Source organism: Amblyomma maculatum, chromosome 1 (genome assembly GCF_055883805.1).
Source record: "Amblyomma maculatum isolate TAMU_Amacu chromosome 1, ASM5588380v1, whole genome shotgun sequence".
Lineage (NCBI taxonomy): Eukaryota > Metazoa > Arthropoda > Arachnida > Ixodida > Ixodidae > Amblyomma > Amblyomma maculatum.
This window is the reverse complement of record NC_139344.1, coordinates 427,838,052-427,910,140: the sequence shown is the minus strand read 5'-3', so window position 1 is coordinate 427,910,140 and position 72,089 is coordinate 427,838,052. Positions and strand designations below refer to the sequence as shown.

General features: G+C 46.5%; 1 protein-coding gene across 1 annotated transcript; it reads left to right on the top strand.

The window, feature by feature from the left end:
- Positions 1-14,679: 14,679 nt before the first annotated feature.
- LOC146209320 (D-lactate dehydrogenase, mitochondrial-like) lies at positions 14,680-51,682 on the top strand. Its single transcript, XM_084579964.1, has 6 exons — positions 14,680-14,892; positions 17,492-17,833; positions 22,164-22,322; positions 26,442-26,657; positions 44,138-44,484; positions 51,517-51,682. The coding sequence occupies exons 1-6, from the start codon at positions 14,680-14,682 to the stop codon at positions 51,680-51,682; spliced, it is 1,443 nt and encodes a 480-aa protein (XP_084436090.1).
- The last annotated feature ends 20,407 nt before the right edge of the window (positions 51,683-72,089 follow it).

Here is a 72,089-nt window from a genome sequence, read left to right as displayed (position 1 = left end):
CTCCGGCACAGTAGTGGGGCGTCTTACCACTGCGCCGAAGTAGAAATACGAACGAGGTGAAAGCGGTCCCAATCAACTGCTCGTGTGAGACGAGTAGAGTATCGAGCAAGAGGGGAAGTAGGAAAGTGGTATACATATGATATAGTGATCGCTACAAAGGGAAACCCTTGCATTAATCCAGGTCGGATTGGAAACGTTTTTGGCGAGGGAAATGTCTGGGTTGGTGGGCCGTTGGATACTAGATCCGATCCTGGTGGGCGAACGAAGCAGAAATACACTCGTTCTGGATGAAAGTCAAGAATGCGTTGCCCTTGCGGGTGTTTTGAGAGTAACCCCAGCTGGTGTGGGGGGCATTGAAGTCACCTAAAACGACTAAGGAGAGGAGGAGGACAGACGCGACAGCGCGTCCCGCAACTTACGTGACAGCTCCTGAATTTGGAGTTGCTGGGCAGCGATAGTGGCCTCGAGGGATGTGATTTCAGGGTTCCGCGTGTGGGGCTGCGATTTCCGGCTTACCGGTGATATGGTCTTGGTGGAACAGGTGGCAGGGGTCGAGGAAGCCTCCGACTTGGGCAGAGGCGGGAAGGAAATACAGCGGTGGCTGCCGGCTGACTGTGCAGGACGAGCAGACCGGCGACGAGGGCAAGAAAGTCGGGAACTCTTGAGGATGGGCCCTGGAGGTAGCTGGGCGAACGACGGGCTGTTCCAGTTGAACCGTAGCCTGTGCACGGGCGCGAGCCTGTGATATGGGCCTCCTTGCACAGGATGCTGCCGAAGACGCAGATTGGAGGCTGACTGCCTTGCGGGCCTGACCGCAGAGGTGGCAAAGGCCAGACTTGGGTTTTGTGCATACCTGCACGTGACGGCCAGGAGCCCAGCAGTTAGGCCTTCGGGCGAAACGGGTGGCAGCGGTAGATCCCGCAGTTGAACCAATGGGGTAGGGGAGGGTGGTGGTGCCGACGAATGTGATGAGAATAGATTTCGTGCGCCCAATCTGGCGCACGTCGGCAATGACATAGGGGGTGTTGAGATTCGTGGACTGCAGGTCGTGGATGATCTCGTCCGGCTTTTGGGAGGCCACCGTTGTCGGGCGCGGCGATGTAGGAACGCAGGAGGTAAGAAGAACTGTCCCCAATGCGGAGTTCCGAGATCTGGAGGAGGCCAGTGCACGGCTCAGATGGGGTGCTGATTGTTACGGATATGTGGATTTATCCGCACATGATCGGTGGCACGAGCAATGGCATAATAGATGGCGGCATGGGTGCAGATAATATGGAGCAATGCCCCGTTTGTTCTGGTGCGGAAGTCAAGACCACCCCCTGTTCGGAAGACGATTTTGAAGCCTTCCGTAGTGAAGCGAGGGAGGAGGGCATGACAGAGAGTGGCAGTTGGTGGTTGACGGTGGAGTATCGGACTTGGATGAGGTCGAGGCGAGCGGTTGTGAGACGCTGAGCTGGTGGAACACAGCTGCACGGTGTGCTTTCACGGCCCGGACCCGGTGCGAGTCCGCTTCAAGCTCGGCAAGGGTGATAGAAACGTCTTCGACTTGGTAGGCCATGCCGGTGGCTTGAAGGTTTGCGAACGCCAGTGGTGGTGGTGGCGGCGAAGAACGCAGGTGCGGCGCAAAGACGCAGCTGCGCAGGAGCTGGATGTCGAGCGCCGGGCTCTAGGCTTAGCGCGTCGATGCCATGGCAGAGCGCAAAACGCAGTCCAGAAAGGTTGCAGATGAATGGAATCGAGCTCCGAATGTGACCAACGGATCCCCTCTCATCTTCACGAATGCGTAGTTGAAGATTCGAGTAGAGAGGTTGGGAAGTTACGGTAAAATAGGTCAAATAATTACGAGGGACTTTAGCGACTAAAGTAGTGAAAATCGAAAGCCTGTCTCATCTTGTCTAGCGTTCCTGCAACCTGCAATCCCCCACTTGAAAGCGCGCTAAGGAACGCCACGCGACAGGAGCGAAAACTGATTTATTTATAGGAAGGGAAAGGCACGGTAACTGTCTAACTTGTTTTCTGTGGACACCACAACCGCGCCGTAAGGGAAGGGAGGAAGGTGGGAGTGAAAATGTAAAGAGAGAAAGAGGAGCAGTAGTGGAGGGTTACGGAGTAATTTCGACCACCTGGGGATCTTTAACGTGCACTGATATCGCACAGTACACGGACGCCTCTTCGTTTCGCCTTCGCCGAAACGCAGCCGCCGAGGCCGGGTTCGAACCCGGGTACTCCGGCACAGTAGTCGGGCGTCTTACCACTGCACCACCCCCTGCGGAGGAGCGATGGTGTACAGTCTAAACACATTTGTCGGATAAATTGTGACATATACAACGCCTTTGCTCCAGAAGTCTCATCTTGTCTAGCGTTCCTGCCATCTGCAATACCACACTTGAACGCGCTAAGGGACGCCACGCGACAGGAGCGATGGTGTACCGTCCAAACACATTTCATAATAATCAAAACGTTTTATTTCCGCCGAAATGAGACTCCTTTTTGGACCCCCCGGCACACAGGCCTAAGGAAGCCCTACTCAGGAGCCTCGCAAACTAAGGTCTGGTGAAGACACATTGTTGCTTCAAGGCCTCAGCCGTCAGGCGGATGGCTTGTTGCTGTTGAGCGCGGTTCTCGCTCCGCAGCAAGGTCTCCAATGCTTCTCTATCTATATTTTTCTCGGCGCCCGGGCTGCCAGCACATTCCCAAATTATGTGGTCTAGAGTGCCCCTCTCCCCGCATGTTATGCAATACTGATCTTTCTCCTCTTTAGAAATCGTCACGTATACCCAGAAGGGGCTTATATGGCCCCGCCGGGGTGGTGCAGTGGTAAGACGCCCGACTACTGTGTCGGAGTACCTGGGTTCGAACCTGACCTCGGCGGCTGCGTTTCGATGGAGGAAAAACGAAGAGGCACACGAAGAGGCGTCGTGTGCTGTGCGATGTCAGCGCACGTTAAAAATCCCCAGGTGGTCGAAATTACTCCGTAGCCCTCCACTACGGCTCCCCTTTCTCTCTATCCACTTTCATTCCCTCCTTCCTCCCTTCCCTTACGGCGCGGTTCGGGTGTCCACAGAGCAAGTGTGACAGTTACTGCGCCTTTCCCTTCCTGTGAACCAATTTAAAAATTTAAATCCGTGTGCTGTGCGATGTCAGTGCACGTTAAAGATCCCCAGGTGGTCGAAATTACTCCGTAGCCCTCCACTACGGCTTCTCTTTCTCTCTTTCCACTTTCTCTCCCACCTTCCTCCCTTCCCTTACGGCGCGGTTGTGGTGTCCACAGAAAACAAGTGAGACAGTTACCTCGCCTTTCCCTTCATATAAATCAATCAGAAGGGGATTATATGAATTCCCCCTTGCAATTTTCTCTACGCAATTGTCTCCTCGAACTGTCGGGAGATCCAAACACTTTTGCCGGAGAAATTGTGACATATACAGCGCCTTTGCTCCAGAAGTCTCATCTTGTCTAGCGTTCCTGCCATCTGCAATCCCACATTTTGAACGCGCGCTAAGGAACGCCATGCGACAGGAGCGATGGTGTACCGTCCAAACATTTGTCGGAGAAATTGGCATATACAGCGCCTTTCCTCCAGAAGTCTCATCTTGTCTAGCCTTTATGTCATCTGCAATACCACACTTGAACGCGCGCTAGGGAACGCCACACGACAGCCGCCGCAAAAGCGGGACACGGCCTCCGACAGTATGAGCCATTAAAGGCGACGCAGCACGTGGTCGATTCCTGCTGCTAGGCCCTTAGACACTATAACATCTCAGCGTAAGGATATCTCTCCACAAACGTAGTCGTTACCTATTCTCAACAAGCAATTCGTAACTTCGATGCAGGTCTTATATCACGACAGCGCACAATTCTCCGATCTCTCCCCTTAAAGTCTACACTTCGTCTTCTCATATGGGCCCAAGCCCATGAGGCGCTCAGCGGGAACGCACAGGTGCATGTTCTAGCCCGAGAGTTCAGCTACCGGGCAGAGCACCCTCCTCAGCCTGCCGCTTCCTCCGACATTCCCCAATGCACTCATTCATGTCTTGTTACACGGACATCCTCAAGCATTATCGGCCAGAACGGTGTCTATACCCCCAGCCCACCGGGAACTATCCCGGCGCGAGGCCGTCCATTGGCGCAAAATACAAAAAGGAACCTTTCCAAACCCATAAGCCACCCTGCCCCGAGGTCCATGTCGGTGTAAATAGTCTTCTCACTCACTCACTCACTCACTCACTCACTCACTCACTCACTCACTCACTCACTCACTCACTCACTCACTCACTCACTCACTCACTCACTCACTCACTCACTCACTCACTCACTCACTCACTCACTCACTCACTCACTCACTCACTCACTCACTCACTCACTCACTCACTATATATAGCAAACGTTTCCCAAATCTTATTGCACTTACGTGCAAACACTGCTCACAACCGGCCACATTCATTCACATGATGTGGACATGTACACAACACAAGACAGTTCATCTACAGTGGATGCGTGGGAGTCCCTCCTGCGTACCACCGAGCTCGCGCGCTAGCTCATTTTGCGCACATTGGAGGGCGCAGAGTCCCAAGGGATCCCTGCTGACCTCCTCCCTTATCACTGTGAATCTAGCGCGCGGATCGATTCTGTATTGTTTGTTTATTCGTGCCTGTTGTCCCGAGACGATTTATCATTTTCTTTGTAGTGCAAGATGCGTCGAGCTGTATCTCGAAAATTCCAACCACTCTCGTGCGTCTCTACATTGTTCTAGGCTATGCTAGTCACCGTTAGAGGCTTTAGCTAGACGTTTCTTCGTCTCTATAAATTGAGTGTTGACGGGCGCGACAGGAATTCTTTGTTCGACGACCGACGAGCACATTTGCTGCTATCGCCGCCGCCGAGTTAGTTCTTTTGCGGGCGCAAGTCAGCCCAATAAAGAGTTGAATCCTGTGAAGATCAAATCTCCTCATTTGTTGCCGATGGTATTGTCAGCCCTGCGTGACAATATAGTGGGTCGATGTGCTTTGAAGGGTTGCCTGCGCTGTGTTTTGGCTGTTCTGGTGGATAGCGCTTCCAATGGACGGCACCGAAGCCACGCGAAAACTGTTGATATCACTTTGAAGAAAGGCAGCAATTTGGAGCTTATTGCGAAGAAGACAGGCGGACCAAGGGCCGTGAGCCCTGGCGGGGACATGAAGCCGACGTCAAGCCTGCACGCTGCATTCAGTCACCCTAGAATAGGAACAGGTCCCGTCAACTAAAGCAGCTAATGAGCAAAATAGCGTAATACCGTCAGATATTTAACCGCTACCCCAAAGAAGGGCTGAGCTAGAAACTAGCTGAAGACGCAGTTGTCATGACGCTATCGTCATGACAACCGATTCAGTTTCCCCAGTTTTCCACTTCTTAAAGCATTGCCACTTCAGATATATTTTTAATATCACCTTGCCTCCGCTAGGTTTTCAGGTGGATTTGCGAGCTACAACGACTTCTAGAAGTCGTTCTAACTCTGTTTCAAACAGAGCTCTGTTTCAACTATAACTACTTTCTGAAAGACACAGGCCAGCGTTGTTTTTGGTGTCTTTTTGAAACAACAGATAACTACGACGGTGTATTACAACCATTTTATTAACCAGGCTTGGTCAATTTTTCTCCAACAGGGTGTATAGACGTTAGTAGGGGTCGCTTGAGCCCGTCTTATACCACTGAGTTTTCTTTAATAACATGCATTGCTCTGTTATGGAGAAATAGTACGACCGATGGTTTGAAGGTAGCACGTGCTTTGAGAATATTCACGTCTTCTATTTCTTGTTTGCTTTCTGAAGTACTATTCTTGCTATAGTAAATACAAAGAATTAGTCCCAATTTCCGATCTGAATCCTTTTTATTTGGTTCGTTATTTGCTGGAATTGAAACATATGGATCTTCATATTAGTCGTTTTATACTATACTTTATTGTCTGTTTTATTTAGTACTTTTTCCTCCTGCTAGGTCTATCGAATGCTGCGTAATCGCACATAAAAATCAGGAAAAATCCCGTGAAGATCAGAGGGGGTAGTTGCATGCGTAACAAAGGAGGGAACTCGAACGAGAACAACCATACAACAGAGATTAGGACGATGTTCAATAAATAGTCGGTATTGAATGAAGCGACAAACTAGCTCCTGTGGCTTTCAGGAAGAAAATCGCTTGGCAAAAGGCGCACCTCAGTTTCGCAACCGAGCTAACCACCCTAGCCGAGCAGAGCGCAGAGGTCGTTCCACGGCTTGCGGCGGCTACGGCAGCGCCTGGAGACCCACGGCACCACAAAAACAGGTACGTTCCCGGTGGGGTCTTGTGTGGAATTTGGTGGCTGGAAAAAAGAAGAACACGGACAGATTGAAGAAAAAATAACGTTTTGTTTTCAGCAAAGAAAGACGTGAAAGAAACGTCTAAAATTTGCTAATGCATTGCACGTTTCATAAGTATTTGTTTTCAGTTTGTTTGCTTTGAAAGCAGCTACAGGGTGCCTTGACGAAAGACAGGAGAGTAACCTTATTGCCTGTTTTTAGTTGTTGTTTTTTTGTGAGGTTTAACGTCGCAAAGCGGCTGAGGCCATGACGGACATCGCACTGGAGGGCGTTTCGAATAATCGTGATTTCATGGGATCCTCAACGCACACTCAGGTCTCACAGCTCACGGGCGCCTTGAATCTTGCCTCCAACGAAATGCGACCGCCACTACTTGATTCGCATCTGGGTGCCCTGCATGGTTCAGTATACAGTGCAGCGGCTATGCCATCGTCTGTCAAAATAGCCTTTCAGACGTTCCTGACTAGGGGAGGGGGGGGGGGGGGGAACTTAAGGCAGGTCACACAGTTGAGCAAGCCTGATGGGCATGAGAAAGAATTTTATGCTTTGCGTCATGACTTATGTCGAAGAAAATCAGTGAACATGTTACCGTGCGATATACACGGCCCAAAACTACGAATACATCGCCCAGCCCACGTCAGCCGCTTTACACCAATACAAGCTTTCTTGCTGGCAGAATTGATTACTGTAGAGGTTATTTTGCCGGGAAGTGTATACAATATTTATATGCGAGACATATTCGCGCTGCCATATAATTAAGTTGAACGGAAACCAGACAGAGTTGCAAATTCAAAGAGACGTTCCATTGTATCAAGCTTGTCGACACCTTCTGAGCAGAGCTTTGCTCGGGTCAAAGTAGAAGCAAGCCTCATAGAGATAATAATGCTTCATGTTTTCGTCTTTGGTCGACGGGTGAACTAATTTCATTCATAGGTTCCTATATTATCCATACTGGTCATAAGGGCCGAGTTCGAAGATTGCGTATTGTCGCGTTGATGGCTGTGGGGGCAGAAAGAAAAGTGCCCCTTTGGCGCGCCCACGCGTTGTTAGATGTTGGGGGTCATGCCGCTTCACGATGCCACCGCTAGTCCATCTAGTGATGAGACGACGTGAACAAAACAAATTATCGTACAGTAAGTTACGGGCATGGTTCAATTAAGAACAACATCGGCATGGGGGCCTAAAACTACTGGCTACCGCGACTATCCGCGCACAGAGCCGGCCAGGGAGAAGCCGCTAGGGAGAACTCTCCCGACGGTCTCTCTCAACCACCGGCGCGAGCGCGGCTGTGATTCTTGGCGAGGTACTATAGTAAATTGGTAGTAGATACGCCAAAATCACTATTTTACTGTCAAGAACTGTCACAGTGTGGTGTATGTTGCCGGCGAGATATGCGAATGACTTAAACCCTAGGACACGATAACGTAGAGACGTTAGTCATGGGCAACACTGGAAACATACAGACAGCGTTTGGTGTACTATTGCGAGTAATGTGCCGTATCTCATGCATTGGAAAGGCCGATGACATCGTAAGTTAGCATATGAATCATCTGATAAAGTGATCGGGTCTTTTTATCTAATAAATTCACGCTATTCTTGCCATGAGTTTCATTCTTTCCAACATTTAAATATTTCCATGAAACAATCTTAAAATAAAACTTGTTTTCAGCAGTCATTCAAAATTACTGGCAATTTTGCATCTCTACTTGTCGAGAGGTTCAGCGACTGCGTTTTGCTCACTTCAACAGGTTGCTCTTCAACCGGCTGCTATGCGGCATCACCTAGCGGGCTAGAACTGCCAAGATGCCCACGCCCTCCCCAGTGTCTGTTCCACTACATAAGCATTGTTTGTTAATCGTTGAGGGGCGAATTCTAGATTGGGGCAGTACAGGGGTTTCTGAATACTTTCTTAAACGGACACCGACGGAGAATTAGCCCTTTCACAAGCTACGCGCACTGCCTACAAAGCGGAGTAGCAGCTATTTCTGATACTGTGATGCGAGCTTTTTGTAACAGGCGAATTGACCATTCTTAATATCGGAAATGGTTTGTTTTTACGACATATGGCAAATGCAGTAATTAATATTTTGCACAAACGTACGTGCAGTCATACGTTGACCGATATTTTTAGGAAAATAGTTTTAAGTGCCGGTGGTATAGATTAAATTTATTTTGTCTCTTGGAAGCGTAATATCCATTTTCAAAATATAAGTGACTTGCACTATCATTTGGGCATTTCTCTTACAAGCTTAGCATTTAACTTCGGCATTTCCATGAACTATACTTATGATACTTTACAGATTTCGTACGTACATACTTGCGGAAAATGCTCCGTTGGCAACTTGTGCTACAAAAAATGTCTTTATTAATGCCTGAATATTCAATAAAGAAGGAATAATATTTTCGTTTCATGGACACAAAAATGGCGCCTCAAAGTTTTAAAATTGGTCTATACTGACTGATCACACCACCGATATTGACATGTCCCAGGCAGCAATCCCGATTGTATTTAGTCTCTGCCCTCGTAGGACGAAGAACGGGTAGTCATGCAGATTTAAATGTAATCGACATTTATAGCGCAGGTCACATTGATGTCGATATCGCTGGGTCCTGAAAAGATAACAGCATGCAAATCTTAGGTAAAATAAAACTGCTTAATGGAGTTCAAATTTTATGGATATAACGCTGCTAAAACAAGGAAGAAAAAAAAACTGCCTTTTTTATTTCAATGACACTCAATGAATAGTCGTCAGGATAGGTCCTAGCCGCGTATGGCGTTGAAGTGGCAAATAACAGAGAGACTTTCCAGTGGACCGAGAAGACTCTCCACTTTAGCTTTCCACTCTCTCTTGGCAGTACGATCATGCGTTTGTTGACCACAGATATCTTGCAGGCGATCATCGATAGTGCGAAAAAAAAAGGAGACATAAAGTTAAGGAGTGTGCGATGAGGTTTAGCTGGTTAGGACGCAATGAAACATAAAACTGCATGAAGGGCAGGATAGAGGAGAGAAGTGCACAGGTCGAGTACCGACTTTGAACTAGTTTAAGGAAGCAACTTCTCATACTTTCATGTACAGCGATACGCATGCTATAGCGTGCTTTGTGCACATGCGCATGGTTGTTGAAAGTGTGCGACGTTGCTTAGGTAAAATAGATCGGGAGCCACCGAGTCACCTAGAACAGTTAAACTTAATTGCCCACTTGACTCCTCATTGCATTTTTCTCCTGCGCAGATTCCCATTTCCGAGATGACGTTTATAATATCGCGAACACATGTTCGCGTTTAAGCCTGCTCCTCTCCTTTCTTCAGAATTGTAGCGTTTTGTTATTCTCTTTATATATTTTCGCTTCAGTGAAAACTTCAAATTTTTTGAGCAATTCCCAAAAGGCTTGGCCTATCTCTTAGCCTGGTTTTTCGATGGCATGGTCCGGAGCTGCGTTTGTTTATTCATTGCTTTATTAATCAGCCGGACTACACGCACTGCAGGGCGAAGGCCTTTCCCATATCGCCACATAACCTCTCTCATAACTTGGTCCTGTGCAGCAACCTGATCTGCCCGCCTAAATTTCTGCTGCCCCCTTCCACGCATTCCTTCTCTTGAAATTCAACTTGTTACTCTTAGCGACCATCGGTTACCCTCTATTCACACTACATGCCCTACGCACGACCATTCCTTCTTGATTTCCAATAGAATGTCATTAACTCGAGTTATTTCGCTGACCCACTCTGCACGCTCCCTATCTCCTAGCGTTACACTTACCTTTTTCCGTTCCATAGCTCTCTGCATTGTCCTCAGCTTAAGTAGAACCCTTTTCGTTAGTGTACTCGTTTCTACTTCATAGGTGAGTGCGGTAAGATGCAATTGTTTATACTTTTCTCTTGAGCGATACCGGTAAGCTGCCTGGCGTAATCTGCCAGTGCTTGCAAAATGCACTCCATGCTAATTTTATTCTGGTAGTTATTTTCCTTTCATGGTGCGGATCTGCGGTTACTACAGGTCCTAAGTAGATATATTCCTGGATTGAGGTACCCATATCTGCCTCTAAAATTGCGCTTCTCAGAGCGTTGGACATCTATTTATTATTCCTGTTTATCTCAGCCCTGCTGTTCTGATTGAAGTATTTTGGTCAGCGGTAGTACTCTGCAATTGCTCTTCTCAGCTATGTAGCCGAACAATGTCGTTAAGCAAGAGAGCGGGCACCAAGTGGTGCCGCATATTCTTTTATACAACCAAAGGTGGGCATTTGGCCTTAAAAAGTTCCAACCTCACCTCAACCTCAATAAAAACTTCCTGACCTCACTCAACCTCTACCTCACGCTTTGAAGTTGAGGTTTGACCAGGTGTCCTCACCTCAATTTTTCTGAGGCCACCATCGACCTCACTCAACCTCACCTCAGACTCAAAGCGTGAGTTTCAGGTTGGTTGCTCGACCTAAATAAAAATAAAAATAAAGAGAGGTAGAAAAGCTTTTCACTTGACAAGGCTAATAATAAAAAGTCATGGCACCAATTCTGTGCGGTGATACGCCAAAATGATGGCATAAATTTTAAACAATATTGAATATGATGAGGCATACTGCTAAAGTAAACAAATTAAGATGAACATTTGCTAGCAGGGCTAATGATTCATGGCAGGCTGACTTAATAACGGCAATATGCTCAGTTTCAACTCTTTAAATTTTATTTTTATAATTTGTTTTGATATGGTTATTTTTCGTATGACTTAATTCCCGCTGTAATGCTTGTGTGTCCTTTGCACTGCTAGATGCAAACATCCGAAGGTCTGCAGTGATTCTCCGCACATATCTGTGACCGTCACATAGTGTTTCCTCCATGACAAGCAAGTAATAATTTCTTGGTGACAACCTTTTACTGCGATTTGAAATTGAACCAGATGAAAAAAATCACAAGCAGTCTAATGTTTCTTCATTGTTACCTCTCTGTTACAAGACAAAACAGATCTACAACCTATGTATGGAAGTTGTAGTAATAGAACATTTTTTTTTTATCAAATTGACTTCCCACGTGGGTCTTTTCACAAGACGCGGACGGAACAAAATGTTGCCATATCCAGAGACGCTTAGTTACGAAAAGGTAAAGCGTGCTTGCACTTTTGATTTTGCTCTACTTTCGATAATCCTGATAAGTGGATTGTGCTGCACGGAACAAACGCCGTGACCAATTATTGGAAAGATTACCCTCCCTTCTACTTATAATAACTAACGATAAATTTGCAGCACCAAAACTGTCCTTTTATCATGGATGTAAATTAAAGAAATAATACGTTGGATTAGAGATAATTCGCACATTACCTTGAGATGCTGAGAGAAGCTCAACTGCTGGTTCCCTGGTACCCAAAGCCTCCTGTCGAATGTGAATGCATTCCAAGTTTATAGTGCTTTTCGTTTTTTTTTTTTTTGCGCGGGTAATGTAACAGAAATGGCTTTCGATGTCTTTGTCAATTCGATAACGGCGCGCGCACATATCATGATCGGCATATTTAGATTTTTTCGCTATATCTGCCATAACCGCCTCCATGCCATTCATCCTCGACGCCGAACGCAACAATGCGATACACATCGAATAAGGGCGGACCTCTGCTGGAAATGGGAACTTTCGTCATAAATTACAGCAAGTCACCGACCACAGCCATGGCTGCGTGTCATAAAGACGGCCTCGGTAAATGGCGAAGAACATAGCATGTTGTTTAGATGCTGCCTTTTCTGCCCATTTTGGGCGGCTCACCGACGCCGTTTGGGGCGATCTTCTAAGCAGACGTTCCAGGAACGATTGTCGTCGATGAGAACGTGGGGCTGAGACACCAGCTACTAGTCGCGACGAAAGAACCACGCCTACTGGAAGAATGAAGCGCGAACACCTAACCGATGTTACGGGAGTTGTTTCGTTTTTCTTCGACCGCATAACATCTGTCAAGAGAGGAAGACCAGCGGGTGGTGAGCAGGGTGGCGACGTGTCTACACGGAGGAAGAGCAGAGTTTGAACACCGACTGGCATGTCCCCCCTGCGAAACGATGAGATGGGTGCATGGTCGACAAACGACAGAAGTCCACGCAGCCGCCGCGGCGTTCCTAGAAGCGAGAAGGGCCTGTCTTTATATTTCTTTCGATGAACAGGAATACGCCAAGTCGTAGGGTAACGCACAACTAAAAGCCAAAGAAGCAAAAAAAGAGAATGTTGCGAGAGGAAGAATCTGAGAGTTGTCTCTTTCTTTTTTTTTTCTGGGGGGGGGGGGGAGGGGGAGAGGGGGCCCTTTTTCGTGTCGAACGCAAACACATAGACGCAAACGTGCGCGTTGGTAACGTCTGTTTTATCGCTGTGGAAAACAATAGTAATCTCGACCTCACAAGCCGACCTCACTCAACCTCAAACTCACGCATAAGGTTGAGGTTTCATTTGCCGACCTCACTCAAAAACATTTCAGGTGTGGCCGACCTCACCTCAACCTTACCTCGCTCCGTGAGGTTGGGGTCATTTTGAGGTTGAGGTTGACCTCATGAGGTTGCCCACCTCTGATACCGACATCCCCTGCGTAGTGTGTGCCTTACCTCGCTTAAGATACCCTTGCATATTTTTTTTGCCGAGTGGCGCCTTTACGTGGCGCCCTAAGCTGAGCTTGTAGCTTGTTTGGCGATATTCTTCACAACTTCATTTTGATCGTGCTCTGGCGAAGGGAACTGATGCGAATGTGATGATGTGACTTGTTCCTGACCAGTGTTGGACCAACAATACGTTTTGTGACCGAGTGGCATGAACTGAAGCAAGCAGAACATAAAATCGGAAATATAGGGTACCAAAGTAAAAGGAACTAAAGATCATCATCATCATCATCATCATCATCATCATCATCATCATCATCATCATCATCATCATCATCATCAGCCTGACTATACCCACTGTAGGGCGAAGGCCTTTCCCGTATTCCTCTAAGCAACCCGGTCCTGTGCTAGCTGCAGCCACTTGACCCCTGCGAACTTCTTAACCTCATATACCCACCCAACTTTCTGCCGCCCCCTGTTAGACACCTATTTATTATTCCTGTTCAGTTTAGCCATGCTGTTACGCTTGCCTAAACAAATACACTGCGAATTGTTCGTACGCAATCAAACATATAAAAATTTTACATCAAAAGCAGTTAAAAAACGTTCATGCTGGCCAGCCAAAGCACAATCCAAAAAGGTTTACGCCGAAGTAAATGATAGATTGATTCAAATTGGATGGTTATCTCATTCGTCTCAGTGGGCACTCAAGGAAACAATAGCGGCATAAGTTTGCCTCTGTGACGGAACTATGAGAGAATGAAGGACGATCACTAATGCCTTGGTGTTCAAGATGGTATAAATGTCGTATTTCTTCGAAATAAATCGAGTTATAAGTCAGCTCTATTCCATTCCTCTATACCGTAGTGCTGCGGTTTCCAGTCACAAATGAATAACCAACATGTATAGGCTGCTGTCCTGGCTAATGCACTTTGCCCTGCTGAACGGTTCGATAAAATTTCCGCATAATAACTCTTTTTACTTTTCCCGGCATTGATAAGCACTTGTGTAGCGCCGATGACTTGAGCGGCATAAAGATAGAGAAAATTTTGGCTACAGTTTTATTATCATGAGAAAGTTGAGTTGCAGAAATTTTCCGTGGCTATGGGCCTGGTGCACTGCAGTTTCAGCTGTAAATGTGCTGCCATCTCGGAGCCGCTGCGTAAAATGGAGGGTTAATTGCTTGTTTTCAGCAGCCAGGCATCGTAACCACGCAGGTTATAACCAGGATTCAGTAGGTTTTGACTGGCGGTGGTTTCCAGATGGCGTCCAAAATATGATTAAACCCGTAGTCCCCGCAATTATGCCTTCCATTGCATCGGAGCTGATCACGGAGGCCGTGGGTTTATTTGCGCCGTCATCTGGTAACCATCGCCGGGCAGAACCTACTTAAGCCTGGTTATAACCTCAGTGGTTAAGATGCTTGGCTACTGAATCCAAACACCCGTGTTTGAACTTGACCGTTTAGGATCCGCTCCGATGACTTTCTTTTTTATTGTGAAATCACTACAACATGTCTTCAGTTACTGATCAGTCATAGGCTCCACCACTGTCTCTAATGGCGGGCGAACATAGACCAGTCGGGGAGACTGGCGTGTTAGAGCCGTTAAACAGCAAATGTTTGAATTATCCTCTTGAAGCCACGTGGTTGAGACCTCGCGAAACAGCTTAGTTAACCAGAGCGACGGCATAAACGTTATACAAAGTTTCTAAGGTCTGGCGCTCCAGATCAGTGCTTTTGCATTAAAACACGAATACTTTTGCTTATGCGTGTGCGACAGCCGCTTCCATGCTGGTGTCGCGGGTGCCAGGGCTCTTGCTGTGTCGGAGCGGGCCGGGACGGCGATGGCTGTCGCAGGACGTGGTGCGGGAGCTCGAGGCCATCTTCGGACCTAAGGGTGTCAGCACCACAGACTCTATCCGGGAACAGCATAGCCACGACGAAGGGCCGCACCCTCCCGCGGCCCCTGATGTCGTTGTGTTCGCCCAGGACACTGGACAGGTATGCTTGTCTCGCCTTTGGTGTAAACGGTCCCTTAAACGGCTCTGTCCAAGGGATTTGTACCGCGGTAGAAAAATAGCGCAAAAACCGCCAGTGACAAAGAAAGGTCACACAAGTGACTGCTTCTCACAACAGGATGTTAGTGTCAAGGCTACAGAATATACAGGATGTCCAAATTAACTTTAGCCAAGTGTTAAAGAATGAAACGTTTGAGATAGGCCAGAGAAACCACCTGTATACAGCTGCCAGCCATATGGTGCACTACAGGCAATTTTTAGTTTCGCAATTAACTAATTAGTAATTAAGCAAATTTTTCTAATTTGCTAACTATTCCCTTAGGCAAAAAATGTGATTTGCAGAGTTGGAGAGCATCTTCTAAAACCCCCATTCCATCTATTTCCAATAAAGAAAGCCTCACGTGTTTCATTTTTTCAAGCCTTAAATAAAGCCCGCGAAATACAAAAAAAAAAAATATCACGTGACTGGCCCATTCGTGCGCCACGATTGTGCTGCTCCCAACCTGGCTTTCAGTGAGCGAAATCAGCTGCGGCATTGGCTCCACGGCCCCGTTGAACGGCATGCCGATGTCTGCGTTGGTTCTTCGTCCGCTTCATTCAGTCGAAGCGCGTGACGATGTATGTCGCAACGAGCTCACCGCGCCGTCTGTTAACCAACGCCAACATACCAGCCTGCCGCTGGGACTGGGCTGTCGAGTCACGGCCGCAGCTGATTTAGTTCACTCGAGCCACGATTGAGAAGCACCACAATCGTGGCGCACGAATGCGCTAGTCACACATTTTTCGCATTTCGTGGGCTTTCTTTAGGGGTTGGAAAAACGATACACGTGAGGTTTTCTTTATCGGAAATAGATGGCATGGGGGTTTTAGATGCTCGCCAATTCTGCATATCACATCTGTTGTCTAAAGGCAATAGAACGTAAATTAGGAAAATTATCTTATTTACTAATTCGTTAATTGCAAAAAAATTGCCTATGGTGCCTCAGATCACTGGCAGGTGTGCACAAGTGGTTTCTCTGGCCTATCTCAAATGTTTCATTTTTTTAATCATTGGCTAAAATTAGCTTGGACACCCTGTATATTGTGAGAACAGGCAAGGCAGATAAAAAGTGGAAGGTAATTAAATTGAAGTGATAAATAATTCTGGGAAAAGCAACTCTGATCTCAAAACATGTGTACGCCAGCATGACTACTATTTTCTTTGGGCAATATATGTGTCATTTCTGCAGTTACGTAGCCATACGTCGTCTCTGCTGGAGTCGAGCAGCGAGACTGGAAAAGCAGTAGAAAAGTGATTAATTTGGCTGTCGTAATCGAAATAATTCATCGTCGTTACAGCTGCCACTCAGCGCGGCTCGCCATCCTCACGAGGAGTGACGCAATGCGGCCGTAATACCCGTCGCATAGGCTTCACGGTGGCACACGGTTACATGGCAGCGAAATAAATAAATCGCGATACTCTGGCAAAGCTCACATAGTAACTCTAATTCCGCTGTACGCGAAGCGCTTCTAATTCGTAGCGAAATATTTTGCAGTCCGTATACGATGAGGCCACGGCTGTGTCAGCTGTCATGAAATATTTCACCTTGCGTGCTAATTATTTAGCAGAAAAGCAGATGCATTTAAAACTGAGCAACGTTATTACATCATACAAAAATCTAGATTTGTATCTGTAGAAGGCAGATAATTTACAAAGTACTGTTGTCTTGTAAAAGATACTACGTCGGGCCTATACTGGCCATCCCTGCTGAAAAACCAAAAGTTCTACGGGGCAATAACCTCATAAAATCTCATCCAATCCCATTGACTCTCATACGGTGCGCATATTTATCATAAAATATCTTACATAAATTATGATAATGTAGAAAAACTATGAGATCTTATGCAATTATACGTGACTTGTATGTGATTTCTTATGTGAATCGAGTGAGATTGTGTGAGAAAATGTGAGGTTGTTGCCTCATACAATTTTTTCAATAGGGATTGCATGAATATACGCTTGTTTCAATCACAGGTATTATATAACAGCGACATCACTGGAAAAGTTTCCAAAGCATTGCACGAGGTGCAAATGGTGCCCCTGTTTTGGTAAAACTATTGTGATCGATAAAACGCACAGTCAGCGGGCGAAAGGGATTATTAAAGCTTACTGTATTATAGGAGGGGCCACGATATGTAATTAGCGCTTCTATTAATAGATGCGTCACATACGTAATATTTCTGCGCTGAATGAGAGTAGCGGTTATGTAGCTGAAGCCAGTCTATTCAGGCCAACGTGACCTCCATTCGAATGCCTCTTCCGGAGGTTGCCAAGGAGATGTGCACTGTCTGCTGTGATTCTTCTCTGCGAGGACTATCAGATGAGGAAACCTTACTTAGGTGTAAAAATATTTGCACACTCATACAAGGAATCCTGGCCAGCATGACGACATAAACGCTTGACCTAACAAATTAAGGGGAGGTAACAAACAATGCCTTTATTATCTAGCAACGACGCACGGCTACTATACATCACAGCGCTTGGAATTAGGGCAAGTCAGGCTTGTCTTACGCTGGGCGGTTGACTTGCGCAAATATTGCAGGTGAGCCGGACGGCCAAGCTGTGCTACCAGAAGGGTATTCCCATGATGCCATTCGGCCGTGGCTCGGGAGTCGAAGGCGGTGTGCAGGCCATTCGGGGCGGCGTCTGCATCGACCTCTCGCAGATGGACAAGCTTGTGGAGGTCAACACGAGCGATTTTGACGTCGTCGTGGAGCCGGGCCTCACATGGCGCACCCTGGAACGGAAGATTCATGACACGGGCCTTTGGTTCCCAGTCGACCCGGGCGCCGATGCCTCGCTGGGAGGAATGTGCGCCACCAGCGCCTCTGGCACCAATGCCGTGCGCTACGGAACCATGCGAGAGAACGTGCTCAACCTCGAAGTGCGTTTCAACGCCACCGGCAATTTTTCAAAGGAGTACCGTTACTGGCCAGGATGAGCGCGATGTGCCTATGGGCCTCATGTATATAGAAGCAGAAAAAAAATTCCTGCACCCTCCCTTCCTCCCAAGATGAGAAAAACAAATCCGTGTGAGTCGATTCGAAGGTAGGAATTTCTCTCAGGAAGCGATTACGAAACGTCACCACCGGGTAGCAGAGTGTCAGTTGAAGGATAGAGGTGAACCGAGTTTGTGATTATTTGTAGGTGATAGGGACTGCGTATTAGTGGGTGATAAAACGGCGATATCACGTGATATTGTGATATGGTGGTGACAATTTCCGAGGCAGCCAACTAGATTGGTGCGGCGATGATTAGAGATATTTATTTTGCCGATTCGCTCGCGCAAAAAAAGTAACAATGTCGGCTACATCGGCAGCAGGAGGATTGCGCGGAGCTGAAAATAATAGCGCACTAAGGAATACGGGACAAGCGAGTGGGCACTGTCAATTAGCGCTTGTTCGTGTCTACTCGCTCGTTCCGTCTTCATTTGTGCACTATTATTTCGAGCTTATAATGAATCACCACCATGCCCAAACCTATTTTCTGCTTGCTAGGAGGTCGTTGAACTATGATTGGCCCTGCCCCCGGCAGCACTCAATTCGATGTCGGCAAGGAATCTTGGAGATGAAGTCGCCGAAGGGAACTAGAACAAGCCGCAACAATTTGGAAACTGTCGCGCGTGGCTGCAATCATGCGTTACAAAAATGTGATAAAGCCACCTACAGGCGACATCAGGCATGAACGGAGTACAAAATCTTTGTAGTGTTACGTAAATTGTTGTGTGAATTACAAGCAAAATGACAAGGACGCCGGTCGGTGGGTGTTGGCAGAAACAATTAGAGTTCACAGCAATATGAAGGTAACAGAAACTGATTTTTCAGGCGCTCAGGTGGCGCTAGAAAGTGATAGCAATTCTGAACTATGTGGACAGTGAAACATGCCTGACGGGATCGAGACATAGTCCTGTCGAAATTAAGCGACACATTGATGTGTCTTTTGATGGCCACAGGAAAATCTGGGCCGAGCCACTTACAATTCGAACTCGACTCGATCTTGGCTGAAATGCGGTTTGAAGGTATCCAGCGTCTTGACGTCTCCACATTCAGATTTGGCCTTTGCCACCACCCGAAATTCGGCACTGCCAAAATCCTCACTTCGATGAACTGCTTACCAGCGCATTCAATCCTAGCTCTTGTAGAGCATGACCTGTCAATATTTAATACAAAAGCATGAATTTTTAGGGTCAGCGGCTAGTAAAATCGTCGAACGCTGGTGTGTCTTGAGGTCCAACGACCTGGCCTCATGGGGCTATTTCAAACAAAGTCCGGTATAGCGGCTCCAACATGAGCCTCTCCGACGGGTCTTTCACGCTTCCCTGCCGAAAGAAAGAGTGATGGTGCCTATCACCGACAACTGAGTGACCATGCCCTCTTGTAGTACTTTCACATAAAAACTGGTCCAGCGCATTCGAAACAGTCGGGTTCGAGGCCAGCTACTTGGGTTTAGTAGCCGATCTGTTTAACCACAGAATCATCTGTGGGGGTGCTTTCAGCCGTTATAACCAGGTTTATCTAGGGTTAACCATATCTCAGGCATTTGATGCCGCGGCTCCTAGATCATGCTACAAATGAGATAATGCTTGTAACCTCTGCGCTCAAGAGGCAGTTGCATCAGAGCTTATCGCAGATGCCACAGTTAAACCTGTGGTTTTCGACCCGGTCGCTCGTAGAAGGCGCCACGTACAGCTTAAACATCTGTATGTGGTAACTGCAGTGAAACAATTGACCATATTATACTCGAATGTAATGGTATTCATTTGGAAGTCGACGTAGGCGCAGTCACTCTTCCTGAAGCTCTGGGGTTTAGAGATACCAGTGGCCGGGTGAATAAACCGGCGGTGGAAGCTAGCAAAAAGCGACTGGAAGATTGGTGGCTTAAAAGCAGAAACGTGACATAATGTTAGTAATGTAGAAACAAAAATTCAATGAATAGAATGATGGTATAGTTAACCAATCTAAAACAATAATTAAGTTATAGGCAGAAAAATGAGCATGATGGCTAATGCTACCACCCCGTTTCAAAGGGGATGCTCCTATATTCCATCCATCCATCCATCCATCCATCCATCCATCCATCCATCCATCCATCCATCCATCCATCCATCCATCCATCCATCCATCCATCCATCCATCCATCCATCCATCCATCCATCCATCCATCCATCCATCCATCCATCCATCCATCCATCCATCCATCCATCCACCCGTCCGTCCGTCCGTCCGTCCATCCATCCATCCATCCATCCATCCATCCATCCATCCATCCATCCATCCATCCATCCATCCATCCATCCATCCATCCATCCATCCATCCATCCATCCATCCATCCATCCATCCATCCATCCACCCGTCCGTCCGTCCGTCCGTCCGTCCGTCCGTCCGTCCATACATACATACATACATACATACATACATACATACATACATACATACATACATACATACATACATACATACATACATACATACATACATACATACATACATACATACATACATACATACATACATACATACATACATACATACATACATACATACATACATACACCCACCCACCCACCCACCCATCCATCCATCCATCCATCCATCCATCCATCCATCCATCCATCCATCCATCCATCCATCCATCCATCCATCCATCCATCCATCCATCCATCCATCCATCCATCCATCCATCCATCCATCCATCCATCCATCCATCCATCCATTTCAAAGTTATTCAAAGTTATTAAGTGGTCATAGAACATAGACAAATGGATTCTAAACAGCATACAAATACAGAAACTGCACGGCATTCCTTAGCTGAAATAGGAATAGTGGTCATTATATCGACGAAAGGAACCGGAAGTACAAATAGATCCTCGTTCAGGATAAAATAAATAGTCAAGTGATGGCTTGATGGAAACCGTTTGGGATACAACTAAAAGGAATCAACAAATTGCTGGACCTACGTGAATTTTCTTGGTAAGAATAAATAATTAAAACATGAACAGATTCAAGATGATGGCAAAAATTGTATAGATAACGGCGACTCTTTGGAGTACTTCAGCTCATTTGAGCACTCGCTCTGTAGTACTTTGTATATACTCAGCGCATGTATTGTCGACAACAGCGTTATGTGATTGGCTACAAAAAATTTAATCCCCCCGTGACCATGCAGCCTCTTAGAGTCGCTCAGTCTCCGAACCGTGGATAGTATTGCTGCCGGCGACCAACTGCGCAATTGCGCCGTACTTCTGCTCCCAATGTACACACTTTTTAACTACCGGTAATAAAATAGATTAAGCAAATATGTAAATAATAGAAATAATTACGCCACTGAAATGTTGAAATGATTTGTTACTAATTATTTCAGTAAATTACATACTTGAATCAATCGAAATTAGTTGCTAGCTTCATCTTAGCTACAATCTTTAGTTATCTATTAATGAAATTATTTATTTCAAATTACTATTAATTACTTCATTACGAAGTAAAACAATTGCTAAACGAGTCGATTTTATACCAAGTGATGGGTAATTTCAGCATTTATGCAAGTAAGGTAATTAACAATCAGTAAAATAATCAACTCAATTAATTACATGAAATAACTTACTAAAAAACTCATAATTTCACATTTATACACATAATCGGCAAACGTATGAAGAAACCCAGCAACATAAACAGCAGAAGTAGGACAGATGGTTCTGCATTACTACATACCTAAGAAGACTGAAGTGCCAACCTTTGATTATTTTACATTCTCTTTCTTACTACTGAGTGTTTGCCTGCATATGCGTGCGTGGATGAGGGAAAGCAGAGGACGGGAGGGCGGCGTTGTTTTGCAATGACCCTAGTAAGCAGCACATTAAGATAAGTCATGCAAAGGTGCGGAAAGCCAGGCAGCGCATTATTTCTTTAGCTTACCAAAAGTCTATACATAGCTTAAAGGATTAATATTTTTTCTCCGCGAATGTTGCGCACATTTAGTGCGCAATAAATACCAGTATCACTCTGCCTTGTCAGTAAACGAAAGCTTAGCAAGGTTGTGTTGTACACCAGTTCATGAAACGCATTGAAGAAATGGTTCGGAACCGTAAAGTGGGGTGGCACAACGGAAGAATAAACAAGGAAAACGCCTCGGCTATGGCCAGCCTTAAGAAAATGGCGCTTTATGAGCTTCGTGCAGGAGGACGCGGATGGCCAACGCTTCGAGTCTTATCCCTCAGGTCGTGCTCCCAGACGGCACGGTGGTGAACACTGCCGGAAAAGGGCGCCGCACGCGCAAGACTTCGGCGGGTTACAACATAACCAACCTGTTCGTCGGTTCTGAAGGCACGCTGGGCATCATCACCCAGGCCACATTGAGGCTCACATCGGCACCTAAGGTGAGCGGGCTACGAAATCGACTCAGGCTGCACTGCACAGTGCCTTCACCTGGCAGGCCCTCAGTTGAAACAAGTCTCCCTATACATGTATATCTTCTGGTCCTACGCAGTGTAGAGTCGAGCTAAGGAGTTGAAATAAAATCTTTTCTGCGCGTTGTCAAGAATTCGAAAATCCGATAATAATTTCATAAGCGGTTTGACTTTTTGTTGGAATGCCAACTGCAATGTACGCGGACACATTCACGTTTAGAAGATTGAAAGGGGGGGGGGGGGGGGGGGGGGGAGTCAATAATGTGTCTCTAATATCACTCGGGAATGTTCCCTTCACAATCGCTTTCCGTACCACGTTTCTGACACTTAATGTTCCCCGCATAATCAGGTAAGATATGAAATACTTGTTCATGCTCGATGCTGGCATGTATAATAAAATTCCGTGCGTCATTCGTGAAAATATGTACCAGTAACAATAACGAAAGCTAGCAAAATATATACTGGCGCTCTGATAGAAGAAATGTTCTAAATATAAAAAAAAATTCAAAACCAAAACATACCTTTTCAGAATAAGCAGGGAGTTGTGGCGAACTGTAGGTAATTAATAGGCATTATAATAATCGAAAAATTTCAATAACTTGAGTATTCTGAAATAAACTATTTGTCGGTTAGAGCCATGGGAAGCACGAAGCCGTGGACAATACGGTATCAGTCCTTGAAGCAAACAAAAAGACAGTCTTATACTGTGAACTGCGAGAAAATCGGGTGCTTTTTTCCCACATGGCTATGAGCATGAGGCACATGCGACGCTCGCTGAAAACGTGATATCCTCTGACAGTGTGTTGGGGGATCCTTAGCGCACAGTTCGAATTTCATGCGGTATATATAATATCACATCGTGTACAGGTGAGGGCAAAAATAAATGGAGCACGCTATTTTGTTGTAATTGTGCACTATTTGTCCTTGAGGAAGCGCGTTAGCGTAGTATGTCAGTTCCCACATACCACAGGTGCCAGTTTCGATTAGGCAACGTGTGAAAGAGTTGAAGGCAATGACATGCTCCGTTTACTTTTGCCCGCACCGGTAACTTCTTGTGCTTCGCTGCTAAGAGCACTGATAAGGACAGTCATCACGAACTGCGATAAATACTATATTTAGAGCACCAGAAGAGAAGAAAATAAAATGATTAAGTAGAAGACAAAAAAAAAAACAAATTAAGGGACGCACTTAAGTCTCCGTACGCGTGGTATAGCGAAAGCACGCAGGGGTGTCTTGCATAGGCTTTGGTTGGCTTGTTATGAAGAATATGGACAGAATTGTTGGCTATGATGTGGAATAGGGCTATGACTAATGTCGCTATTTTGCGTTGCCATGAAGGCGTTATAGCCAATTAATTATAACTGATTATGGTTTTGGCTCGTTATTTATATTATGGATTGTATTCTTGTCTATGACTTGAATTCTTTGTTATGACGTGAATTCAGGATGCGACAATGTTACAAGCTATTATGCATTGCCATTAAGGTTTTATAACCAGTAATTCATGACTGGATTTGGTACTACATTGCTATGTAGATTCAGGATTGGATTCTTGGCTATAGCTTGGATTTGGGCTATGACTAATGTTGCTATTCATTGTGCAACTTCATTAAGGCATTACAGCCTAATAATCATGAAGGGTACCGGTATTTGGTCTTTTTTTGCTTGTTTATGTGGATTCTGTTGGATTGGCTTTGGTCACGCATTCCGCGGACAGTCACTTTCTGCGCGCGCCACTGATGAACTAAGAAATGCAGTCGCATTAAAATGATCAGACTACGCTCAAGTCTGCGTCGGAAATGGCAGATGTCACTTTACAGGACTGTTTTCACCAACTATATTATCATTGTCATCGGTATAATCACCACTAACGCTACTATCAACATCATGAAATAAATGCACCAACATAATCATCGCTACTACAGTCATCATTGTCACTAACTGAAGCGTTATTAACATCGCTACTATCATCAGGTTCACTAACGGCATCGTCACTGTCATCGCTATTTTCATTATCACACTTTGCAAGGATAATTACGACCTCTATCTGACGAGCCCGACATGGAGTAGTTGTTTACACGCTCGGCTGGGGACCGAAAGATAGCTGGTTCGATTCCCGTTGGAGACAGAGATTTTAAGCGTCAGTTCGTTCGAATATTTCCTGCGGACATTTCTGTCGGCACCACCTGTGAGGCAAGAAAGGCTTTGTTTCCTAAAGCATCTAGCGGTTCTAACTAGAGAGCGGCTGCGGTGACGTCTGTGGATGTCGGCAGATATGCGCACTTCAATAAGAACCCCTTTATTACATGACTCCCTAAAACAGCATGGCAAGCTGCTCGTTTTGGAGGTATCGGATACTGTGTACTGAGGTAGCGGCGTTTAGGTTGAAGGCATAGACTGCAATTCTGCAATTCGACTTCTATATACATTCCGACTTGGCGATCCCACCTATATTGGATAGGAGGCTTTTATTTCATCCGATCCCCATTTCACGCCCATTACACAAGAACATTTTGAGGCGCGGGTCTACAATCCATCCATTCTTTTCATTGCGCGTTGGTAAAAAAATGGGGGGGGGGGGGATTTAACTCTTGTCTACTTAGATACTGAGAGCAGGCTCAAGGTCATTGTGACCAGTCAAGATTGTTGCGGTAATTGGACTACGCTTTTAAAGTCAATGTCAAAAACCAAAGTCGAAATATCGCTAATGCGATTAATCAAAGCAATGTTGAGCGGCTTTCTTAAATATAAACCAAAGTGAAAGTTCCTGGCTTCGATGTCAAATTACCCCACCCGTTGAGATTGGCGAAACTGACGTAATAGAGCTTTGGCTGTATAAAAAAGGAATATACAAGGATAATGAAGTTGTAATTACGCGGATAAGGTAATGCAGTAGGTGGACTGTTGACATTTAGAAAAGGTTAAGTGAGGACTGCGTGTCAGCGTTATTGGAGATAATGATTTCTATTATATAATAAGAAACGACATAACGGAGAGCAAGCTGCATCAGTGTGTTGATAAGCATGATGCAATGGTTATGGAGCTTTCTACAAGAAAATTGGACATATAATACATAATTTCTGCTCAAGTAATTTAGGTTTTATGACACTGAAATATATCACTTAAGAAGGTCGTCACTCAAGGGCACTGAGCAGCCGTGATAACAGAGTGAAGTTTTTTCAGAGAATACATAAGCGAGGGTGAAGCGAACATAGAACTAATATGAAGACTGCTCAGGTGGAAGAGAAACGATTAGATATCGACGTGCATAGACACTTTTTTACTTATTGGTTGATTAAATGCACTCAGAGCAGTATGAGACCTAATTATAAGGCGTGGAGGTACGTGACACAAAGAAAATCAATATTCATAACAAGGAAAAGAGTGACTTGACTGGAAAGAGCGAGACAAATAATGAACGAAAAAAATAGCTGTGGTTTAGCTTGTGGTTAAATGTTGAGTTATGCTAGAGCTACCTGCATGGCTATGCTTAGCTTCGGCTTGAAAGTAAAGACATGGCTTTTGCACATAGTAATTTACTCTATGTTTCCAGATTTTTATGCTGTAGGGGGCACCTTTGACCACTAAAGCACGATGAGGCGAAAGCCTCTCTCGCGTACTAGTCCGGAAACCTCCACTACGGCACCTTTTTCTGTTTTTGCGATCACGCGATAGCGTAAGCTACCAGCCAACAGCCAACGCAATGGAGCATAACTTTGGTCTCATTCATTTATGCTTTCTCTCTGCCTTTTGGTCATCTTCTTGAATATGTTATAGGACAGCAAGTAGCAGGCTACTCGCAGATGACGACGGGCTGGGCAATGTGGTAAAATCCTTGACGCGATGTCAGCGTCAGCGCTAGTAAGATTCATGAATTTGTGCAAATGCATACCTGATGCTTTCCACGCAATGCCGTTGTCTGTCGCCGGCAGAAAGGGATTCTCAAGTAGTAGATGTTCACTTGTTACGCCTGCCTATTCGTATGCAACACTCTTGAGCTAATCGTAATTTGCCATATATATCGCGCATTCTATTGTCCTTACCGCGTGTTCTCTTCCTACACCTTTGCTGATACTCTTGATAGCGCAGGTGATCATGGCGGCGGTGTGTCCCTTTCCTACGCTCACGGCGGCCATCGAGACGGTGGTGCAGACACTGCAGTGCAGCGTTCCAGTGGCGCGCATGGAGTTCCTCGACGAAACCACTGTCAAGGCGTGCAACAACTACAGCAAGACCGATTTCAAAGAGACACCCACGCTTTTTCTAGAGTTCCACGGCACCACAGAGCAGGCTGTCCGCGAGCAGGTATGCGCATACTTGGCTATTACTCTCCAGTCCGCTTGAATCGCGTTCACATTGGTCAGATATAGGCTCATCCACGTTTATTGGAGCAGCTTCACATCGTTTGTATCAAACATAAGAAGCTAAACGGCAGGAGAATACACTTAGTAAAGTTTTAGACCCTGCCGGGTCACGTGGTTTCATTGTTTCAAACTGCTTGAAGATTGCATGAGACTTGGCCTGGCCCCTTCACAAGGATTTAACTTTATAGAATGGTACGAGCCTTTCCTGCACGAATCATAAACAAATATCCCTGAGCTCTAAGAATTTTACAGAGTCTGTACCTAATAAGGACTTTGTGAGTATGCAAACAAAAAAATACATGACACTTACATCTAAACTGCGCCCCATGTGCCATCTGACGTCGCTTTTTGTTTCCTGTCCAGATCTGCACCCTCTCTGTCAACTCAATAGCGCCGTCCGTCCGTACAGTGAAGCAGACGCGAGGTAACTCTTCGCCATCCGTCTGTTTTAACACGTAGTGTTAAAGACCCGTTCACCAAAGACCATTAAGAGATAGGAAGCGTGCAGAGGGGGTCAGATAAATAACTCGGGTTACCGACATTCTAATGGAAATTAGGAAGAAGAAATGGGCATGGGCAGGACATGTAGTGCGAAGAGAGGATAACCGATGGTTGCTTAGGGTAACAAACTGGATTCCAAGGGAAGGAAAGCGTAGCAGGGGGCGGCAGAAAGTTAGGTGGGCGGATGAGGTTAAGAAGTTCGCGGGGGTCAAGTGGATGCAGCTAGCACAGAACCGGGTTAAGTGGAGAAATATGGGAGAGGCCTTCGCCCTTCAGTGGGTATAGTCAGGCTGATGATGATGATGACCAAAGATTCGTTGTCGGCGGCCGTTCGCTGGCGTTAGCGTTGTGAGCGAAGAATCAGGAGCATGACGCTGATAGGCGATAGCTAGTAGCTGATATGGCCGAGCCCTGACTGTGCGTAGAGTTGCCTGACAATGCGTTTGGCAGTAGTATCCAACTCGGGCATCTCCTTCCACATGGGAGGGTGATATCAGAATCAGCCTAGGAACCTTGCATTGAAGTTACCCCTAGGCCACTCGGGCACGTTCATACGGTTTGGCTAAAGTGGGGCGTTATATGTAGGCTGAGAGCCTACGCTATCCCATCATACATTTAAAGGGCGAGCTTAAATGCACCCCATAATTTTGTCTGCTGTAATGATCGAGAGCAGTATATTCCGCGGTTGCCGTCTTTCGCTGCATTCCGGCTCTAACTAAATCGGATGGAGCAGCTATGTGATTCAAGGCAAGCGCTTCGCTTGATTTATGGTGAAAATCTCGCGTGGTCGAGATCTGCCGCAAGGAGTGTCCGTGAGATTCTGTCTTTTCTGTCTAAACTTTACGGAAATATTATCCTCCACTGGAAATCGAACTCCTACCGCTCCGATCACCAGCCGAGCACATTAATCAACTGCGCCACGCAGCGCACCTGAGAAACATATCTTAGTTCTCCTTATCAATCAATCAATCAATCAATCAATCAATCAATCAATCAATCAATCAATCAATCAATCAATCAATCAATCAATCAATCAATCAATCAATCAATCAATCAATCAATCAATCAATCAATCGATCGATCGATCGATCGATCGAATCAATCAATCAATCAATCAATCTTTAATGTGGTCTAAGACTACCATGTGATCTTCGTGCTGCAGCACAAAAAAAAGAAACAAAAATGAAAATGCACAAACATGTTTACACACACAGAGAACACAAAGAAGAAATAAATAACACATGAAATGAAATTGAGACGAAAAGTATCACGGAAAGAAAGCAATCAATGAGAAGCGTCACTTATATACACAGGCAGAGAATTGTTGAGCACATCACGAAAGAAAAAAAAAAAGAACGGTAGATAGAGAGAAAAAAACAAGAAATAACTGACATTGATTATAGTAATATAGAAATATACATAAAATAAATAACAATTCCAGGCGCAACAGGTGCGTGGTACACAAAACACAGGCTAGAAATACAGAATAATACAATAAAGAAATAGAATAGAACACGGGACAGTAAGATTCGAATATAAAGTTTGAAATATAAGTTAGAAATGGATAAAAAGCAGTTCAAGATACAGACAGCATTGAACAGGAGAAAAAGCAAAAAGTGAAGTAAGTACAATATTTTAGGGTAGAAAGTGGGAGTTATATGTGATAAAGTATTATTTAGAATACAACGCTGCGAACATCCAATATAAATGAACAGAGCGAGTTTTGGAAGATGTCAAGGTGAGGACAAAAAAAGTTAAATAACCACTGCGTTCTGTCCAGAGAGCAATGGGAATGAAGAGACGGAGAAACTTGAAATGGTCTGAATTCCCTCATGCTCTTTCGCGGAACGCGCAGTAGGATGTACTCTAAGAGCTGAGGGCACATAATGTGGCCATGAAGAAGTTTGTACAGAAAAATGATATCAACTCTGATACGACGGCAGTGAAGAGAAGGAAGACTCAATTGGGCGCTCCTGGTGGAGCGAGAGGAGGAAGTTGCGCAAGGAAAGCGATAATGAAATATCCGTAAAATTGTTTTTTTGTACTCTGTCAACCTTGTCCAAGTTCGATTTGCAAGTGCCTATCCAAACAACCGACGCGTACTCCAAGAGCGGCAAGCATATAGACAGGTACAGCTTTAGGAACAGAAGTGGAGTACGGAACTCTCTCGAAAGTCTGCAAACGAATCGGAGTGTGCGCATAGCCCGCTGAGCAATGCGTTTAGTATGAGAGGAGAAGCTGAGGGTGCGGTCAAAAAGTACAACAAGGTCATTAATTTCATCAACCCTGTCCAACAGCACAGGATTCACAGAATAATGGTAGAGAAAGCTATGTGTTTTACGGGTAAATGAGAACCCTAGTTTTGGAAGAATTGAGGGTAAGTCGATTCTTTGCACACCAATCAGAAAAAGCAGATATGTCCGATTGCAATAACAAGCAATCTTGAAAAGAATGTATTACCTTGAATATTTTTATATCATCAACATAAAGAAGAAACGAGGAGTTCTTGATCGCCGAGGAAACATCATTAATAAAAACGGAGAAGAGAAGCGGGCCTATAGTACTGAACCTTGAGGAACTCCACTGGTTGCAGGGTAAACGAAAGTGGTCTGTCCATTGACACTGACAAAGCAGAAGCGATCAAGGAGATAGGTGCGTAGGAGGGCTACGAGTGAGACTTCGACGCCAGAGAGTAGAAGCTTTTCAAGAAGTAGTGAGTGAGTAACAACGTCGAAAGCTTTGCTCATATCACAGTACACAGTGTCAACCTGACCTCTTTGAAGGACTGCTGCAGAGGCATACGTCATAAACGTGACTAGGTTGGTAGAAGTAGAGCGACCGGACATGAAGCCATGTTGATTCGGTACCATATGTTTTAGATGGAAGGAAAGTACATTGTGCAAAGCTAATTCGAAAAGCTTAGAGGTTGCACATAGAAGAGAAATCGGACGATAATTAGAAACATCAGATTTGTTTCCAGACTTGAAGACAGGAAACACGCGTGCCATTTTCCACACGCGAGGAAAGGCAGCGTTTTTTAAACAGGTAATGAATATGGCAGTCAGATACTGGTACAAAGATATAACTGAAGGCTTTTGTTATGGCGGCTGGAATGCCATGAGGTCCAGGAGACAAAGATGGTCTCAGACGCCTAAGACTCTCAGTTATCAATAATAATAATAATAATAATAATAATAATAATAATAATAATAATAATAATAATAATAATAATAATAATAATAATAATAATAATAATAATAATAATAATAATAATAATAATAATAATACAGAGTTATTCATAAGAGGAAAATGCCCAAGGAAAAAGCTTGAGGTGCTTGACGATCCCTCGGCCCCTACATGTATAAAGGCAATCAGGCTAACATTAAAAACATATTTTGTCAACGATGTCAAAATAATAAAGATATCTGCAAAAACTTGCGCATACTGTGATGCGCATACTGTAACAAAAGGAAAAACAAGAAGAAGAATATTGTTACGGAGATGTACGAGGACGGCGAGGTACTGCGGTTAGGAAGAGGTGAACGGGAACGGCGGGCTGGCGGGGAAGGAGAGCTACTGGACACAGGATGAGGCGGAGTGGTATCGGTGCGGGGCGGCTCATAACGAGGCGTGAAACGGCGGTGACCGTAATCGGAGTAGCGGTCAACGTAAGGAAAACGTCGAGTTGGTTAATCGGAGTAGCGGTCAACGTAAGAAAAACGTCGAGTTGGTGATGTCCAGCGGCTGCGGCAGTGGCGAGAGATGTGACCAATACGCGAGCACGTGAAACAGATCGGCCGGTCGTCAGGGGTGCGCCACTCATCAGGATTGCGGTATCGGTAGCGTGGCGCGTAGGTGTTGCGAGGCGTAGCGGTGGCGACCATGGGAGGGACGGGGTTCGAACTGTGGTGTTCCACGGTGTGGCTATAGGGGACGCCCAAGTTGGCAACCTCTTGACGAACGACGATTTGAATGAGGGATATCGTCGCTAGGTTGCTGTCCGAGGAGGGCGGGTTGGATGCAGCAGGAGCGAGCGCTTACAGTTCACGACGCACGATGCGGGTCACATTTTCAGTGTTGGAAGGTTGCCTTAGGGTCGGCAGATCCTCGCACGTGGAGCTAGGGGCAGTGTTGGGGAGCCGATTGAAGCGATGTGCAATGCGTTTGTGTTTGGCCTGTTCGAAATGTCGACAAACCTGCAGAACGGAGTCAACCGTAGTACAGTCCCGACAGAGTAGAAGATTGAAGGCATCGTCGGCTATGCCTTTGAGGATGTGCCCCAGCGTATCAGGTTTTGTCATGTCCTTATCCACTTTTCTGCAGAGGGCCAGAACGTCTTGTATATACGTAATATAAGGCTCGGTAGATGTCTGGGCACGTGTGACGAGTTCCCTCTTGGCGGCGAGTTGGCGGCCAACCGGTTTTCCGAACAGGTCACGGAGTTTTTGTTTGCAAACATCCCAGGAGGGTATATCTGCTTCATGTGTTTCGAACCACACGCGTGCCGTACCAGTAAGGTAGAAGATGACTGGCCAGCATCAGCGTGGCGTCCCACCTGTTGTGCTGGCTAACATGCTCATAAAGCGAAAGCCAGTCCTCGACATCGACCTCATCTGTACCGCAGAATGGGCCAGGGTCACGTGGGTGGGCTACGACGACAGTTGGGAGTTGCGGAGGGAGATGGAGCTGCGTCGGTTGTCATCGTGACGGTTCCGAGGTGACGGCCACTGCGGAGATCCAGCGTCAGATTGTGTCGAACCCGCGACCTCCACCAAGATGTTACGGGGATGTACTTAATTTAACGGCACTGCGATGGGCTGAATTCGACGCTAAGACTTCAGTAGCCGTGCAATATTCACTCTGTCAGCGTCGTCCTCGTTCTCAACGCTTCGTCGAGCCCGCGTTCCTCGGTCGTCGTCTTTGTCAGTGAGCACATCACTTTGGTCCCGCGTTTCCCGGTAACAATATTGTTACGGTGTTATAAGAAAGGGATGTTTATTTGCAGGGCTGAGGTAGCGGGACAAGATGAAGCCTACTAGCCCCCAGAAACCAACGCTTCTTCCTACTCTTCTGCCTCACCATCACAACCCTTCGTCGTCGTCAGTAGCGTGACAATATATTAACAGGCTATTCTTTAAAGCGGAAGAAATGCTTGCGAAGATCACGGATCGGTGTACTAAATATATCAATATTTTTATGATGTAATATGTTTAGGTGTTCCAGTAGCTGGGAGGCAATCATGTGTAAACCGCAGTTTGTTCTTGGGGGTTTTAATATTGCATGGGGAGTGTTGTCTCGTGGCATACAGTTTTTCGCTTGGTGTTAAACAGGGATAATCGGTATGACGAAGTTACTTCTTTTTATATATCGAAAGCAATTGAAAACGAAAGATATCAAAGATTCTCATATTGCTCGCGTCTTCAAAGCACTAGCGTGTACTCTGGTTAAAATTAAGCACGAACATATGTCTTATCACTTTTTTTTGAAGTAGGTAAGTTCTTTAAAGATCAGTTAGGGTTGTCGTGCCTTAAAACAAGGTGGCAGTAATTCAGATGAGACAAAAGCAATGATTTATATATGAGTTCTTTGATCTTCGCAGGAAGCATTGTTTTGAGGTGATATAGACGTCCTACGACTCGAGCGGGTTTAGGTATTATAGTGTCGACATGATATATCATGACATTTCTTCTTTAAAGATGACTCCGAGCATTTTAAATTTGTCTGCTAGTTCAATCCCTTCTGGAATTAATAGTGGTATATTATTAGTGTGTAGAATTTTGGTCCTTGGTTTAAAGATAATGGCTTTTCTTTTATTTGCATTTATTTTTAACCCTTTTCGTTTTGTCCAAGTGTTTAGTTTGGATAAATTAAGTAATGTTTCTTTTTTCTCTTAGGGCATCACAATCGTTCGAAGAGAGGAAAACACTGGTGCCATCTCCATAGATAAAAGACGATGTTTGGCCGGCGATGCTTACCATGTCGTTAAAGGGGTCATGCCGCGGTCATCCAATGTATTACGGTTTTTAGTTTGGGAGACAATCCGAACTTTGAGCGCCCTAGACGCATTCCTTATTTCGAAATAAGTGGTTGAAGTTGACACCGTCAAGCTCCTCCCACCGACAGCGCTCGCCATGTTGAAATGCTTGGTGACATCACAGAGCGACACCAGCCACCTAGTCGTCTGCTGCATGTGCCGGCGCCGATAATCTGTTGATACACACTGTACTGTGTTCGCGTGTGTCTTGCTAAAAGACTGGCATGACTCCCAATAAGTGTACTCAGCACGTTTCTAAGAACAGCACACAGACTGCAATGAAGCGCGATTTAGTTTTTGCCCAGGCACCCACCCTTCGGCGCGACCACCGCTGCCGCCGCCAACGTCCGTGGCAGCACTGCCCTCACCGTCATAAACACCGCCGCACCGGCTACGTCGGCCGTGCCTTCCGCGCAAGCCGTCTGCACCAGCGATACGGCGGATCCCTTGCACTGTGTGTCAGAACAGCGTGCCATAATTTCTTTTTCTCGTAATAATAATAGGCCCTTGAAAAAGGAATTTCAGAAACGAATGCTTCTTTTGAAATGCCGACCCATACGGTGGGAGATTTTGCTCACAGCCGGTGCGGTTGCGGTGTCCGTGTTCTTGTACGCTATCTCCTCTTTTAAAGCGTCGCCGAAAATAACAATTTTCTTTACTAGGTAACATTAGCGTTCTGAGTAGAGCAGTTTCATGGTTGAGTGGCCTAGTTACTAAAACGCCTCGTTCATCTATTACAAAGTGCCTACTGCTGTGGCTTCGATGTGAAGTAATTTAGGCTTAGCTCCGATTAGGGAGAAGAGGACAACCGGAGCGCCGTCGTCCTTCGCGCTCGCGGGCGGAGCCGTAGCGGTAAGCTTTCGGCATCCGGGGCTATAAGCCTTATGAGCTTATCGTGTACTTTCATGACGGCTAGGGCCAGGCTTGGACCTGAAAACGAGCTGTGTAAACGATGCTGCTAAGACGGCCGGAGTATTGGGTGCCTCGATGTAGTGCGATTACGCTGCTTTTATGTCATGCTGTACCCGAAGATTCTACAAAGGAGCCGTCGGATGGCACTAAATACATTGCGCATTTTATGTGCAGATTTTGAGACGTGTTTCAGTGTACAACGTGCTCGCTGTCCGAGCGGGTCAGCTCGTGCTCCTTTCGTACTCGACCGCAGACGTGCACCTGAATCCTACCCACAGATGCCGCTATTCCCTAGGTTACAAGCACCAACAGAGATCGACGAAAAGCTCAGTTTGCGGTAACCTCGGTAGGCGGCATGACTGCTGTTGGACCGGCATTACCGCGGCTTCGCGTAATCACTGTTGACGCTGCTCGTGCACAGAACATGCAGCAGATGACACGGCATCACCATATGGCGTCACCGGCTGCGCCGGTTGCCAGATCAGCAAGCTGTTGAAGAAACAAAAATAGTAGTTTTAAAAATATCTGCAGCTCTGATACAGCTGAAACTTCGAGGTTTAGTTGCTTGACACATCAGGAATAAGATGAAATAAACAGTTTACATTCCAAACTTGGTGTCATGACTCGTTTAATGCACAAGTTGAAAAAAGGGCCCACTATGCTGGCCTGTGGCACTCCGCCTATATTATTATTTATTATGGACTGAAGCCTGTTAATGCTAGTATATTGTGCCTGGTTCGAAAGATAGGATTTTAAAAATTGCAGTGAAAGGCCTCTAATTTCATACATTTCGAACTTTTAAATTTGAAATTTGTGGTTTAGACAATGAAATGTTTTTCTGAACTCTATGAAAATTCTTAGTACGATATGCTTCTTTTCAAAACTGTCTCAGATGTTCTCTCTTTCATGGAGAAACGCTAGCTTAATAGATTTGTTCTTATGAAATCCAAGACTCTCTGGCCACTTGGGATGGCTTTGTGGAAGCTATCAAAGAATGTTTTGGCGATCTGACTGCAAAGAGGAGGCAGGACAGGGTGAGCAGACACTTGCTCAGAGAGCTCAGACAGCAGGCGAGACTTGCACGGCGCATATCGTGGCAGTACTTCAATTATGTAAGACCGTCGACAGTCGGATGACCGAGGAAGACAAGGTAGGCCATCTGCTCAAGGGCATTGCGGAAGACGTCTACCACTTCCTCATTGCCAAAGACAACTTGAGTTCAGTCACCGACGTTATTCGACACAGCCGACACAGGCCCTCAAGACACGCCGCATTACACCGAAGTTTGGGCGACTGGCAAATGTCACCACCATGGCCAGCGTCGAAGAATCTCCATCCTCAAGTCTCCTGTGCGCCATTCGTGAAATCGTAAGGGATTAAATTTCACGACGTGATCTGCTTGCCCGGCCGCCCTCTGGCTTCGCAGATGAAGCATACGCTTTTCCAGCCCATGCACGTACGTTCCCACCAACGTCTAGCTATACGCCGGCCAATGACAGCTACTTCGCCTTCCGGGAAGACCCGGACACCCCGCGACCAAGGCCAAACCAGATTTACCGGCAATTCTCTCATCAGCGCAGAGACACTCGGTCCTACTCAAACCGTACACCGCGCCTACCGCGGGAGAGCTGCGTCGACCCGGAACCTACATTTCAATATCCCTCGCGTCCTACCTCGCAAGAGTCCACTGAAGCGCAGCTGTTTGATCGCTCTATGCCCGTGTGCTACCGGTGTGGTGTCGCGGGTCACATTTCCCTCTACTACAATCGACGCGCACAATTCAGGAATCCTCCGACGGCATCGAACCGACGAACCGTCCAGCCCTACATCGACAGCTGTCGGCCCGAACATCCATCCCGAGAGGGCCGTTTTCAAAACGAAGGACTCCGCAGCCATTCTCCAGCGTCTGACCGTAATGTGACACCGCCTCCGTCATTTCGTGTGCGCCGATCTCCACCACCAACGCAGGAAAACTAGCCAGCGCGGCCAATGGACAATGTGCGCTGCTACCTTACGTTCCTCCGTCTGTGTGCATGTTAAAGAACAAGGTTAATGTGCTTGTTGATGGTTTACCTACTATGGCGTTTGTAGACACTGGTGCTAATGTCTCGGTAATTAGTTTACATTTTGAAAAAAAACAAAACAAAAACTAATCTTCAAAAACAAATTACTAGGCTATATTTTCTTATATTCAAAATACTTACATACCTTTAATGGAGTCGGATGTCAATCGATGGATGCTGGGAAACTTTCTTCGTCGGCATCAACTCGAGATATGAAAGCCGTCTGCTCTTTACTGAATAGAGGGTAGATGGCGCTGCCTTTTCCACATGTGGCCAGGCATCTGTGGATTCCCTCTGAGCACAGGAGTAGTGGCTACAGATGTTCTCTTCTGGTGGTGCGGCTTAAAACCGGTGTGATGCGAAATCGCGACAACAGGTCATAATAACCTTTTGAAGAACAAACTTATGTTTGTTTGGGTCAAAACTGCTAATTTTAATGGAGTAAGTGGAGAGTTATTGTGTCCGGTTGGGGTATGCAGTGTTAAAGTTTCGTTGGGGGGTACAATATTTCCGGCGGAATTTGCAGTACTGCCCCGATCAACACACGATGTAATCTTGGGAATTGATTCCTGCGTATGTGCTGAGCTACAGTTGATTGTCGAACGGGAGAGCTAAGTGGTATGGTCCTCTTCCTAGTGAACTTTTGGAAGAGACGTCAAATTATGAAGAAGTTTTGTGCGTGTGATGAAATCGTCGTACCGCCACATTCTGCAGCGTGTGTTCAGGTGCCCTGCTCCCGTCCTATTAATGACGCTTTTGAGGTTACTGTGGCACCTCTTAACTTACAGTGCGTAAAGAAAAATGTATTAGTGCCGCATTGTTTGGTTTACGTGAAAGAGGGCCGTACCGGACGGTGCACTATAAATTGCTCGCCGAAACCGGTTGTTTTTCCAGCGGGCTCTAAGCTAGCTTCATGTAGCGCAGCTCTCCCGAATTATATAACTCTCCTTCTTCTTCCCTTGATAACCCCGCCACTAACTCACCTGCTGATGAGAAGCTTCTTGCGATGATCAGCGCATCGTTGAACACCTCACAATGACAGATATCGAAGAACCTCTTGTCCCAGCACATGTCCGTCTTTGATTTCGCGCAATCCGACGGCTCTCAACGTTTTCCGCTGTCGCGCGCACGCCACAGGATTAACACGGGATCTGCCCACCCAATACGCCAAAAGCCGTACTGCGTGTCGCCGTCAGAGTGCAAGGTGATCACGGAGCAAGTTAAAGACATGTTTAACAGGGGCGTAATTCAGGAGTCCTCCAGTCCCTGCGCTGCTCCCGTGATACTGGTAAAAAAAAAGGACGGAGCATGGAGGTTCTGCATTGACTACCGTCGCCTCAACTCAATCACTAAAAAGGATGTGTATCCCCTCCTGTGCATCGACGATGCCTTAGATTGCCTTTTCTCTGCATCTTATTTCTCTTCGGTTGATTTGCGACCGGGGTATTGGCAGATTCCGATGGACCCCGTTGACAAAGAAAAAACTCCACTTGTTACTCCGAACGGCCTGTTTGAATTAAATGTGATGCCCTTCGGCCTATGTAATGCACCGGCCACTTTTGAGAGATTTATGGACACAGTAATGTGGGGCCTCAAGTGGGCAATCTGCATGTGCTATTTAGACAACGTTGTTATTTTTGGCCGCACTTTCACTGAACAACACACGCGACTCGCTATTGTTTTAGATTGCCTGCAGAAGGCTGTCCTAGTCCTGAATTCTAAAAAGTGCCGTTTTGGCGAGCGTCAAGCGCTGGTACTCGGACATCTCGTCGACCGCGATGGAGTTCGGCCAGATCCACAGAAAACTGCAGCAGTTGCAGCATTTGAAAGACCCCATAACCAAAAGGAGCTCCGCAGTTTTCTGGGGCTTTGCTCCTACTTTCGACGATTCATCCCAAGGTTTGCCGACGTCGCTTACCCTTTGACGTCCCTTCTACAAAAGGACGTCCCTTTTCGACTGGACCTCAGATTGTGACGCGTCTTTCCACCAGCTAAAGTTTCTGCTCACGTCACATCTCATACTACGGCACTTCAATCCCTCCGCTCCGACGGAAGGGCACACTGATGCAAGTGGGATTGGTGTTAGTGCTATGCTTGTGCAACGTTCGGCAACCCGAGAGCATGTAGTTGCGTATGCAAGCCGTTCCCTCAGCAAACCTGAGCGTAACTACACTGTTACTTAGCAAGAGTGCCTCGCTGTAGTTTTCGCTGTTCAGCGGTTTCCGTGCTACCTATATGGACGCCATTTCACGGTTGCGACGGACCATCATGCCGTGTGTTGGCTTGTCAACCTTCGTGATCCATCTGGTCGTCTGGCACGCTGGGCCCTTCGTCTGCAGGAATACGACTTCACTGTCTCGTACAAGAGTGGCCACAACACGCCGACGCAGACTGCCTATCACATCTCCCCCTTCCCACGACCGAATGTGACTCTGCTGACTTCGATCACTACATCTCATCCGTTGTTCCCGAGTTTCCTGACGCCTCGGCTCTGCGGACTGTGCAAGAGACCGACATAAGCCTCGAGCCACTGCTTGCGGCTGCGCGGGATTCCGCAGCTCCCGCCTCATTCTTTCTCCGTGATGGCCTTCTGTACAAAAAGACTTATTCCAGCACCGGCACGAAGTTTCTACTTGTGATTCTCGAGAATTACCGCTCGTGCATCCTGCGTGCAAGGCACGATGGGGATCTGCACGAACCCTCCACCGTGCTTGCGACCGGTTTTATTGGCCGAAGATGCACCAGACGACTGAGCGATATGTGGTGAGCTGCACCGAGTGCCAACGGCACAAACGTCTTACATCCACGCCACAGGGCCTGCTCCATCCTGTGACTCCATCACATGGTGCATTTCAGAAAGTTGGAATCGACCTTATGGGTCTTTTCTCGAAATCACCCGTTGGAAATCGCTGGATCGTAGTTTGTGCCGACTATCTCACCCGCTACTGCGAAACGGCCGCTCTTCCTTCAGCCACCGCTCACCACGTGTCCATGTTCTTGATCCGTTCCGTCATCCTGCGCCATGGACCTCCGCGATTGATCATCAGTGATCGAGGTCGGCAGTTTACGGCAGATGTTGTGGAAGAGCTTCTCCGTTTGTGCTCGTCACATTTTCGACACTCCACACCATACCACCCTCAAACCAACGGTTTGACGGAGCGCACCAACCATACACTCAACATGCTCTCTATGTACATTGCATCAGACCACAAGAACTGGGACACAATACTGCCGTTTATAACGTTTGCCTTCAACACTGCAGCGCATGAAACGACCGGCAGCAGCCCGTTTTTTCTTCTTTATGCCCGTGATCCTCGGTATTTCCTCTTCACGATTCTTTCCTATTTGGTCCATGACGAACCTCGCATCGCCGAAACTGTTTGTCGGGCCGAAGAAGCTCGCCGTCTCACCCGTTTGCGGATTTTGGCTTCTCAAGAGCGTTCCAAAGCTCGGTACGACAGACAGCATCGCCATGTGTCTTACGCAACTGGAGACTTAGGGTGGCTTTGGCGACCTCTCCGGAAACTTGATTTATCCCAAAAAATGTTGGCGCATTAGGCTGGCCCTTAAGTTGCCCTCGACCGCGTCAGTGACCTGAATTACGAAATCTCACGCATGACCGCAAGTGGTCGTTGCTCAGCTACAACGGAACTCGCTCATGTCTCCCGGATGAAGCTGTGCCAATCCCGTGGGAACCACTAACTCCTTCGCCCAGGGGGGCTTCGGCTGCCCCGGAGGGAAATGTAGCAACCCTGAAGAAGAGGAAAACACATAGATGAAGAAAGGAAAAAGGAAGTTGAGAAAGACGAGAAGACTGTCGTGCCCGTGCCCGGACTTGCAGCCATTCCCCAGCTGAGTTCTCTGCCTCCTATACTCGTGCAAGCGCTCCAGAATTTGAACATCCCAGAATATTTTCAGCATACCAATTCTTAGTTAAATTTAGATTACCCTTTAACTAATTTTCGCGGAAGCACAGTTTATAAAGTTGCTCACGAGTGGAGTTTTAGTAGCGGGATGTTTGCTGGGAAAAAGCTGGGACATTTGCTTGATGGCCGTCCTAAAATTTTTCATTAAGGTTCAGTCCGAGTTTGGCACCGCGCAGTGCAACATGCAACGGCTTAATCGTTTTGTAGTTGAGAATTTTCGCAGCGACTTGAAAACGAATATGAACTTTTTTCTATTAAGCATAAAACGCCTTTAGCTCCCGCTGTTGGCGACCTTGAGGTGATGTCGAGCCGAAACCGAGAGTCAAAGATCCGCGCACTAATTTCCCGTCATCCAAGGAAAGTGTCCGCACCCAAAACGTTGGCCCTCTCGACCACCAAAATTTGGATTCGACTTCACTGAATTCGTCATACCCAAATTATAGGTTAGACATCGATTTTGGCCACATTCGGATGAGGTAAAATTCAGAGGGTTCCTGGGGCTGCATTTTGCGGGAAGTCCTAAAATTTGGACGTAAACACTGAATTCGCCATATTCAAGTTAGGTTAGACATCAATTTTTGCCAGATTCCGACAAGGTCAAATTTTAAGGGTTTAAAGAGAAATTTTTGGTGTGCGGATATATAGTTTTGCGGACACGTTCTGTGGACGAGATCTGTACACGCTTTCCTGCGACATAACTCTATTAATGCTTAATAATCTCCCTAATTTCACGCGCTATCGTTGAAAAGCGAGACCTAGGTTCAGAAATAAAAGCGGGTATTGTATGCGAATGTATGCGCATTGTATGCATCAGCCGTAGCTATTATAGCACGTTGAGCGGAACCATGAAGCGAAAACAATAACACGCATAACGACGCAAAATGATCAGTGAATTAAGTGAGATTGCCAGATTAGTGATGCGCTCCCAGTCGGAAAAAACTACAGAACATTTTCTGATGTTATGACAGAATTTCTGTGCGATTTATGACGGGAAACCTGTTGTGACAACAGAAAATTCTGTAGTAACATCAGAAACTTATGTAGTTACAGCAGAAAAGTGCTACAGAACTACAGAAAAGTACTACAGAACTACAGAGAATTCTGATGGTTACGACAGAACTACAGGATATTTTGTCGTATTTTTGACACAGTTCTGTAGTTATTTTCGACTGGGCTTGCATGCAGTTTCAGTGTACACAGTCGCTTGGAAGAAATGCACAGCACCTCGCAGAGATGGACAGTCTGCGTCGGCGTAAAGTTCTTGAAGTCGATGTTGCACAGCCACTTTTTTCTTCTAACGGTGTCTTTCTTGCCGCTCGGAATCGCGAAAAGAACAAAGCCTCTTTCACGCCGGCGTGTGCACTGAATTGCGCAGCAACTGGGCATAGTACTGCACTAAAGGAGCGCGAATAACGCGAAGTGCAAGCGCGCAATGTCAGGGAGATCGGTCGTAGCAGCGGCGGCTGCCCAAAAAATGTCGCCGACGAAAAATGAAAACACAAAAAAAGCGAACTTAACGCGCGCTTTTCCCGAAGACTGCCCGCGGAGCCAATCACCGTCTGATGGGAGAGGTGAAAGAGGAGGATCGGTGAGGGTGCGCGGCGCGGCGGCATAGTTCACAGAGAGTCGCTACTTTCAAATTATCAAGGGACTTTACCTGCACGGAATAAACCGATGTCCTGAATTGTGTCAAATAAACACTAGAGCAGAGCTAGCCACATAGGTTTTCGTCTTAACGCTCTTAAGGGCTATTGAGCGCCTCAATAATGTTTTTCATTTTTTTGCACTTTAGCGCAGATTAATGAACAGTTTATTTACATTTTTCTAGTGAGCCGTTGTAATGACAGGCATTAATTTTTACTGCGTGAAATTCGCTTCATTTCAGCTCTTGACGGAGTCATTGGCCGTGTATATTCAATAATGTTCTCATGAAACTTTCTGCTGAGCACTGTGAAAACACACTGGTTGATTTACAATGCGTTTATAGGGAGCTTGCACTGAGAGTGCCATTTTCCTGTGCAGTGCAGCAGTCGACCGTGGAGCGGGCCGCGCAAATAGTGTCAAAACGATGGTCACTGTGCAGTCGTGGGCTGCAACAGTCGAACGCAAACTAAAATGATGGAGGTGAAGCCCGAAAAAGACGATTGAGGGTTCTTTAAAATACCAAACATAGGCCTGCACAAATACGACAAGACCAGGAGCGATCGAAACGTCGCAGAATAGAGTGCCGTGCACGCACCAGCGGACGGTTGATTCGTTTTTATGCGTGCACCCCAGGTGTAACGCTGGGGCCTAGCCGGGATTGCATTCATCGAAAAGTTTTAACTGCCGAGCTGCAAAATGAACACGTGAAGCTAGAATGGTGAGTTCCTGCAGCAATTCGTGCCTCATATGTACAACATTCGAGGGGCACGCATAAATACAAAGCAACCACGGAGCCGCTCCAGACTTAAACCGCAAAACGCGTGGCTGCGAAAAAATAAACAAATTGACCAGTGCCACATACATCTATAATCGTTTACGTACCTGACACGAAATGACGTGCACACACTTGGTATAATTGTACGGACCTCTGTGGATGCCCCGTCTGTTGATGCGTGCAAGCCACTCTCGTCTTCGACGTTCCGATCGCTCCTGGTCTTGTCGCATTTGTGTAAGCGTACCTTTGGTATTTTGGAAAATCCGCAATTGCCCTACCAGGACTTCGCCTTTTGCGCTTTAGTCTGCGTTCGGTTGTTGCAGCCCACGACCTAACAGTAAACCATCGCTTTGGGACTATATGCGCGGCCCGCTCCACGATCGACTGCTTCCCTGTACAAAAAAATGGCGGACTTGTCCAGATTACCCAGAGTTCATAGCGCTTTCAGCGTTCGTGCAGGCTCCCTCTAAGACTCAAAAGCTCTCTCCAGGGCTCAAAACCTCTGCCATATGGCCATGCCAGCGTCATTACCGGAAGGTATTTCCTCGTTCTGAAGTTTCAAAAGTTGGGTTCACCGCCATCACTAAAGCTTCTGCGTGTATTGAATAGACAGAGCACTGTCCGAGTTGTAGGTTGCTTGAATATGTAAATATACGTATCTTCGCTGAAGTGGAAATCTTAGGGTACTTACATTACTAGCCACTGGACTGCTTTCGGCATCCGCGTTTCCTTTGTCCTGTCCTGTCATAGCGCGAGAAGGCAGCTTACGAACCAAATGATACAGTGAATGCTACCCCACACTCACTATGACCAGTTAGGATGGGGAAGAGGACAAACGCCTGTACTCAAGTGCCAGATTTAATGCATGACCGCGTGGCTGACCGGCGATGTAGGGCCACACCTTATGAGCCACCAATTGGAGGCACGACACAGGAGTGATTTAATTACCGGAGAGATTTAACATTCCTAATAATGTGACAACAGTTGGTAACAACAGAGCAGGTAGCATCGGATAAACAGAAAAAAATTCAGCATTCGCGCGCGGCATCCAATATCACAGCGGAAGAAAATACATATACAATACAAGACACTTTTTAAGGGATGATTTAAGGAGAGTTCGCGATATCAGAGTGACGGTGCTTAGCTGCTCGGCGCAGTAGGGTCAGAAGCGAGCTGAGCATCGGGCTGTCACTATAGGGTGCCTGGACACACTATAATCACACAATACTAGTGAGCATACAACCATTACTCCCAAATTCCGAATTTGGAAGCGAATGACACAGCAGCGTAGTCTAAGAAATTAGCGAACAGAAAGTAAAGTCTATGCGCAAGCAGCTTTGTCAAGACGCTTAGCCTGCAATTCCAACAGCTCTATTTGATTTTTCTTTGTTCTCTTAACCATGACAACTCCATCCTTAGTCAAAGTAGTCTCTGAGCACACATAGTTATGTCAGTGATGACTAATTTTAACGCTTTGGACGCGTTGTCTTAAGCTCCCGATCAAAACGAGGAAGGGTGGGACTACGGCGAAACGTCGCCTTCACTATTCCCGGCTACTCTCTGCAGGTGGACACGGTGACGGAGCTGGCGCAGGCCAACGGGGCCTCAGAGTTTCAGTGGGCGCTGGAGCCAGAGCAGCGCAGCAAGCTGTGGAAGGCGCGCCATTCCGTTTACTACGCGACGTCCGCGATGCGACCGGACGCGAGGTGTTACGTGACGGACGTATGCGTCCCCATCTCGCGGCTTCCGGGGATCGTGGCAGCAGCCAAGGAGGACATTCTGTGTAACGGCATTCTGGGCACCGTGGTGGGACATGTGGGCGACGGCAACTTCCACACCTTGATGCTCTTCGACCCTAGCGACAAGAAGGAGCTCGCCACCGTCAAAGAGGTCGCTACCAAGCTTGGCAACAGGTGCGACACTGCTTGTTGAGAGTTTGATGTAATTGTTAATTCAAAGAGAAAGAACGAAGGTCATGACAACGTAGCGCTCGGTGTCGAGCACATTCTGCTGCACAGACACCAAAGACAGCTGGTCAAGGCTAACCAAGTCAACAACGCTAAACAGAAGGGGACGCAATATCGTAACGTTCCGAGGCGGCCCAGCGCACTGCCTATAGGCGAGCGGCGCGCTCTTCTTTAAATCGTGGCCAAACTCGCGACATCACGCCGTCTGACACCGGCAGAGCGTATACACGGTGGCTTAAGCGGCGGAACTACTCCGGCGAGTGACGTCGCTAGTTACATGGTTAAACCAGCGCACCTCAAGAGCTGCCGAAGGTCTCCTTGAAGGTCAATTGCTAGCCCACTCTGACCTTTACCAGAGGGGGAGCAGTGAAGCTTTCGCCTTAAAGGCGCCGACTAAATGAAAAAGCAACAAGTAGAAATTGACCCGGGACATTCAACGTGACGAGACAAATATGAGACATCAGGGTTCCAGTAATCAGTCTTCTGATGAATAATTACACCTCTGATTCCCGTCATGTTGATCTTACCGCTTTCAATAGCCATCGCATTTCGGCAAAAACACGCCAGGCTGTTGCAACATTCTCACTAGTCGAGGGACCGGGACTCTATAATCTGAGCACAAAACGGAACGAAAACGAGTAGGCCCCTCGCAAGGCACGAGATCCGACACAGGCAGAGCCGGCGATGGTGTGATGAAACCTAATAAACCAGCTCCCTCTCATCTCTGGGCTCTCTGCTTGAACTGATCGGGCGATATTCCCGCCACGACAAGGCTTGCGCAAACGTGGAAGAGCAGGTGCGTATTGGAGCCTGGGTCTGCTCTAGTGGATGTGCTGGTGCATTTCAACCTCGCTATATGGGATGGGGTGATTTTTACGGACGCCACAACACAGCGACGTTGGTAGAGCGGTCCGTACTTCCGTCGTTAATACAAGAAACGGGATTAAGTGTCGTGGTGCCAAAATACATGAAGGAAAGAAGCCAACAGTCGGCGAGGCCAAGGAAAGCGTTGGGGATGTTACTTTATGTATTTTTTTAATGTTTACTTGGATAATCACAGAAATTAGTAATGTAATCTGTTTAAGGGAAATATAATTAAACACATAGTATGAAGAAAAAACAACGTGGCGATGGTGGGAACCGAACCCACGACCTCCGAATACCGCGTCCTGTGCTCTTCCAACTGAGCTACATCGGCAGCTGTCCCCTCTGCTACTTGCTTGGGTATTTATGTTGTCTGTATACGAACCTTGAGAGTGTTCACCAGCGCCACCCTCAACCATAGCGGCGGACGTAGAACGTCCTTTGTTACCTCCAGCGTCACGTAGAACGTGATCAAGAGCGAGGGCGAAAGCTGTGCTAGAACCCTCTTACGCTACCTATGGCTTCAAGACTGCCAGAACCGAGACCCCCGTAAGCTACAAGCAGATCAATTAAGGGGAAATGAAGATGCTCGTTAGAATACATGAAGGAAAGAAGCCAACAGTCGGCGAGGCCAAGGAAAGCGTTGGGGATGTTACTTTATGTATTTTTTAATGTTTACTTGGATAATCACAGAAATTAGTAATATAATCTGTTTAAGGGAAATATAATTAAACACAAAGTAGAAGAAAAAACAACGTGCCGATGGTGGGAACCGAACCCACGACCTCCGAATACCGCGTGACCCCTTGATTTCGCAATGCCTGCATCACCGCCGAGGTTTCAACTGAGTCAAATGCTTTTTCGTAATCAATGAATACTATGTATAAGGGCTGGTTATATTCCGAGCATTTTTCTATCACCTGATTGGTGGTATGGATATGATTGATAGTAGAGTACCGTTTCCAAAAACCTGCTTGATCCTTTGCTTGATTGCAGTCTAAGGTTGTCCTGATTCTATCAGCGATTACCTTAGTAAATACCTTATACGTAACAGACAGTAAGCTGATTGGTCTGTAATTTTTAAGGTCCTTAGAGTCCCCTTTCTTATCAATGAGGATAATGTTTGCATTCTTCCATGGTTCCGGTACCGTCGATGACACCAGGCACTGCGTATACAGGGTGGCCGGCTTTTCTAACACGATATCCCCTCCGTCCTTCAGCAAATCTGTAGTTATCTGATTTTCTCTAGCTGATTTCCCCCTTTTCATAGTTTCTAATGCTTTCTTGACCTCGTCCTTCGTAACTGGTGGAACGTCTGACTATTTTTCCCTACCGTCAATCTCCTTACGGTCCTGACTACTTTGGCTACTGTAGAGATCTGTATAGACCTCCTCGGCTACTTTTACTATCTTGTCCATATTAGTGATGACGTTACCTTCCTTGTCCCTTATCGCAACATCTGGTTTTTGCCTTTGCCTAATTTCTCCTTTACCACTTTAAGGCTTCCCCCGTTCTTTACAGCATGCTCAATTTTCTCCGTGTTATACTTCCTTATATCGGCCACCTTGCGCTTATTGATTAGCTTTGATATCTCGGTCAATTCAGTCTGGTCTGTTGGATTGGAAGCTTTCATACTCTGGCGTTTCTTAATCAAATCTTTCGTCTCCTTAGACAGCTTACCGGTATCCTTTCTAACTATCCTACCACCTACTTCTACCGCACATTCAGTAATGATATCTCTGAAATTATTGTTCATTGCTTCTAGAGTAATGTCGCCATTCTCGTTTAGAGCTGAATATCTATTCTGTAGCGAGATCCTGAATTCTTCTGCCCTTCACTTCACCGCTAATTATTTGATGGGTTTCTTTCTTACTAATTTGTTGCGTTCCTTCTTCAGATTTAGGCTAATTCGGGACCTCACCACCCTGTGGTCACTGCATCGCACTTTCCCGATTACCTCTAAATCTTGCATAATGGCGGGGGTTGAACACATTATGAAGTCAATTTCATTTTTAGTCTCCCTGTTAGGACTTTTCCATGTCCATTTCCGGTTCTTCCGTTTGCTGAAGAAGGTATTCATGATTCTTAAGTTATTGCACGGCCGGTCTCGGGGGAGAGAGCGCGCGCTCTTTCTTACGGCCTTCTCAATCGCCGCGTGAACAATGGGAACTTTTCTCCTTGAGTCACGCTCTCCGCCGCCGCAAGGGGCGCGACCTGCTCACTGTTCGCTCCGCATCTGCTTCAGTGGCGGCGGGTGGCTTTTGCCTGGTTTCGCGCTGTCGCCCGGGGGTTTCGTGGTGAGTGCAGCCCCTAAATGAAAGATTACAGAAGGTAGACGCTGCAGCGGCATTCTGTCAGCGTGCTACACACGTGAATGGAGTCTTTATATTAAAAAGCACTGTCGCTCAGCAGACGCTCGACAAGCATATGACATGTATTGCGGCATGGTATCTACTTTTGTTTATTTTAATCTGAATTTTTGCCCAAGCCTGTACAAGAAGATGAATAAAAAATTTAAATGAGCAGTGATCACATCGAAGCTTCTTCAAGGCAAACATAACAGCAACAATGGATGAGAAACCATCGAGGTAACACCGAAGATGAAAATAATTTTATAAAAATGTAATGTAAGTTGCACATTGCTTACATGACAAAGTATTAGTATTATAACGTCAAAGTAAACGCTTTTAAGTTTTGTTTTCAATTTTGGTATAATTTATAGACCAGCAAATGTTTTATGTTGTATTATAAACATTATTTTGATTTTGCAAATAAACGTTGGTTTAATTAAATGTTTACATGATACCATGATTAGTTCATGACAAAACCGGGAAATTTATTTCAAGCAATAATTCCTAGCAATATTTCCTTTGTTTTTCTAGTTTGTTTTTGAACTATTAGTTCCTTGTAACTATCTGTGCAGTATCTGTGCAGTAATGCCTGCCTTAGTGAGCAATCGCTGCCCCATTATTTTGGTAGAATGTTTTGCTTATTACACATTCGCCACTGTTACTCAAGGGACACTCCTCAATAATGGATATAAAAGCTTTTCTTTGTGCTATTTATTCAGAGGTGACTATAGGAGTTGTATGTCGCGCTGTATTGCGCGCCTAGGCACATAGTGTCGACACCGACGAAATCATTTCAGCTCTGCCGCAATCAGTAACCGAGGAACTGAAAGAAGTGATGGTATCTCCTGTAATCCCATTACCCACTGTCACGTATTCTGGTTTAGCTTAAGTCGCTGAATACATTGTGAAATTAATCAGTATACTTCGGGTGTGACGCTTGTGCTATCCTTCTTGAAACCAGCGAAAGAAGCAGCCCCATGTACACTGTTCTGCGAGGACAAGATCCAAGCGGACTGCATTATCCAAAACCAGAGTTTGTAGCTCTCTTGGACAAGGTTGTGTCTTTTTTTGAAAAAGCTGTCGTGCACCTACCACACGCAAATGTCCTTGAAGTCCTTCAAATCTTAATCGAGCCAGCACTTGAGAACTCACCTTTGCTGAGTTGCCCGGAAGGCATTGACAATAGCCAAGGTCCGCGTCATTAATATGTGAGAAATTTCTCAGACTCCTTCTTGTCAATTGTGCTGAGAAGGTGAAAGACAGGAACGAAAGGCCAGCTCCTTATGTGCACAAACCGTCCAGAAAGATTTTGAGTCTTTAATTTTCTAGCCGCATGTACCGTTTTGATGAATGAGTGCAATGTGTTAGCTTTGAAGGTCATTTTTTTATTGCTTGCTGCTCTTTTCAATTATGCATGTCTGTTTATGCCCATTTCCTTGATTAAATGTTTTTTTTTATCACTGGTATTAAACTGACTACGACTGTCTACGTGTGCGTCAGTCGCGAGACTACGCATACATCTGCTGTCTTTCAACCTACTGATTTGTTTTAAACGAAGCTAGAACAGCCCACTTCACTAGACAACTGAAATTTTAACTGTATGCGTAAATGTTTGTTCCTTACTCTGAATCTGAGACGTGCTATGAATTTTCGTCAGTGCCTCTTTTGTTCTAAACGAAAACGGCAGCGGTTGACAGAATACTTGGAATATCCACCGAACAGTTTTCCATGCACTAGCGTCAGGTCGCGCTTTACCTGCTTACAGCTTTCAAAGGCACACTGCATAAAATGGTACATATAGTTTTGTGAAAAATTTAGGGGCAAAAAGTGTTGATGTAAGTGCACCCGAAACTTCATTCGACCGTGCTCGACAGCACTGACGAAGGCGCGCGCGCTCTCACGCGCACGCGCATTATTGACTATTTTATTGCTCATACACGATAAATCAGACGCTGATTACGGCTTCTTCCAATAAGCAATAAGGGGTGAAATATCAGGACCTGCCGGTTGCAACCGATGCGGGCGGAGCGAAGAGCGAGCGCGCGTTTCCCTTGCGCGTGAACGGCTGCAGCGGAGGAGCAGCAGTGGGGCGGTGGCGACCCCACCGAGGCGCGGTGGGCGGTGGAAACAGACCCCATTGGAGAGGCCGTAAGAGAAGAGAGAAACACGCTCTCCCTCGAGACCGGCCGTGGTTATTGCGCTCTGCAAACTCAACTAGTAACTCCCCCCTGCTATTCCTAGCACCAATGCCATAGTCACCTACTACCTGGTCTCCTGCCTGCTTTTTCCCTACCTTGACATTGAAGTCGCCCATTGGTACAGTATACTGCGTCTTTGGTTTTCGCATTGCCTATTCTACATCTCCGTAGAAGCTTTCAACTGCCTGTCATCATAACTAAATGTAGGTGTGTAGGCCTGTACAACCTTCAGTTTATATCGCTTATTAAGCCTAATAACGATGCCTGCCACCCTCTCATTATTACTAAAGAATTCATCTATATTACCCGCTATATACTTATTGACAAGGAAACCTACTCCTCGTTGTCGCCTCTCTGGTAAACCTCGATAACACGGTACATGCCCATCAGTACAGTATATGCCTCATTCGGCCTCCTAGCCTCACTAAGCCCTATGATATCCCATTTCATACCATCTAGTTCCTCTAACAGCACTGCCAAACTAGCTTCACTAGCTAGGGTTCTAGCGTTAAACGTTGCCAGGGTCAGTTTTCAATGACGGCCTGTCCAGCGGAGCCAGGTATTCTTAGCACCCCCTGCTGCGTCACAGGTCTGACCGCCGCCGTAGTCAGTTGTTCCGCAGCCGCTGGTGACTGAGGGCCGGGGTTTTATGGAGCTTATCATAGGAGGTTGCGGCCAATTACTGCACCAGGGTGGCCAACTCCTGTTCTGGTGAGGGAGTGCGTTGCCGGAGGTGTTCACCGGCATCAGGTCGCGCCCCAAACCTGTTTATGCAATTCCATCGACACGCGGATTCCTTTTTTTTAATCCGGTGGAGAATTGCGCGGCACCGGGATTAGAACCCCGGTCCTCTTGCATGCGAGGCGGACATTCTACCTCTACGCCACCGTTGCACCTTGTCGATTTGGGGTGCATTAAACAATATAAAACAAAATAAAACTTAGCAGGAACAAGGATAACCTAATAGATGTGAAATAGTAACACAACCTCTTCCTAATATGGTTATAGCTTTCGTTTTGAAAATCTATATGGTCATAAGAAGCGTTGTAAGTGCAGTTAAAGAATTCAGACGTTTGTGAGCGACAGCTGTGTCGACATCTGTATATGTTGTTTGGGATCATCATAACGTAACGAGTAAATGCTTGCCATAGATCCACTTCGATAGGTACCCTCAGAAATGAGAATGTTAATTCGTAAAGTTTGGTTTTCATCTCCTTCCCTAGGCCGCGTTATCTCCCGGTTCTAGCAATCGATGACGACGCAGGAGCATACATTTTTAGTTTAACAATTGCACTGTTTTAAAATTGCCTTCAATGCTTCCATAGGTGGTTCTGCAATGTACTGATGTACATACTAGACGTTTGTTAACGACGTAATAACCGCATATAGCTGCACTGCAAAAATGAATGGCTATAAAAAGCTGTTTATGTGCTTTTCTGTGTAGTCCCCATTTGCTTTTTTTCCCTTCAAGGTAACAACAACGCCACAGCGTTCTGATCACATGATAGATCGGCGTGGATGTACACGTTGCCTAACACAGCAATGTGCTTTCTAAATTCTTGCAGGGCCTTGGAGCTGGAAGGCACATCGACAGGCGAGCACGGAGTCGGCATCGGCAAACGCAACCTCCTGGCGCGGGAGCTTGGCGACACAGGCATCAGCTTGATGCGTTCGCTGAAGAACACCATAGATCCCAAGGGTATTATGAACCCGGGAAAGCTGTTCCTGTAAAAGTTCTCTGCCGTCAGAAAAGCGATTAACTTCGACCTCGATGGGAGCTGTAAAGGCAACAATTTAGGAGACATAAGTGCTCTATGTAGACAAGCCGCATGTCTCGCTCCGGTGGCCTGCCATCCTAGCGCCATGACGCCCACGACACTGAAATTTTTTAAAGAAAACTACGTCATGTATGGTTTCGCACGCCTATTTCTTCGCCATTTGAAGAGTAGCAGTGACGATTCTTTCGGTGTACAATCGATATTTTCTAAGCGGATATGGAAGGGCCATTTTATGAACTAACTTGAATCCGTAGTTGAAACTGCGTTGCAATTTTTGCGTGCCCTTGTTTCCAGGTACATTTCACGCTGTAGCGAATATTGTGTCCTCTGGTTTCATAAAATTCCTTCAGTCAAGAGTTTAGGCAGTCCCAATAGGTCTGTAAGCAATGAATATTTACTAGTAAATATCGTTAGATACATTTTAAATAATTATTGAGAATCTCAGGCCAAGGGCATTTCAAGATGGAGTAGTTAACAAAATGTTACGAGGTCAAGCGAAAAAACCTAAAGAAATAACCGTCATAAATATATTTATTTATTCAATACTTTAAGTGCCCACAAACAGCAGTTCTGAATGAAGAGTGGTGCACCGTGATATATGAAACATACATGTGTGAAGCGCAGGCCAGCTTACACATTCTACACACATGTCAAAAAAGAAGGTATATCGGGGCATTCGCAGGTGAGTTTGTTTTACCGTCCAGGGAGGAGAGAACTAAAAAAAGGGCTAAAAGAGTTAAGCACAATAGAGAGGCTAGCTTGTGCAGTCTAGAACTAATTTTATAAAAATGTCCACAGTGGTTCGTTAACACATGGCAGACTTATTAAACACGTGTGAATGCTCGATCATTGGACATATATTGTTTGCACCGGCTGTGTAGAATGACCGACTGCTTCGGACGTTTGATTTAGGCATACTCCTATAAAGCGCAGTTGTCAATGTGGGACGATCAAATACATCATGCAAATATTTCTGCAAGAAGATACCGTCACGTAAACCGCGTCGTGTAGAGAATGGAACGAGCTTTAGAGACGATGACAGGCGGCAGTAGCCAAGGTAGTATTGCCGACCTAAGTGCGGATCATAAAGAATTCGAATAAAGCGCTGTTGTACAAGTTCAACTACGGCACACTGCGGGATGGTCAAACAGTTCCAGACTACATTGCAGAAATTCAATCTTGATAAGTCAAGCGAGCAGAAGGCAGTCTTTCGACCTAAAATTCTTTGTAGCAAGTGTAATGATGCCTAAAGACTGGAAAACTCGAGCATGTTGCGTTGTGAACCTGGGCGTTAAATGTCATCTGGGAATCCAAGTTACACCCAAGTCGCGGACAACATAAACAGGACGTACAAGATTTTCATCTACACTGTAGTTATACAATGTTTGCTTGAGTGTCAAAGCGTTTAGTGCGCACCATCCGCATATTGAGTTGACATCTTTCTGCAACTCGTTACAGTCTATTGTTGCCTTCCCAGAGCAAAAAATCTTTAGATCATCAGCAAACTAGTGCGCCAGAATATCTGACTCAGTACACAGTCATTAATAAACAGACTGAGAAGTAAGCGTGGTAGATTAGATCCCTGTGGTACACCAGTATTAGCAGGATATGCAGATGAGAAGCATCCGCCGTATGTGAGAATATTTTTGCGCGGTCGCAAAGATAACTTGCAAACCATTCGTACAGAGAGGGTGAAAATCCTTGTCGCATTTTGCACAAAAGCAGATCATGATTGACAAGGTGGAAAGCTTTGCTCGAGTCAAAATATGTGGCATCCACCTGTCCTCTTGCAGCTACCCTTGGCGCGGCGGATTTCAAAAAGCTAGCAAGGTTTGTCTCGGCACAACGCCCAGAAAAAAAAGCCATTCTGTTCAGCGTTAATTTTATTTTTTCAGATGAAAGCGAAAATTAATGTACAACACACGCTCAAAAATTTTCGTTAGGCATGATAGTAGCGAGCTAGGTCTTTAGGTGCTGGCATCATTCCTGGCATCGTTTTTGTGTACTGGTACCAACAAAGCGGAAACGTTTTCGGGCGTAAAGACGTTAAAAACGCGTGTCAGGACAGGGGCGAGAAAATTAGCACAACTGTTGATTGCGAACATTAAATTTCGTCTGCACCGCAGCTTCTTTTGGGTGGTAGGGCACGAACCGCTGCTGCTATCTCGGGAAGTTCAAAGGGCGGCATGTTTAGGAAAGAATCAGATGAACGGAAAGTTTTATTATTGGAAGTGCCGGCAGTTGCAGCGCTAAGATATGCTGAGGCGAAGTGTTTGGCGAACGTATTAGCACACTGCCTAGAGGTCGAAAATTACTGCTGTACCTTTTATAAAACTATATTCATTGGGCCCCTAACGAGAAAGTGAGCCCTGGGAAAACTGCCAAACTGCATTAGAGCAGTGCGGAAGCTTTTCTACTACATAGTATGTGTAATCAGTGTAGCCGCGGCGGTAAAGGCGATTTACATTCGTTTTACATGAGCGGTATTTTTCGTAGCAGGAGGAAAGTTGCGTTGCCCGAAATCGTCTGTGATAGCGCCGTTTCTGACGCAGTGCATTTCTGAGTTCATTCGAGAACCAGTGCGGATAGGCAATCGATTTGGGAATCGTTTTCTGTGCAAACGTCTGCATTGCAGTTCCGATAATACTCGTGACGGTTTTTACAGCCCTATTGGCGCACGTTTCAGATAACAGTAAGATGGCCAAGTCGATGCCTTCCAGATGCCAATAAATAGTCGCCTTTTCAATAATCGTAGAGTGCGATGGCTGTTTTATCTTCTTTAGAGTGACACATGTAGACACCTCTGCCTCAAAGCGACGATGCCAGGCGTCAACGACCACAAGCGGTAGCGTTGACTCAGAAATAACGCGTTCACAGACGTTGGTAAAAGCTAGATCTATGAGGTTAGCCTTCAGATTCAATAAATTATTCTTTTGCTCCACTTGAGCAAAGCTAGAAAATTTGAGCAAATCTCGCGTTTTCACACACTTCTGCAACACTCTAAAAACAGTTACCAGAAGACCAGTCGAGTCCCGGTAAATTAATATCACAAACAATAAGCACGTCGTATTTGTTAAATCTATTCGTTCGTAGAGGTGGTTAAGACAGTTTCTAAGCGTTGAAACAGCTGAAGTCGGCGAAAAATAAGAATTCCCAAGTAGCAAGCTTTTCCCACCGTGAACAAAACTTTTGACCCAGACACATTTAGCTTGACATTAAAGGTGGGTCTTCCTGACCTTCGGAATTGATCGAAGGATGACACAAAAGAACGCCTCCTCCTTAGATTTGATTTGGCGATGGACATGAAATCCAGACATGAAATATTCCTTGCTTTGGATGTCAGCCTTCAGCCAGGTCTCAGTTAAACAGTAAACGTCGTAATCGCAAACCGTCGTCACGCTCATGGTTATACATTTCTAAGGCAAAAATAACATCGGTAATTGAAAACATTGTTACATGGCGGCAAGCAATGACGACAGGAGAACAGAGGACAGAGAGACGATGCTCGATGGTCGTGAGATGACGTTTAATGACACCGCGAGCGGACCTGGCGCGCGCGCTCCTGCCCGCGCCACTGTACTCTCCTTCCTCCTTCGTCCGTAACCGAGCGATCGTCCCGATCGTAGGCGAGGAAGTTTACCAATGATGATTCCATGGCATGATGATGGGCCTGCCTGGATGCTTCAAAAAGAGGAATAAGTAAGAATAGAACGGCTTGCCGGCACGATGTCTGATGCGTGTCAACCATCCGTCGCAAGAGTCGACGGGACCGATGGCTCGAGGTCACGTCGGGCGACTTGGGCGGGAGTTGCGTGTTAGTGTCCTTCGGGTCATTCGGGTCTTTTGGGTTCTTCGTCTCGGTTCTGGTTGGTGTGCTTGTTCTTGTCTTCAGGTGCGGGCTGGGGGCTGGGCAGTGGTAGTTGGTCAGATCTGGGCTTGAAGGGCTGGGGCGAAGCTTCTCGGCGATGTCCCTGGGCCCTCGATCGGTCGATGGTCTCGGCTTACAGATGGCGTCTACGCTCCAACGCGAGGATGGGGATGACATACCCCGCACCTCCACCAAATGTTACGTGGCGGCAAGCGATGACAACAGAACAGATGACAAAGAGAAGATGCTCGATGGTCGTGAGATGACGTTTAGGCGGGCCTAGCGCGCGCGCTCCTGCCCGCACCACTGCCCTCTTCTTCCTCCTTCGTCCGAACAATATATACATATGTTGTATGCCAGAGTATACAATGCTATCTAAAGTGGTACAGAATCGTAGGTTGTCATGAATGCTGAATGTCAATCCGAGAAGACTTATAATCTGCTGATGTGCAGGGAATGAACAACTGCGAATAAGTTTTGGTTTGGCACGACGTTGAGTATGAGCAAGCTGGGTTGGGATGAGAATGAGTTCGTCTCACGGAATGGGGAAATTGCAAAAGAAAATTATGAAAGAAGCATAGTCATGAAAAGTTTGAGCGGTAGGCTAAAGGTAGAAGGCTTAGCGTGTTTTTAAAGAGTAGACACTTGCGGTGCGATTATAGTTTAGAAGGATTGAGCGGGCTAAGTTGCTTTGCATTAGCGTGATCGCATTAGTTAAGTTATCTGAGCAGGAGTCCCGAGTTGCTGAGGCGTAACCTAGTTTAGTGCGGACACGCGTTTTGCATATCATTAGTTTTAGAAAAGTAGGGGCTGGGGAGAGTTTGCAGATCAAGTAGGCATAAGACGTTGTTACCGTTGTTAATTAGGGCGTCTATGTGGAGCGCCCAAGTGAGAGGGTAAGTTATATGGACGCTGAGGTAGCATTGTGACGTGATCTTGCCTCGAGTATAACCGTTATTTAGGCAGTATGTACTCGCAGCAGATGATGTGCGGCAAACACGTAAAACTTGCGCTTAGAATGAATAAGGTGTCTTAGCCGTAGTTAGCACCGTGCTGATATAGAAGTGATAATCTTGCAGACAACAAACGCCGTTTATATGATTTATTTCACGAAAAAGGAATGAGTCTTTAATGGATAGATATGTGTTCGAAGATACGCCTTTAGATAAATCATTAATGTAAATCAAACACAAGAGATGGCCTAAAACCGATCGCTGCGGCACGTCACATATGACAAGGCTTAATTGAGATGTACATTAAGCAGCTACGAACTGAGAGTGATTTAAAATACTCGAGCTAGGAAAAAAGCGACCTTGATTAGGGTTAAGTTTAGCTCACTTGATAAGAAGATTATCGCATATAGTTCTTAAAGGCCTTTGCGAAGTCGAGAAAGACACAGCCGGTTTATGAGCGGCGATCGAGGATGCCATTAAGTTTGTGTAAGAATGACATGAACTAAGTTTTCGCAGGACAGCCGAATAAAGAAGTCGCGTTGCGTGTTAGTAAAAAAATGAAAGTTCGCAATGCCTGAATACCATGTGGTTCCAAATGTTTACATGGAATGCTTGTTAAGTAAATGGTGGAATTTATACTGCCTGAATTACCAATAGGGATCACCTTCTCTACCAACCTGTCAGCAGGCAGGGCACCATGTCGAGGAACTGTTGAAATATTTTGAAATTTTCGAGTTGATTAGTCCACTGCCTGTGCTAGACTATGGTTTATAGCAGACTATTATCTTCTCAATAACTCCTAATTTGATGGTTATAAAATCCACATTTAGGCGGTTATAATCCTCAGTTTCTTGATATGTGGCTTAGGTAAACTGTGCAAAATTATGCGGAAGGTGGACTTCAATACTGCTGGGCTTTCGTTTTCAGAGATGGAAAGGCCGTCAATGTATTTATTTATTTCTCAAAGGTCTCTTTTGAGACGTTACGTGAGGGAGTGGGCTTTATATGGGCAAAAACGTATAACGAAAATCAGAATGAAATCTTTTCGGTGCGCTGCTTGAGTGCTTTGGTGTCGATGATTGTGGAGACTTCGGTGGGCAGGCCACTCCAGTCTCGTGCTGTGCGTAGAAAAATGGCTGCTGTAACGTAGTGTGTGCTTGTGGTACACTACATTATTGCGGCTGCAGCGGACGATCCGGTGGGCTCTTTTTATGTACGGGTTATTAGGGGGCAAAGAATCGAAACGTTTTTGTAAGAAGTTAGGACACGCAATTCTACGTCGTGAGGTTAAAGAGGGTAGGCTTATTATTGCTTTCATTCTTGAGATGCTCGAAAAATAGGAGTAATTAGACAAAATGAATCATGTTGCTCTGTTCAGAACTGATTCGAGGGCTTTAATAAGGCTATTTTGGTATAGGTTAAAAACAGCATTAGCGTAACCAAGTTTAGGCAGAGCAATCGATGTGAAAGTAATTTTTGAACAGGGGAAGGCTAGAGAGAGTTTACGCCGTATATACCCTTGGGTGAAAATAGCGAGCGGGGACATTGTTTGCTGTAATCCCCTGTATTAGGTCACCTACTTTTAGTAGCTCTCTGCATCCGCATATGTTTTTGGATAATTTATCAGTTCGTTAACATGCTGTATCCATGTTAGGTCGCGTGAAATATGTATACCAAGGTATTTGACTTATTTAGTTTTTGCAATCTCGATGTTATTGATGCTGTAATTAGTAGCAAAGTACTCGTGACGTCGGTGAATGGGCAGGTGGACAGATTTAGAGACGTTTAATGAGATGAGCCAAATGTTACACCAGTCCTCTATGCTATGAAAATCACTTTGCAACGCGAGATTGTCATGTAGTTTGTATAAAAAAGCAAAAGGCGTTAACATGGGTAGCATTTACTACCCAGCAAAACATTTTCTGCTGAAAACTTTAGGTAGAGTATGGTTAAAAGAATTATGCTTGGCGTTTTAAGTGTAGATGTGTAGCGTTGTTAGCCACATGATAGGCCTCCCATCTTTCTTTATTGCTGGATGTTTTATCAAACCAGCTGACACGCTTATGTCGTTTTGATAAATATTAAATTTAAGCTACAAGATATTTTCCAAGAATATTTTGTAGCACGCTCAGAGAACGTTTAGAGCCGTACAGAAGTTCTTCTGACTTCTTGTAGTCATGTAATTCTTATCTACAAAAGTAGTAGCTTAATCTCTACACCGGCTTGAATCAAGGTGTCTTAAGAGACATCTTGTAGAAATCATCAAGATAGATTCTGAATGTCTAAAATGAGATTTGGGGAATCCTACAGGGGCCAAAATTATTTGTTCATCGCTAATTTCAGCAAAATTGGCTGAAATTTCGCTCGTGTGTTTGTAAAGGGTTTTCAATACCACATTTGGGCATAAAAATATAAACCATCCCATCAGATGTTCCTACAAATATAGCTGCACTGCCATCATCAGACACCCGCAGTGCCTTTTCACACATTCTGCTATGATGTAAACTAAACTGACGTACCATTGCCGATCAATAATTTTCACAGACACTGCAACTGCCATCTAGTTGGTGGGAACTGTATTTTTTGCTACAAAGCATGTCACACTTACCGGTGAGCAACTATCATGTAGGTGCTCATTGGAAGGCTTGATAGTGTAAAACAAAAATGTGTAAAAAATAGAACGTTTAATTTCCTCAAACCAAAAGACGACTTGAAATTTCCGAAATGTATTAAAGCAAAGAATGCCACAAGAAACAGTATGAAAATGAGAAAATGCAGTTCTCTCAAGCCTAACATTACACTAAAGAAAAAAACACAAAAAAAGCTGCCAATTCATGAACAAATGACATAAATGGGAGGGATGTACATTGGCATTCATTCTCAATGGCACTGAAACTGCCAAAGGTAGGTGAGATCTGCACGCATTTTTTGTTACAAAGAACGTCACATTGCACAGTGGACAGGAATAAGTTGTTCTTTGAGAAATTCGACAAGAACTGAACAAGATGCTAGAAAACAATAGACGCTATAGAATATTTGTTTTTTTTTACAATGTACCCTACAAATTTAGAAATAAAGTAGACACTACCGATCGTATGAAAATGACAAGAAAATAATAGTTCTGTCCAAGCTTAAAATGTTTCCTTTTTAAAAACAACGAAAGATACAATATGTTGTAAAATTAAGAACAAGCAATGACAAGAAATAAATGGGTATGGGTATCCACAAAGGTAGTAAACTACCTTTGTACCTTTGTAAAGGCAAATAAACTATTTGCACAAAATGTGTTCAAAATAAAACAAAGCATCCAACTTTGAATAGAAAAGCTATGAAATATAGACAAAACGATGCTGACACAAATTGCATAGTGATCACCAGTACTGCATTTCAGAATATATGTGTGCATGCATGTCAACCACTGAATGCTGGTCATACATACAACTGGTAAAAACACTATAGACATTTCAGCATTAGGCATCGCATTAAATCCACTAAAACATCTAGGATGCAAAGAAGTAGCAAAAGTGTTTCAAATTCTGCTCTTCCTGTTGGCAAGACTAAACACTATAAGGCCCCTAAGGTAAAAGGTTTGTATCCCTGTTATTGTACACAACAACCACTATGTTCCACCTCACAAGATGTCTGCAGCAAAACAAAAGGTAAGGGTAGCATGGATCAATCAGTATTGCAAATACCACCCTGTGGGCAAGATTTCGGCAAGGCTTAGGGGTAGATAAAACCAAGCCTTAGAAGCCGAGACCCTGTTCTGGGCTAGGTTTAGATGCTCTGCATCTTCGGCGATGCCGAGGTGGGAATATTTCTTTGTTAGCCAGTGCCAGCTTGCACCTCTCTTGTAAATATCGTAAATTCTCCATGTATATAAAGTCTCCAGTTCTCATCGTGACCACTGTGTTCAAGTCTTCTCTACGCCGTCTCTGACGGCGCGTTTTTGGAGCAAGCAATTAGCGCGGCACGTCACCGTTCCTGACGGAGCACCCAAGGTGCAAAGGTATCAAGAACCAAGAGATACAACGTGCGGACGGATTATTACTGGCGCAGTCGACAGGATTGTCTATACTGGATAAGTAGTAGACAAGGAAGGTATTGAAAGTAGGAGCGACGAAGCATCGGCTACCTGGAAGGACCAGGTGCAGGCGATAAGAAGCAGCAGCAAAGAAGATCAGTGAGAGGCAACAGAACGCGTATGCTCGCCAATTAGAGAACTTTCAAAAAAAGGTTTGGAGTAGGAGAGGCAGTGCTGGTCTTTGATCATCAACGCGCAGAAAAAATGCTAACAAAATGGAAGAGACCTTGAATGATCTCTTCCATTTTGTTAGCATTTTGTTAGCATTGGCAAGTACAGGGACCACTCGTATTTCGTCGAAATGCCCGAAGGGGTTCGAAAGTTAGTTCATGCCAGCAAGCTCCGGGCTTACCAGAGTAGGGTTATGGCGTTGAGCATTATGTCGACGAGGACGGCGCTTTTGGGGAAGTAGAATGCTTACCTCGGCTATTGGTTCACACCACGGAATCCGTAGTATTTCAGGACGGACATGACCGCCCATCTGCTGTGCAAGAAGCGAGGTCAAGTTATGAAAATATTCCAAGAATATAAAGACTTGTTTAGCGACAAGCTCGGTGTTTAGCGACAAGGAACACGACATCATCTTGGAAGAAGGCTTCACACCGATGACCTCGCACGTGTACCGGATGCCAGCGAGCTGAAGGCGAGAAGTGAGCAAACAGGTCGATGAGCTGTGGAGCGTCGGCCTAATCTTTCCGCTCGAAAGCCCGCAAACACACCCCGTTGTCTAAGGATCCAAGCGAGATAGGAGTATACGGTTATGTGTAGACTTCTGTAAGTTGATTGCGGGTACGGTAGCAGATGCCCACCCAATGAGCCCATCTCGGTAAATAATAATGAAGGTCTGCAAGTCACGTTTCATCACGCTAATTGCCCTACGAAAGGGTTGGTTGGTTGGTTGTACAACTTTTAATTCCATCGGAAACGGGGAGTCGTGCGCCCGCGGATTAGAGGCTGGCAGGTAGCCTTTGGCTTCTTGCGGCCTCTTCCGCCAGATGGACGGTGCGGTGCTGGATCGCAGGGTCCGCGCTTTGCAGCAGGGTATCCCAGGCTTCTCTACTTGTAATATTTTGCCCTATCCCTGGAGATTGTGGGCACTCCCAAATTATGTGGTCGAGGGTCCCTCTCGCCCCACAGTGTTTGCAGAGATCATTGTCCCTAAAGTCTGGTAGCGCGTGCAACGCCCAGACCGGGTTCATGAACGTATTAGTTTGTAGCCGCCTCCACGCGACAGCTTCTCTATTATTAAGTCTAACATCTGGCGGGGGTACCAGTCTACGTCCCAATTTATAATGGTCGATGATTTCCCCGTAATTTTGCAGACGCTCGTCGTATGCCCAGTGTTCGGGGGGCTCGACGGCTACCCGGAAGTAGAGAGCTCGGGCTAGCTCGTGAGCCGCCTCGTTACCAGGGACGGCAGCGTGAGCGGGTGTCCAAATCAACTGAATTTTCCTATTTATTGTTCTTTGGGTGAGGATTTTGGCCGCCTCAGGCGATATCCTCCCCTTCCCAAAATTTTGAATGGCAGTTTTGCTGTCGCTAATTATGAACTTGGCTTCTGTTCCTACGCAAGCTAGCGCTATCGCAACTTCCTCCGCAGTCTCTATGTTGCGGCCTCTGATGGCTGCCGCGGATACCGGTGCCCCTCGGTCATCGACTACCGAAGCTACCGCGGCACCTGTTCTGCCACTTTCCGCATCAACATAGACTACTTCCTTTGCTCCCATGTTCTTGAACCGTCGCTCTAGGGCTTCAGCTCGTTTGGCCCTTCTTTCGACATTAAATTCTGGATGCATATTCCTATGGAAGGGGGGGACTACCAAGGCATTCCTGATTTCACTGACACCTATCAATTATCACCAAGTATCGTTGGCTCACCTGTTGACAGCAGTTTTGTGCCATCGGGGGCGGTTCGCGCGGAGAGTGATGCTCTTCTGGCTAAAGATCTCGGTACAAACAATTCAAAGAGCAATGAACAAGCTGTTACACCCTGGCGAAGAGTACGCGTGCGCATACCTAGATATTGCAGTGTTCAATGAGACGCTAGAGGAACACCTGCGACACCTACACCAAATTTTTGAGACACTACGGTGGGCTGATCTCAAGGTAAATGAAAAGAGTCTGGTAGCGCGAGGATCAATATGGTACCAGGGGCACATCATCGGAGCAGGGCGACACGCGCCCGATCCCGAGAAGTTAGCCGCCATCAAAGGGCTGAATGCACCGACGACTAAGAAGAAGCTGCGAAGCTTTCTTGGTTTGCGCGGGCACTATCGGAATTATGTACTTAACTAAGCAGAGGTGGCGAGGCCATTGATGTAACTCATCGGATAAATGGGACCTAACAAAATGCCATGGCAGGCCACTACTCTTGGAATGCCGGACCCGAGCAAGCCGTTTTGGTTCTACAGCGACGCCTCCGCATTCGCCGCTGGTGTTTGCCTTTTCCAACGGGACGCTGGAGTCTCCATCGCGTTTGCGAACAAAAGTTCTTTCCCACGCAAATCCGATGGTCAACGAATAAAGGAGAAGCTTTCGCAGTAATCTGGGGTCATAAGAAGTTCGACATCTGGCTTTTCGGCGCCCCGGCAAATGTGGTATCGGACCACAATCTGCTCAGTTTTCTCACGTTCAGCGCTCCACCTGGAGCTAACCTAACACTGTGGGCCTTAGCACTGCAAAGCTACAATCTAGTGGTGCAGCACTGGAAATGAAACTCGCACAGTAATAGCGATGCATTGTCTTGGCTACATAATAATTGCTGGGATACAGACAGTGGCGTGCGGGCAGGAACAAAGGTCGGAGGGAACCCCTTTTCGCAGCCACAACAGTGAACTGAAGGAATGACTGCGGCGATTTCTTTTTTTACCGTTGTTGTAGTGTGTGCGTGCGTTCGTAGGGACAATCAGTGTGCGCGCGAACCTGAAAATCGACGCCAGTGCACGCACTTGAGCACTGTGTCAAGCAAAACTTGTGCATGCAAACCTAGTGTTGTAATGACTGTTTTATTTGAGGCGCATTCAATCTGTTTTCCCATCGCTCCGTGAGGACTGGTTGATGTCCTCACTTGAAAGAGTTTATGCATTCTGGTGCGCGACATCCCGCAAGCGAGAAAGTGAATGAAAACTAGCTTTTTGTTGTTGGTTCCTTTCCTAACCACTGTGTTCGTCTTCGCTATACCGTCTCGGACGGGGCGTTTCTGGCGCAAGCAACTTCCGCGGCTTGTTCACCGTGCCTGACGGAGCACCCCAGGTGCAAAGGTATCGAGAACCAAGAGATACAACGTGCGGATGAATACTTCGACGACAATAGAATTCCATAGACGACGTTGGTGGCACACTACGAGACACTGGTCATGCCTCTTCTGATAACTGACTTGCCCCTGACGTTTCGCCGTGCACCCTCACGGGTTGTAGAATCAAGCGTCCGGGGTGGTGCAGTGGTAAGACGCCTGACTACTGTGCCGGAGTACCCGGGTTCGAACCCGACCTCGGCGGCTGCGTTCCTATGGAGGCGAAACGAAGAGGCGTCCGTGTGCTGTGCGATGTTAGCGCATGTTAAAGATCCCCAGTTGGTCGAAATTACTTCGACGCCTTCCACTAGAGCACCACTTTCTGTCTGCTTTCACCCCCACCTTCCTCCCTTCCTCTACGGTTCAGGTGACCACAGAACAAGTGTAACAGATACTGCGTCTTTCCTTTCTTATGAACATTTTGATTGTTTGATAGAACGTCCTTTATTGAATAGGAAGGCTGATGGCCATGGATGGTGGTAAAGGCGAAAAAAATTCCACCTCACCCGAAGTGAAGAAGTCTTTTCGAATAAGCTCATCGCCCATGCGGCTTAAACGCCACGTATTATGGCCCGCTGGCGTCAGTATACTGAGGAAATGATTACGTGCCCCCACTGTACGACTCTAACGCGCGGCGGCATATGTCATCTACTTTGGGATTATCTTGCTTTTTCTGTTGGACACTCCGAGATCGAACCCTACCGCCTGAACTACCAATCCTTTCTAGGAACTAATGCTAAGACGCAAACTATATTTGCCAAGTATAGCTCCCTTATGGCCTGGTCAGACCAGTATGATATCAGTGACGGCCTGTGCGAACAATGAAGATTCTGCCTATTCCTCTTTACCCCTCTTCATGGCCATGAACAAATTATGATCTATCTGAAAATGATAATGCCATGCGTCCATGCGGGCCCAGCAGCGCAACTCAAATTGATGTTGGAAGAGAACAAATTTGTAGCGAGAGCTACATTGGCCGCACAAGTCGCAATTTCGCTGTGGCGGTGGCCGCGCCGTGGTGGCGGCTGAGTGATGGTCGCACCGCTTCTTTTTTTTTTGTACGCAAATAAACTCATGTAAATGGTTTTCCGTGAGGAACCGGAGCAGGCTCCCGCTCTTAGCGTTGTCGGTGAACCATTTAGAAAAGTCCTCTTCCCTTGTTGTGGTTAGTCCCACTTCGCGCAGAATCTGTGTCCTTGATGCCCTTGTCCCTGCACAAGTCCATAGCAGGTGGCGAACATCCACTTCTGCAGCTGGTGTGGAACACTTTGGGCATGTGGTTGGTCCGATGTCAGCTTGCGATTCCCATCGGCATTTTACCGACGGGGTAAGCGCCGCCCCAGCTCTTATCCTTCTAAGGGAAACCTCCTCCAATCTCGTTAAGTTACGAGGGAGTGGGAATGTACCCGGGGGAATGAGGGCACGTGTACTTTTCCTTAAAGAGGATGCTAAAATGGAAACAGCGGAGCGGGCATCGAAAGGGAGCCTGGTGGGGGGCGCATTATTATGTGGAACTTCGTGTGTGAGGTGGACAACTTTTCTCTGCTCAGCGTTCTCAGCATTGTCTTGCATCCAATGTATCTGGATGCTTATCTTTGTTTTTTTATTGAGTGCGTGGATTTCCTGGGTAACACATAGCGTCTTCGTCACTTTCTTCAGTTGTTTTATGGCGGCTAAGGAGTCTGTATAGATGTGGGCTTCTGTTATCGAATCTATTTTATTTATGGCCTCCATAGCATCGCGGATTGCATAGAGTTCCATCACAAGCGTGTCCGGGTATTCTGAAAAGATATTCTTTATGTACCTTTAGTTCGCTGTGTGTTGGACTAGTAGCCGCTGTTCTACCGCCATTTTCTATAATTGATGCGTCCGTATATGCAATTAAGGTACCTGGAAGTGCATCACCGCTTCTACATCACATATGGCGAGCTACATCAGTGGTGTGGTACGAACGACTGGCTAAGTAGTCAATATCAAGTGCTAATAATGGCCAACCAGTCAGTAACTAGTACTAATCACCAGCTAGTCACTAACTAGTCCGAATGACTAGCTAGTCAATAACTACTACTAATCAGTTATGACTAAATAGTCATGAGTATGAGAATGACTGGCTATGACATCATCACATGGTGACGTCACGACTGGTGATGACGTCACCAGGCGAATAGCCTGAGCTCTCTATTTACGGGTAACTGTGGAGCCGCCCGATTGCCAGAACTTGAACGAACGTCTATTAAATTATGCAGAAATAGTCGAAAATATAAACAAAGTGTAGTGGTGTTTTAATCAGTCGACGCAGATGGATCGAGCTGCTCGGGATGAACTCGCAACGGGGCGTCAGGCGTAGCGAATCACAAAGACAACGACCAACGTCTTCGTTCTCACGTGTGCCAGCACGTGACGCATGTCAGTGGCTATAACGATGAAGATTACCACACCACAGTGTCCCCCCGGGGTAGAAAAGGAGCCATCCTGGCAACTCATGGAGCCGAAAGGACAGATAGATCAGAGTAGGGCTTGATTCGGCCCACATGAACTGTTTCGCGTCCACGGCGACGCAAGTCCGTAGAGGGCGTAACGGGCTCAACTACGTAGTTGACAGGAGATGTTTTTTGAAGGACTCGGTATGGACCATGATATCGAGCAAGAAGCTTCTTTGAAAGGCTGGCGGTTGTGGCAGGGACTCAGAGCCACACCAGGGAGTTGGGTGCATGTGAAGGAGCTTCGCCGGTGTCCCGGTGGTGTTTTTTTTTGCCACTGGTTTTCCTTCGTAAGTGAACGAGCGAGCTGACGGCATTCTTCTGCGTACTGGGCGGCGTCTGAGTGTGGCGTCGATTCAGAAACATCAGGGCGATAGGAAAGAAGCATTTCGATTGTGCAGGTTGGCTCGCGCCCGTAAAGAAGAAAGAAGGGAGAGAATCCAGTGGTGGTCTGTGTCGCAGTGTTGTAGGCGTAGGTTACGAAGGGAAGAACATAGTCCCAGTTGGAATGAGCGTCGTTCACGTACATGGCCAGCATGTCACTCAGAGTACGGTTGAAGCGTTCTGTCAGGCTATTCGTCTGAGGGTGGCAAGAAGTGGTGGTGCGGTGAATGATGCGCGGCATCCTTTCAGGAGGGCCTGAAGAGCGTCTGACAAGAAAACGCGTCCGCTGTCGCTGAGTTTTTCCTTGGGAGTCCCGTGGCGAAGAATTATGTTCTTGAGAAGAAACAAAGCGATGTCTCGTGCGGAGGCAGAGGGTAACGGTGATGTTTCAGTGTAGCGATTAAGATGGTCTACTGCCACGATAATCCACCAGTTCCCAGCGGGAGTAATAGGAAGATGGCCATAGAGATCTATGCCAACGCGGTCAAACGGACGAGCTGGACAGGGTAACGGTTGCAACGAAACAGGGGACTTTTGAGGAGTTTTTCGGCATTGACAAGATTCGCAAGCACGCACGAAGTGTCGTACAAAGTGGTACATTCCACGGCAGTAAAATCGCAGGCGGAGGTGCGTGTAGGTTTTTAATACGCCACCGTGGGCACACTGCGGGTAACTATGAAACGCAGCGCAAATGTCGGCGCGGAGATGACGTGGGATGACTAGAAGCTATTTCTGTCTGTAAAGCAAATAATTACGTCGATAGAGCAGACCTTCGTGAATGGAAAAGTGGTGGGCTTGCCGGACGAGTGCTCTGGTTGAATTACTGGGAGTAGGATTTGGAAGAAACTCTAAAAGTGCACTGATCCACGGGTCATTCTGCTGCTCGAAGGCCATGCCAACAGTCGCAAGGATGGAGCAATCGTAAGCACATACTTGGTCAGACGAGGAATCACTAGGCAATGGCGAACGCGAAAGAGCGTCCGCGTCCGTATGCTTCTGGCCTGATCGATAAATGACATGAATTTCACACTCCTGGAGACGGAGAGCCCAGCGAGCAAGGCGGCCGGAGGGGTCTTTCAGAGAGGCCTGCCAGCACAAAGCGTGGTGATCGGTCACGACATAAAACGGCTGGCCATAGACACAGGGACGAAATTTTTTGATGGCCCAAATAATGGCCAAACATTCTCTTTCTGTTACGGAATAATTAGATTCTGCTTTTGTGAATGTTCGGCTGGCGTATGCTACCACATACTCGCTGAAACCAGGCTTACGTTGGGTGAGGACGGCACCGAGCCTAATACCGCTGGCGTCAGTGTGAATCTCCGTAAGCCCAGTCGGATCAAAGTGGCGGAGAATGGAAGGCGAAACCAATAGGTGATGTAAAGTGTCGAAGGCTTTATCGCAGGATGGAGTGCAGGCGGAAAGGTCGGAGCTGTCGGCAAGGAGCTGGGTCAGAGGAGAGATGATAGAGGCGAAGTTCAAAATGAAACGTCGAAAGTAGGAGCAGAGGCCGATAAAGCTCCGGAGCTGCTTCAGGGAGGTTGGCTTCGGAAACTCTGCAACTGCGCGAAGTTTGGTGGGGTCGGAAAGAGTGCCGTCCTTAGAAACTACGTGGCCTAAAAATGTGAGTTTTCGGGCGGCAAAGTGGAACTTCTTTAAACTGAACTGAAGCCCAGCATCGGCGAGAGACGTGAGGACATGCTTCAGGTGGAGAAGGTGAGAAGAAAAGTCGGTAGAAAAAACTACGATGTCATCCAGATAAGAGACAGGTCTGCCACTTGAGTCCACGAAGAACAGTGTCCATCAGGTGCTCGAAAGTAGCTGGAGCATTGCAAAGGCTAAAGGGCATAACATTGCACTCGTATAAGCCGTCCGGTGTTATAAAGGCAGTTTTCGAGCGGTCACCGGCAGCCATCGGCACTTGCCAGTAGCCAGAGCGCATATCTAAAGAGGAGAAATATTCGGCTCCCTGTAAACAGTCCAAGGCGTCGTCGATTCGTGGCAGAGGATAGACGTCTTTACGCGTGATCTTGTTTAGCCTGCGGTAATCGTCGCAGAACCGAATGGAACCATTCTTCTTAGGGACCAAAACAACCGGAGAAGCTCATGGACTTTTTGAAGGCTGTATGACGTCCCGACTGTATGACAAAGCTGCTATTGTGCAGCTTCGTCAAGCTGCACAATAGCAGCTTGACAAAGCTCCAACCACCCTGACAACAATGACAGCACTGTAACATTTCAGATTTTTGTTCAGTGTACTAGGAACTGTACAATACGAAAGTAAAAAGAAACATCTAGTTACACTAATGCTATTTTATAAATAACTGCTCTATGTCCCTTTTGTTAAGTTTCGTAGTGAATATGTCTTGCTTCGCAAAGTCATTGAGTGTGTGGGGGAGTGTGTATTCAACGCGTTGGCGTTAAGTTTCGTAGTGAATATGTCTTGCTTCGCAAAGTCATTGAGTGTGTGGGGGAGTGTGTATTCAACGCGTTGGCGGCCATAACCTGTGCGCGTGACGGGAACTTTCCTTGGTAGTTTATGGCGATGAGGGTATATGTATTCTTGCTTATGGAGATTGGCGAGTGAGAGGAATGTATCTAAATTGCCCTGCATTGCTGCATTGTAACTTTTTATTAGTTTGTACTTGTAGAATAGAGGTTTAGTATGCTCGTTGAATGGAACACTTTCTATCGCCCTAACAGCCTTTTTTTATAGTAAGCAGTGCAGGTGCTACGTACCCAGTAGCACCTGCACCAATTGTAGGGGTGTGTTTATTCAGTCGACGCAGATGAATAGAGCTGCTCGGGATGATCTCGCAGCGGGGCGTCAGGCGTATCGAATCACAAAACAACGTCCAACTTCGTTCTCGAGCGTGCCAGCACGTGACGCATGTCAGTGGGTATAACGATTAAGATTACCACTCTACAAAAGCAAGAAATTGGTGCCACCACTGGATAAGAGGCTGAGCAACGAAGAGGCGACTGCATGGCGGCGTCTAGAGGCAGAGAATTACATCAACCCGGTGTCTGGGCCTATCCCTCCAAAAAGATGAGAGACACGACGGTAAATCTAAACAATGTGGGCAGCGAGGGTCCTAAACCACGTAATCTGGGAATGCGCGAGATCTCCAAAGGGTAAGAAATAAATAGATAGCAGAGAAGCACGGGAAACCATTCTGTGGAGTGAGATCCCAACTTTGCAGAAGCAAGCCATCTGCCTAGCGGAAGAGGCCGCGAGGGGCCAAGACCTCCTGGCCTGCCTCTAATCGCGAAGGTCCTGGCTCCCGTTCACTAGGGCTGCGGGCTGGGGGCGGGGAGTAGGAGCCTCCATTCTGGTAGAAATAAAAGTTGTTCACACACACACACACACACACACACACACACACACACACACACACACACACACACACACACACACACACACACACACACACACACACACACACACACACACACACACACACACACACACACACACACACACACACACACACACACACACACACACACACACACACACACACACACACACACACACACACACACACACACGCACGCACGCACGCACGCGCACACGCACACGCACACGCACACGCACACACACACACACACACACACACACACATACACACGCACACGCGCACGCACACGCGCACGCACACGCACACGCACACGCACACGCACACGCACACGCACACACACACACACACACACACACACACACACACACACACACACACACACACACACACACACACGCACACGCGCACGCACGCGCGCGCACACACACACACACACACACACACACACACACACGCACACGCGCACGCACGCGCGCACACACACACACACACACACACACACACACACGCACACGCACACGCGCACGCACACACACACACACACACGCGCACACGCACACGCGCACGCACACACACACACGCACACGCGCACGCACACACACACACACACACGCACACGCGCGCACACACACACACACACACACACACACACACACACACACACACACACACACACACACACACACACACACACACACACACACACACACACACACACACACACACACACACATATACGAAGTTGACCACGCCGGGCGTTTCATTCAGGCTACATCAGTGGTTTAGTACTAATGACGAGTGGGGCTAACTAGTCACACTTTAGTGCTAAATAATAGCTAATAGTCCTTAACCATTACTAACTAATCAATAGTCAATAATTAGTATTAATTACTCATTAGTGATGAGTAAATAGTCTTGAGTCATGATTGATTGATTGAAGGATGAAACTATTTTCCATCAATTGAGGAGGCCCCCTACTTCCCGCTCCTGACACGCAGGCCTGAGAAACGGGGGTTGAACCTCCGCGACATGGGACTGGCGAATATACATTGGTTATTCGTCGCGGCATCAGCCGCCAGGCGGACGGCTCTTTGTTGGTCAGCGGGGACCTCACGTCGCAGCAGGGCTGCGGCGGCTGCAGCAGCAGCAGCGGCAGCGGCAGCAGCAGTGGCAGCGGCAGCAGCAGTGGCGGCGGCGGCGGCAGCAGCAGCAGCACTACGATGGATTGATTTATAGGAAAGGAAAGGCCAGAGTCCTTCAATGCTTTGAAGGACTCTGGAAAGGCGCTGTAACTGCCTCAATGTGGACACCTCAACCGCGCCATAAGGGAAGGGAGGAAGGTGGGAGTGAAAGTGGAAAGAGAGAAAGAGGAGCCGTAGTAGAGGGCTGCGGAGTAATTTCGACCCCCTGGGGATCTTTAACGTGCGCTGACATCGCACAGCACACGGACGCCTCTTCGTTTCGCCTCCATCGAAACGCAGCCGCCGAGGTCAGGTTTGAACCCGGGTACTCCGGCACAGTAGTCGGGCATCTTACCACTGCACCACCCCGGCGGGGCGCAGCAGCACAACGAGCAGAAATAAAAAGCACACCTGAGAGCGGCCACAGGACGCACAAAATTCATGAGTAATGACAACTGGCTATATATATCCGGCCATGTTTAACAACCATAAGTGACGTCATAATGATTGTCACATTCGGTCATGACGTCATGAATGGTGATGACATCTCCAGGCAATTCACGAATATATGACGCTGCGAATCGAAGACCCCGCTCGACAGCAACAAGCCGTCCGCCTGGGGGCCGAGGCCGAGAAGAAACAAAATCTCTTTGTTAGCATTTAGTCGCGGAGGCTCCAGCCTCCATCCTTTAGGCCGGCGCTGCGGGGGTGGGGAGTGAGGGGCCTCCATTTAAGGTTTATAATAAAAATTATTCA

Coding starts and splice junctions, on each gene's coding strand:
- LOC146209320 (XM_084579964.1), top strand. CDS start 14,680: ATGCTGGTGTCGCGGGTGCCAGGGCTCTTGCTGTGTCGGAGCGGGCCG. Junction 14,893..17,491: donor TCGCCCAGGACACTGGACAG/GTATGCTTGTCT, acceptor CAAATATTGCAG/GTGAGCCGGACGGCCAAGCT. Junction 17,834..22,163: donor AGAACGTGCTCAACCTCGAA/GTGCGTTTCAAC, acceptor CTTATCCCTCAG/GTCGTGCTCCCAGACGGCAC.